Raw genomic sequence first — 72,089 nt, 5'->3', positions numbered from 1 at the left:
AGAAGGATCAGACATTTCTGTCTGTCTGCTCTCTTGTCTTTCCATCTCAGTTCACGCAGATCGTCCATCCTGAACTGTTCGGTCCCAGTCTTTGCTCCTCCAACAGCATAATTCAATTGTCTTTTTATCCACAGGCGATGAATAACCTCTGAATAGTAAATCAGCGCCGTGGCGTCTCATCTCTGGACTGGAGCGCAGCTCTAATGGGTCCACAGGGGCCTGGATGGAGAGAGACCAAGCAGGCTTCATTCCATCCCCTGCTGGTACAAATCAAAATAAAAGCCCTTCTGAAAGGCTCAGCATGTGCTCAAGTCATCTGAGGCCCCGTCGAGGATAACCCGGCAGAAAATACATCCCTGAAATTCATACACATATTGACAGGCAGACAAATCCAAAGTGTCTTCCTGTCTCGAGTACACCTTCTCAATCTCTACATGGTGACCTGTGGCTCAGGGTGTGATGACGGACGAGTCTGTCATGTGTTTGGATGTCTTTCACATCTGTCCATCTTTGTGTTTAAGCTCCAACAGGCAGGAGTTTTCTGGCATCACTGGGCAAAAATTCCATAATAACCTTTCAGCCTGTTGTAATTCAAATGGTCTGAGAGAAAACTGGACTTCTGCAGCAGAGTCTCCACAAATTTATGTTTCTATACAACTAAACTACATTCTAGGTTACGTGCGAGGGAATGTCAGATTGCGTGGAACGAATCACAAATACGTTTCTAATCAACGTGTCTTTGCCATGTATTTATTGCTTTATTGTCTCTTTTTTAGCCAACTAATTGTATATTAGATTAGACAGGACTTGTGAACTTGGTAACCCAGAAAATGTAGTGACAGTGTTATTGTTTTAACCCTCACCATGATACTTTTTCGAACCCTTACTAAGTAATTTTGTTGCCAAAACTTAACCAAGCCAACATGTAAAAGTGCTGAACAGGATATTTTCCTAAACCTAATTACATCAGTTTGTTCTCTAAACTTAACCAGACAGCGATTTAAAACTGAAGCAAAACAAAACTTCTGTCTCATATTGATAGTCTCTTTGATAGCCTCTGGTCTCTCTGGTTCTTTCCAACTGGTTTCCTTCTGATGTCAAAGGTCACAAATAACATCTACTGTATAACTATTACTTAGTTAGATAGAAACATAATTTTCTGGACACAGCATTGCTTCTTGACTCTGTTTTCAGTTTTTACCATCACAAGGCTTTTCACTGATCACTTGAGGTAGTCTAAAGTCCACAAAGAGAAGAGGATGCGGCAGTACAACGGTTGGATGAAGGACTTTCATTCTGGAGGATGGAATTTGAAACCTGGGTGAAGTTATAAATTAGGGCCATGCTTCCCACATTTGGTGTTCAAAAAGGACGTTAAAGGTTGAGTCTCCATACTGCATCAGATATACATCAGTTTGCTACAGATTATCATGTTGGATATTTGAAAAATCTGACTGTGACTTGCTGTTTACTTGTGATATTTCCTGGGTCTGTCAAGCATAACGTCTGCACATAGCACGGAATATCTGGAGAATTAAGAACTTCTTGCTGTGTTTGGACATGCACAAGTTAAACCAACTCAACAGCGCAACAGCGACTTCTCCAAATACAACTTTCATGTCCATCCACTGAGTTGAAGACCTGCGAACGTTACATGAAAGCAATTGGCCTTAAATGTTCGATTATCTTTGTGCATTTGAAGCCTTTGTTCGTCTGGTGAAAGGAACTCAGATCAGAGAGAACTGCAGGAAAAAAGCTTTCTATTTTCAAATTCTGCTTTTTTTTTTTTTCTTCTGCTTCCAGATTTTTGGCTACTGCTGCTTTACTGCCTGTAAAAAATATGGCTGGAGAGAGACTTCTGGTTGCTCTATCTTCCAAAACTGGAAGAAAAAAGTCAAAACACAAGGAAGTTTAAGAAAACATACTGTATATCTTCCAGAGCAACATACACAGTGACAACACTTCACAGAATAGTGCACAAAATTATGACTCCACTGAGGAGTGAAGAACAAATCAGGACTGATCGGACAATTAACGAATCATGCATTAATATCAACTGCCTGAATGAGGAATTATGACACTATACACAGCAGAAACTGACATACTGACCACTTTCTTCATGATATTTTTTGGACTAACTATGACTCAGCAATTCAGAGAAACAAAACCAGACTCAACTGTCTAATCATGACTGATCTGCATCCCAACTGGCCTTACAGCAGCAGTCTTGGTGCAATGGGCTTAACTGTCTTCACACCTCTTGTACTTATGCTCTAATGCTGCTCTTATGGCTGTTTCCCTTTTGCTCTTTAGCTCCAAGGTTTCAACTTCCGATATTTATTGAAATAAACCCAACATTTGTGTAAAGTCTGGCCAATGAGATGCGTCATAGCAAACAAACCCTTAAGCGGTACTTAAGCAGCCCCTCTTAACTTTATGACACACAAAAAACAAATTATTGAACTAATCATCTCCTAATGATTTGTTAATCTAGCGTTTTCAGATATGTCCTGAAGCAACCCATTGTTGTAAAGGATTTGAAGTTATTCAGGAAATACTAGCAGTTCATTGATTTGGTTGCTCGTGAAGTTGCTACTCACAATTTCGTGCATCATATCATAAAGTCTTGGCACGCAGAGCGAATACACGAACAGCTGTGTGCATCTTGCAACAACACAAAGTTTCCGTGGCACAAAAACAGATGAATATGATTTGATGAAGTCAAACATTCCTCAATAGAGTTGCAAGCTCACAACATTAGTTTATTTTTCGCTTAAATGCTCAGACCGACTCATTATTACTGTAAATTACTCAAGATATTCAGTTGGAATTAGACTTTTACTCCATTAATGCGCAGAAGAAGCTCTCTCATGTCTGTGTTTACTCTTCAGCAGCAGGTTCCATTATGTTGTTTACAGTATATGCTGTCAAAGTGCTGAAGATGTCTTTCTTCATTTGTGTTCCATTAAGCTGCAGTGTGTTTAGCTCTCTTGGCCACCACAAGTATATAAGCATGTGTATGCACCATTAACTCCAAACAGAGCTGACCCTCTATATGTAAATGACTGTGTTTGCATGTGTGTGTAATGAAGGGAGGGAGGGGGTCTCCCTGCAACAGATGTTGCTGTTTTGTCAGAATAATTTGGTGGGAATTTTCATGAGCTGCACAAGGCCACAGCTGGGTTACAGGTGGGGAGGAGGGGGGTGGATGGATGGCTGTGGGTTAAATAACCTGGAACCCCTTCAGGGCAACACCTTGTTCAGAGTTGGACAGCCTGATAGACAGAGGTGGGATGAGCACAGAATTATCCACATTTTTTAATGTGTCTTCCTGTATAACTAATGACAATCCAGGTCTGTGGTTTCTGACCTTCTGTTTTTCCTGTATTTTCAATTTCAAGCCTGGATGCACCCACTGACCGCATTTAACGCATGCTCAGATAAATCCCGTTTTTTTTCCCCTCCCTCTCTTCAGCTCCACTCAGCTCAGTTTATGAAGTATATGAACCAACAACAAAAAAAGAAAAGAAATTTTAAAAAGAAAAGCAAGACATACAGAGTGGCAATTACCTCAGCTCTTGGCAGGGACTCTAATTAAAACCAAACTTGTTTCCTTCAGTGAACAAACATGACAGGCGCTGAGCAGAGGAGCTTTTTTTCCCACTCCTGCCAAAATATTAAGTGAGTGCAGGTGCTCCAGGAATGTCTACAAGGGTGGGGGTAAAGGCAGAGCTGACCTTTTCCTCTCTCCATTGTGTACGTGGGTCTCCATATGTGTGTTTATTTATGTATTTGAGCATGTGTTTCCTACAAACCCCGACTGTTTTCACGCATGCTTTGGTAGCACGGCAGAGGAGCTACACCCAGCAGTTTGTCTTAGCGCCCTTCTGCAGCTTCGCTCTGGTAGAGAAGCGGAGAAAAAGCAAATGGCTGTTGCATTATTTGGGAGAGGCTGGGGGCTGCCCTAAGCAGGACCAGATGCAAGGGTCCTGGCGGCTCCTGGGCCTGATTGAAGGAGGCTCGGTAGCCCCATCGGAGCCTCTGACAGGATCTACAGAGGCTTGGCAGACGGGACAATTTCCTCTCTGCACCTCTGACAACACAATGAGAACAGTATACAGCACCTGATCGCTGTTCTATGCTAAAGAAGCTGTTGGACAACCAAAAAATTACGTATAAGTAACATTCAGACTTTACAGTGCCATTCTAGGGGATAAATTTGGTCATTTCGTGTTATTTCGGGGCCATCGTAGTGCCAGATCAGCTACACAAAGGCACCCCAAGGGATCTCGCTGTCAAACATGATTGAATTCAGGTCTTTCTGCCGGAGAGACAGCCTCTCTAATCAGCGCGCCACCCCGCTGTCCTAATAATTGCTCACAATTCCTTATTAATGTCCATCCACAGACATAACTCATGCTCATTAGCAAAGTTGCACATTAAAGCAGTTCCGTTCCTGGAAGCTGGCGGTCACTGTAGCGTATCTTCCAGCGTCAGCGGCAGAGGTTTTGAAGGTTGGAGGAGTTGCAGGCCTCCAGTGCAGGTGGCGCTGGATAGTTTGACAACTTCCTGTAGGTCAGACATGCCTCACCAGAGTGGTGATGGGTAGAAAGGGACACCTGGTCCGGATTGACACCTTGACGCCGGGCGACCAGGTGAATTGCCTGAGGACAGCTGACTAAAATGAGGCGGCAGTGAAGGAGAAAGGGAAGTGTTTAGAGGGTTTGAGTTGTTTGAATTAGCAGACAAAGATGAGCTTTGGTGGAACAGTTGACCAGAAACCACAGGACAGCAGACAATACCACACTGAATGCAGCGAACCAGAGATGACTCAGTGATTCCATCTGCCACCGAAAACAAGACACAGCCTGCTTCCACCCCTCATGGTAAGATGCAGAATATTTACACTGGCTTCTGCCTTGTTTTATTACTTCATTTTCACCCTTTAAAACCGACATGTATACTGTAACTGGAACGATTTACTACAGACCCGTTTCCATAGAACTGTCAAGTGAATTTGAAGCAAACTTTTGAAATATTGCAGAAAATTGGGGGAAAAAATTAGGCTTGTTTCCATTAACCATTTGGAGTGAATAAACCAGGCTGCATAATGTCGGCAGAAGGTGACGGTATAGGCTACTCTATGTGTGGCTTTAATAAAGAAAGTAGAAGAAGCTGGAAACAAAATCAATACTCATACTGCAGTGCCTATAAAACTATTCAACCCCAATTTCCCCTTGTATTGCTTTTCAACATCAAATCGTGGTTAATAGAATTTGGCTTTTTTGACAAGAACTTACAAAAAAGACGTAGTTCAAAATCTAAAATGTAAAACAGGTGACGCCATTATTATTCACCCCCATTCAATTCAGTTTTTAGTGGAATCACCTTTGGCTGCAGTTACAGCATTGAGCCTCAGTTGGCCTCAAACATCCTTACTCATCTGTACACTGCAATTTTATCCATTCTTCATTGCAAAACCGCTCAAGATTGGTCAGGTTGCACCAACGATCATGAATGAAAAATCTTTTTCCAAGTCCAAACACAAATTCTCAGTTGGGTTGAGGTCTGGACTTTGACTCCAGAATATTCACATTCTTGTCTTTAGACCACTTCTGTAAACCTTTTGCTTTGTGTGATTGTCTTGCTGGAAAACAAATCTTGAATGTATCAGGTTCTATAGGATTCATTTTAACTTCTATGTTCACAAGCCTTCCAGGACCTGCTCCTGAAAAGCGTCCCCACATCACGATGCTGCCACCACCATGCTTCACAGTAACAATGGTGTGTTTGAATGTTTTGGTGTCAGCCAAACATGGCGTCTTGTCTGATGGTCAAAAGGCTCAATTTTGGGCTCATCAGACCAAAGAAAACCTTCTTCTAGTTGACTTCAGAGTCTCCTACATGGCTTCTGGTGAATTCTAGTCAAGACTACTTCTGAAGTTTTAGCAACAGTGTCTTTCTATTTGCCACTCTCCCATAAATTTGGATTGGAAAAGACAGGAAACAGCTTCTGGATAAACAGTCTCTCCGATCTCAGGCACTGAAGCTTTTAACTCCTTCAGAGGAGTAATAGGTGTCTTGGTGGCCTCCCTCATTAGTCTCTTTCCTGCTTGTTCACTCTGTGTTTTTTTGAGGACAGCCTACTCTAGGAGGATTTACACGTGCCATTTTCCTTCCATTTCTTAATAATGTATTTAACTGGACTCCAAGGGATATTCAGAAACCTGGAATTTTCTTGACTTATTCCCTAAATGTATCCTTTATAATAACCTTTTCACAGAGTTGTTGGACGTGTTCTCTTGTATTCATGGTGGAGTCATAACCAGGAGCAATGATTCGCCAGAACCTTCCACGTACAGGTGTATTTATACTGCAATTACATGAGACACATTCACTGCACTCAGACAATGTTTGGTTCACTAATTGTGTGACTTCTAGCACTAACTGGCTGCATCTGTGTCAGATTAGGTGAGTCACTTTAAAGAGGGTGAATACTGATGCAGTTACTTACTTAAGGTTTATATTTTTAATTAATTGACATTACTTGGTAGAAATCTGGTTTTACTTTGACATGAAAGAGTCATTATTTAATTGACTCTGATTCAATTGTGAAAGGAAATAAGAGGGGTAAATACTAAGATTTATTAAGTCCCAATATATAAGCTGTCAAATGCAGTATTCCAGAAATACCAGGATATCCTATTATGCATGTTCTCAAGGCCACGGTGCATTGCTAGAGCTGCTGAGAGACCACACAAAGAAGTGGTTTCACACTGCAGACTGTGATAGATATCATGAGCAAGACATTCAAAACTCAGCATGCAGTATTATCAGATAGCATGTCCCAGTTGTATACATACTGGTTAGAGGTCTTCAAGAATTGTTTTTGATTTGGCAAGTCTTAATTGATCTATTAGTGTCAGCTGGTATGGGCCATGATTCATGCTGTCTGCAGGCGAAGACAATGAAAGAAGCAGAAACAGCTGATCAGTGATGGGAGTTAAATGTTCCCTACGTCAAGAAGTTATTTGAAAAACATGTTCCCATCTCCCCAGTGCATTAACTTGTTTGCTGAGAAAGTCAAAGACTACTCAGAGGGTAAAGCATGAAAACTTTTTACATGAAAGTGGGCAACTTTTTTTTCAAAATTTTGCCATTTCCAGTAACTTTTAAAAATAAGATACAGAAACATGGCGAACAAGTAAGAAAGAAAGGATTTAACATGTCACATTGTATCTCTCAATTAATTCTGGCGACAAAACACAGCCCTAAGACAGAAATTTACTTTGCCTAAAACTGGAAAAAAAATGTGTTTCGCATTGTCTATTTGTTCTGCTCTTTTGTTTATTTCTTAGAATTGCAATTTGGTGATCTTTGCACAACCGCCAGCCAACGGAATCAAACCTCTAATCCAGCGTAAACATTTCCATACTTTACTGGAAGCACTGTATATATGCAGACCTGCAATATGTTTTCCAGAAAGCGGAGCAGCAGCACTTTAGTTGGCCGGTGAGTTTAAAAAATGATCTGCCATCTTGGATTTCTTATATTTTTTAATGACTAAGATGGAAATCACCAGCAACCTGTTGGAATAAGCTCTGGTTTTATTGCTTTGTTTCTGTCCTTCTTTTCTTTTCCTTATCAGAGGCAGATGGATGTCATAAAAAGAAAACTGCTTTCTTCATCACAAAGGGAAATCAATGAGTTTAAATTGACCACAGATTCAGGACATACCCTGCTCTCCCCTCTCTGGCCCTGGATAAAGGCTGGCTCTCCTGGTCATGTCTGCCTCTCACATTCCTCTGGAGTCCCGCCTCGCAGGGCCAGGCGTCTTGGCACAGCGCTGACAGGGAATTTTCCACAGGTCGTCAGTGGAAGGGGCACACAGGCCTACCTTTGTCTGTGCCCAAACTCTGCCTCCTTCTCTGCAGACCCTGCTCTCTCTCAGCCACATACACACTCATTGTATCTGCCATCGCACACTCAGGGACTCACAAATGCACTCGCACACACAGCAAACAGCGACATTAAGCCAGGTCCAGATGTTGGCATTTTCAGTCTGTACTGTATTTTTTTCATTTCGCCCTTCGAACACAAGGCCTAAAGCTGAATTCCTCTTAGTATCACAAAGAATAATGCATAAAGAGAGACGCATGAAATCAGATGTGATCTTATTCACTGATGTCAATCATTAGCAGGTGCAGCAGGTCCAGGGACGGCTGGTATAAATGGGCTAACAGGGCTAAGCCCTCCCAGGCCAACACAAAAAAGATGAGAAAATTATTTTTTAAATAACTTACAACAGATTGTTTTAAGTTTAGGTGAAAACAAAGGTAGCAACAGCACCAATCAGTCAAAAGAAAAACAGAGTATCTCTAAATGGGCTTATTTTTTACAGCCACAGCCGATACAGTCCGCTTTCATTCATTTCGTTCTTGTAAGTGATTGACAGGTGTCATGTCCCGCCCCCGTGATTTACTGATCATTTGGGGTAACTTCAGTCAGCCCACAGGCCACTGACTTTTGACGAATAGCAGCAAGTTGACGCAGAAGTGCTGCCAGAGTTGGGAAGGAGGGAGAAAAGGTTAAGCTATGGCGGGCGTTAGCATGAACGAGGTGGATTATTTGCTTTCATGTCCATTTTCCTCAATGTCTTTGGAGGAAAAGCTGGAAGTTAAGAGACTGGGATCACATCCGCCATCGATTTGAGCTTCTTTTCAAATAAGGTAGGCCCATGTTGACCTGTTAAAGGACTGTGACACCTTGTTTTTGCTGAGGTCATCTGTTGTGCTGAAGGCGTGTTTTGCACTACATGTCGCCAAACAGTTGTAATAAGACAGTTGCAGCACGCTATCTGTGCGCAGTCGTTGCAGCTGGAACACATTTTGTAGTGGTGTGTGTGTGTGTGTGTGTGTGTGTGTGTGTGTGTGTGTGTGTGTGTGTGTGTGTGTGTGTGTGTGTGTGTGTGTGTGTGTGTGTGGTGTGTGTGTGTGTGTGAGTGAGAGAGAGTGTTGATGTAGAGCACTAAAAAGTATAGTGTACCTGTAATTGATGTAACTGTGTGTATCATAGGTGATGTTGCTTTTGCAGCTGTGTTAACCATTTAATCGGTATTATGCATTTGTTAGCCCACCCAACAAATTTCACCACCAGCCGCCACTGAGTAGGTCTGTTATGGACATTACAAGGACATGAAAAAATGAAATACTGTCCAACTAAACAAAGTGACGCTCCTCTCTAGCAATGACCGTAGCCTTGATCTTGTCGCTCAGACAACAATCAATCAACATCTGGTAAAACTGCTATGTTGCGTGCCCACATTTTATCACATCTGAACCACAGAAACGGACGCCAATGACAGTGAAAAAGCTTTTCATCTCAAATCCTATTGGTCTGGTTACATGTGTAAAGCTGCTCAGCCTGTAGGAGCCACTAGTTTGGCCTCTAACCACTTTAGTTCCGGTAAAGAAAGACTGTTGTGCCAACTTGAGCTAATGACCCGTGTGATTTTGCATTAAAGGTACATATGTGAAGAAAATGTGTTTTATTTTCCATCATGTGACAAGATGTCATGAGAAACACACCAAAGTTTAACTTTAGCATCAGCTAATGCTTGACTAGCATTTATTTCACTTTTATGCAGAGAAAGAAAGTAGAAACATCAGATTTTTATCTTGAAGTAAATATTTTGTGACCTGGAAATTTAAAAAAAAAAAAATAGAGCCAAATCAGGGGAGAAAAGTAAAGAAGTCAAATATCTGAAAAATGCTGCATATTTATTGCCTAGGCCAAAATCAGTTGACTTTTAGTCTGCAGTACTCTCAAAATAATGATTATCTGCACTTAGCAGTCACAGACATTGGTAACCCCATACACCACTTTTTAAACTGAAACACTTTTGACAGCCATGTTGCACATACAAACACAATAACAACACATAATTCTTCATTTCAAACAACATGCTCACCGTATATTTAGTGTTGACTGTAAGTAAATTCATTCCATTTGCAGCACATTTAGTTAACTTTTGTAAATTCTGCCTCATGTTTCTGAAGTCATACCTGATCTTCGTTGTCTTACTTCTGCTGCTGAGGTCCTCTGGAAAGCTTCTGGCAAAAACTGCTTTCAAGGAAGCAACAGGTTTATATACCCAGAGCTGCTAATCGGGTTATACTAAGTGAGAGGGGGAAGGGGAGTGAGTGATTTAAATATTATGTGATTTATTTAAATCGTGTTGAGTATACTTTTTTGATTTCATCAAGTTTGTTAGTTTAACTAGGCATGTTAACCACGCAGTTTAGTTTTACTCATGGTTAATTTACATGTTGGTGTTTTATGTTTCCCCCATTGTCTTAATAAGGTCTGATCAGCCTCATATGCATGCTCTCTTTTGTTGTCTCTTTCTCGGGTCAGTTTTGAGTTTTGCTTGGATTGTTGGGTCATTTTGTCACTGTAGCTTGAGTTTTGTTCATGTGACCTGTTTTATGGATCCAGTGCTTGCATTTAGAATATTTTTTTTCCTCATTTTTGGCATCAAATAAAACCCTTTTTCTGACTCTTCTGCTTTGCAGCTTGGTGGAGCACGATCATTGTGAAATATAAGTTGCAGCATGTCAATAACAGTATCTTTAAATCACTTTTTAAACTTTTTGATTTTGAAAGTAATGTATTTCTAATGTTAAACTCAAATGTCACACTGAAGCCTCACAGTCAAGGTTAAAAGCGGTTGTCAGTGCTTAGTCCAGGTTGACCCGATGAGAGGGGCTCAGGGATTATTCCCTTGTAAAGACAGAAGTTTTCCCCCCGCTCCTTGCTTGTTACCCGCCGGGCCTCTCTGAGGCCCCCTGGTGGCAGGGTAATTAAAGTACCATAGCCCAGCCAAGCTGCAGTAACATTCCCAAATCCACAGAGAATGACCAGAGCCGTGGGTGCTCCTAATCCTGTTTGCGGCCATCGGGAACTACTCCAGCCCCAGCCGGAAGACGGGGAGGTCGGACAATAGCCCAGCAGAGGGAGAGGGAACAAGGGAGGGTGGGAAGGAGCGAGAGGGACGGTGAACCTGCATTCACCCTCGCTCCACGGCTCCCTGTGTTTTACCGCTTTTGTTGGTGTAAAACAATCTGCCGAACCTCCCCTCTTCTCTTTGCTATTGTCACGGCATATCTGACAGGCTCAGGCTCCGCTTTTTTCATTCAGTCAGTTCATTGAACAGGAAGAGGGCATGGCAGAACACAGCTCAGCAAATGCAGTCACACTTTCACATGTTTGAGAACAACTTTGCACAAGTTCATGGATGCTGCGGATGGAGTTTGAATAGCACCGGCTGACCTACACTAGATTATCCCCTCAACATTCAAAGCAGAATTTGTGTTGCCTCGCATGACCTGCCCTTTATCTTAACAGGCTGAACTCCTGAAACGCTCTCTCGCCGCTCATTCGGACAATAATCCTCTACCTTGGGAAGACAGAGCAGGAGAGAAAAGGGCCCAGTGGTAAGCCATCCTGCAGGTTTCTCCCCTCTCTTCAGGGGGTTCAGACCGGCCCCGCCCTCTGCTGAACGCCCCAGCACCTACCCAAAAAAAATCCAATTAGACTCCTTCATTAACAAACCCAGCAGGAGAGGCACAAACAGGCCCCTGTGTGCTCTAACACATGAACGGGAATCTGCACCTGTGCGTTCTCCCACGCCGCGAGGTGCAGACAGGACCGAGGGCGCCGCAAAACGCTTTTGGGAGTTTCTTGACTCATTTCCGACGACGAGGGATGCTGAAAAACTTCTGTGCAACGTCCAGCTCGGCACAGGCTGGGCTCTGTGCTCGGTTTTCCATGATGCGATGTCCCCAGCGGACAGACACAACACTATGTCTCACTGTGACACCCTATTACAACAAGTGCACTACCTCACTGCTCAGGAACTAACTGCTCAGACTCACCACCCACCGACTGACTGCACCAGGAGTAACCAGCAGATGATATAAAACAGTGAAATGTTCGTCTAGCCAAAACCCTCCTTGCCCTGTCTCAAGTGTTTACAACTCCTAGCTGCAGCAAATTCAGATGCAACCCACTTATTTTGACTGTATTAACCTTTAAAACGGCAGCCTTGATTGTGTGAATTAAACCTGAATATCCCACCTTTACAACTGGGGTTGAAGAGCAAATCTGACAAGCTTTTCTAGGCTTTTCTGTCAGTTTTTATTCCAGATTGAGATAGCTTCTAATTAATTGTTTTGGGGACCATGCTGCTGCCTCAGTTGTTTATCCGTGACTGGAGACGAACTGCAGAAAAGCAGGCCGAGACAAGGAAAATGGTGTCAGTAAGTTCCACCAAAGCGCTCTCAGCCTTCACTCTTCCTCACAGCCTCTACGCTCTGGTTCCTACGGTCAGGATAAATAATTACAGGCATCATTTATTCCAACACCACTGCACTGTTGCGGGAAATCCAGTGCAATTAGGAATAACTGTAAATGTCTTAATTGCTTTCGCTGAACCGTAGTGAACTGCGTCTTTCTTTTTTTTTGATGCTTTGTGCTCCTCTCAGGCTGGAAAACAAAAACTCACTCACTTCTAGGGCAAATAAACCTCAACCGCAGTGCTTGTATTCTAATGAGGAGGAGTTCTGCTGCTTTGGCGAGCGTCTCTGCAGCTTGTCAGCTCCAAGAAATCCTGCAGCGTACAGTGGGTCCAGCCTGGGCCTGGCAGAGGCGGCAGGGCGGAGAGTTACACGGGTTGGGAAGTTGCTGGTGAGATGGCAGGTTGGCTACGAGCTGGAATCCACAACAACTGCTGCCTGAGTAAACCGTGCCTGGCAGGCGGTCACCATACATACATACACCCACCCCGCTCTGCCCTCAGTGTCGCACTCCAACACGCTGACAGGCCAAACAGGAGTGGAAAACATGTGTGCACATAAAGAAGTCAAAACAGCGAGACGTGCGCATAGAAGCGCTGTTGTTTCTGCAGTGCGGGATACAAAATGCCTTCTTTGCTCAGTGCTTTAATCCAAACTGACACATCCCTGGGAGCATTTATCTGACGTTTCCTGATTAATTGTAATTGGGAAAGCTTGTGGTGTGACTTTGCCTCTCGTGCTTTTTGTCTGAGGCATCAAGTTTAGTAAACGTCACGAGATCGCAGCTTCGGCCGCAGAATGCTCGAGTGCAGTTTGCAGGATTTAAATGAGCGCCGTAACTAATAACGACAATGAGAATTAACATGTAGTTCAAATAAATAAAGAAGCTATAAATATGGATATAATCACCATAGCTGTAATCATAGCATTAATACTGTTTATACTGCTGTAGATTTAGATTTTTTTATATAGTATCCACATCAATATATTCATGTATTATTGTGTCCATACTATTAAATCTGTTTATACTGTAGCATACTGTATACACCATACTGTAAATAATGCTTGTACTGCTGCTTGTGTACTTCTGGTTTGATGTTAAACTGCATTTCATTGTTTTAGTACTCTGTGTATTGACATGTAATCTTCTCGAATAAAATAAAATAATACATTATAATAATTCTGGATCATATTTGTGCATTTCCTATGCTTAAATAGGAGGTTAAAGCACAACTTTATTCCCATTTTTTGCTGTTTTTACGTCAGGTTTTAGTTTGGCTATCTCCATGTGTCAGAGCACAAAGTTTATTCTGTTTATGATGTAGCATACTGTACATGCCATAATGTAAATAATACACATTACTGCTACTTGTGCACCTCTGGTTAGATGCCAAACTGCATTTTATTATCTTAGTGCTCTCTGCAATGACATTAAAGTTGAATGTAATCTAATAAGATAAAATAAGTCGTAATAATAAGGAATAATTGTGCATTTCAGACTTTTAAAGAGGAAATTAAAGCACGACTTCTTCCATATCATGAGTTCATTTTTGCCTCCTCAGTTTTTAATTCGTCAGATCTCCATGTGTCAGAGCATAAAGTTCATTCTGTTTAGACTGCAGCATACCGTATAAACCATACTGTAAATAAGTGCTGCCTGTGCACTGTGGTTAGATGCTTAACTGCTTTTTGTTGTCTTACTACTCTGTGCAATGACAATAAAGTTGAATGTAATCTAATAAGATGAAATAAGTCGTAATAATAAGGAATAATTGTGCATTTCAGACTTTTAAAGATGAAATTAAAGCACAGCTTCTTCAACATCATGAGTTATTTTTTGCCTCCTCAGTTTTTAGTCCATCTAGCTCCATGTGTCAGGGCATGAAGAGCGTCAGTCGTCCTCCGTCTGAGGAGCTCGTCCTCCCTCTCAGCAGCAAACCCCCGCATTCCAGGAGAAATCACAGAATCAACAGGCATGAAATTCATTTCTCACATGGCCGCATCTCTGCCTCCTAATCATAACCTGGACTGACAATTCAATCCCGTACTCCATTGCCTGCTTCCTCCTCCCATTTGGCCTCCCCCCCACCGTCTCTCCCTCGCCTCCCGCCGCCTCCTTCGGCCTCCCTAATTGCAGCTCAACAGGCCCCCTCCTCCTCCCTCCGCCTCCACCTCATTAGGGCCCAGCAAAAAAACAATTAACAACGCCAACTATAATTACAGTAATGGCCGTAAGGGAGTTAGTGACCTGGTTCCTCGCCACAGACTCTGTCCAGCCAGCCTCCCCACCTTCTGAGATGAAGAACGAGGTGGGGTGGGGTTTTGGGTACCGGACGTGGTGTCAGGGTCAGTCTGAGCTGACTGACTAATGGCTGGTCAGGGCTGGTGATTAGGCTGTAAGAGGCTGAGGAGGAGGGGGAGTCCGGTTTGGTCCCCCGGCGAGACATGTTTTCTGGGCTGTTGTAGCAGCAGCCGGGGCCTCAAACAGTCCAATTCATCATCTGTGTGCCGAGAATTACATGAGAGTGATGAATGTGTAAAGTCAGGTAAATGACTGAATTAGAGTAATGGCTGATTACAGCAATTTACCCTCAGCGCTGCCAGGAATATACATTCCAGGCTGCAGCACGGTGCCGGATAATCCCAGATCCTCAGTCCTTCGTGTGAGGGAGGAGGAGGGATGAGAGTGGTGTTAGTTGTGGTCAATGTGAGTCCTTCATGGACGAGAGGGAGCAGCCAACCCTAAAAGCTTCTACTTGATGCAAAATAGACCTGTGGGAATAGAAAAAGATGATCCATGAAAGGAAACCAGCTAAGCCCACCTTTGAAGAGAAGAGGTGTTGAGTGGAGTGGATGACGCAGGACTCTGAAGTACATAAAAGTAAAAGAAATTCAGTGTGTGATATTTAATATGCTGAACATCTCTATGTGAAATGCCAGTAATAATCCACTTATTGCAAAGGAAATATGTGTGCATATAATTACTGCAAATTCAGCAACGAGGTCAACCAAGGGTTTCAAACCAATAAAATACTGTATTTTATGGAATCACTTTTACCACTGACTAAATCAGAAGCTCTGACGCTCAGCAAAACCATAAAACTGAATCAAACTAAACTGAATTATATTATTCTTACTTGCATTTCAAATGTTTGCATTTTGCTTGTGAAGACTCCCAACAACTCAAGCTTGAAAAGACTGAAAGAATAACTCTGGTTTTCTTAAATCTGACTTACTTATTTAGACTTCCTATCAAAGATGGATGTAGATCTGGTCTGAAAAGGGAAGCCAATGCAAAAGTGTCTTAAACCTGCATTCTTTCTAGCAGCCAGCAGGGGGCGACTGTTCTACTTCCAAACAGAAGTCAAATTATCTATGAGAAAATAGTTTGAATTCTAATTTGGTTTTCTACATCAGTGAACATTTTCCTAATGAGTTTATGGTCTCATTTGCTGATTTCAAGACTTTTTGAACACAGCATGATGATTATTTTGTAAATTACGATCCCATTTAAAGAAAAATAGATGATAAAGCAAAGTACACTAACCGTCAAAAGTCTGGACACACCTTCTCATTCAATGCTTTTTATTCAATTGTATAATTTTCTACATTGCAAATTAATACTAAAGGTTAATACTTTTTATTTACACCATAATTCTATATGTATTCTTTGATAGTTTTGATGTCTTCAGTATTAATTTACAATGTATAAAATGATAAATAAAAAACCCTCGAATGAGAAAGTGCGGTGAAACTTCTGGCCGGTAGTGTATGTTTTAGAGTGTTAATCTATCCAAATTCCAAACTTGAGGCTTCAAACGACAGTCCACAAACCAGTGGGTGCCATTTTTAAAATATACAATCAAATCTATTTACCATAAATGTGGTCATTTAAGTTGTTGTGCTGACTTTGCACCCACCACCTCAATCCTAAACATTCAGGCTCACACAGAACAGTGCATATGAGGGCAAACAGCACAAGCCTCCTGCAGTTTCTCAAATAAACAAGATTGTTTTTACATGAATCATTTCATGTGCTTGTCTCTTCATGGCCGACTAATGAGGAAAACTCTCTGCGAAGCACTGGGACTTGTTGATGCCAAGTCAACGGATAATAGTCATTTCAGCTGTGTACCTGCAACAAATGACTTTTCAACACTTCGTTTCATCTCGTCAAAATCAGCTGCAGAGCAGACCAAGGCCGGCGAAGCTTTCATTCTCCAATTAGAAGAGGTAAGAAAGATGTATGAAGGCTACAATATTTGTGTTTGCAATAAACAGTTGGATCTGATTGTAAAATCTTGGACCCACTATGACTGAAAAATTCAACAGTAACTCATGGAGAAAAGCCTCACCTCAAAAACTAACAAAAAAAAAAAAACATCAACTTGCAGAGTAATTAAGCAACAACGAGGGTGTATACTTTAGGGTTCATGTCCCATATAATTAATGCAGTAAGGTCTTAGCCTTAATATTCATTTCAGTTGGGTTAAATTTAGTATTTCATTGATACCATATGGTCTCAGCTATATTACTGTGTTAATTACAATGTTCTGTAGGGTTTCTGCCATAGTATTTTATATAATTTTTCTACGTTTTTTTTATCCTGTATATGTATTTTCTCAGGTAAAATTACACTATAAATAACACTATAGGGTCTTAATTCCACTATTTATGCTTTTTAGGTTAATTTCCTAACACCAATCCTAATCTTTTTTATATTTTTTTGCTGAAAAGGACTTTCAATGTGCTGCTTATAAAAAACGGTGCTGTAACTTGACACCTGGACTTTCTGTCATGCATCCACAAAGGTAGTTAAAGAGCCACCGAGGAAGATTTTAGCAACACTACATTTCCTGTGAGCCTCGGCGTGCACTGTCGCAAACCATCGTAAACGAGCGAGCGAGCCTCAGGAAAGCCGGCGGAGTTGAAATCATTGTTGAACAATGGCCACCGACGAGGTAACGTATATCTAACAAAGAGGTTATACACTAATAATGTTTTGACAGGCTATATTGTCTGGAATCATGGTTCATACATTTAAAAGTGAAATTTAATGCACTTAGCCTCTGTTTTGTGTTGCGTTTGTGAGTAACTTACTAGCAAGCTTCTTATTTGGACAAGCATACAGAGGGAAGTCGTAAATTACTTAGGTTATGTTATCTATAATGGGCTGGCTAATGCGAGCCTGCAGATGACCTTGAAAAAGGCTATACAAATGTAAGTTACAGTATTGTAACTTACAGTATTGTAACTTACAAAGAGCTAAAGTTACGTACCTGTCTAGGAGAAGCACAGCCAGCTCGGCATCTGTTTTGATTCCTTTTTGCTCCCGGAATTCTCTCCACCTCTGAAATGCCTGTCCACGATGAACTTTTCTTTTGCTTCGTTGTCGATCTGACAACCTTTTTGCTTGCGGACTTTGCTCCGTTCGCTTCCTTTTGCGCTCCATGTGTGCCGTCTTCTCAACCAACTCCACTCTGCTACTGCTAAAAACAACTAGCTCCGCTCTGCTATGCTCCGTCAGCGCACGCGCACCGTATTTGCTGTAAATCGCTCAGTCTCTCACAGGAAATTCTAGACGAGTCGACAAAAAATTAATAAAATACAAATATTTACAAAACCAAAATGATTCATGAATCGAAAATGGGGGCATTAAAAAGTGTAAATAACGAAGATTCATCCACATTAATATGAGACTTTTACGAGCATAAAAATCTTCCTCGTGGGTCTTTAATAAAAACTGCACTGTGTGTATCATATAATTTTATTCTGCAATTCAGCAACTTGCAGGCACTTTGGGTTTACCTGGAGTCAGACTCAGACACAAGTGTTCGACATGATTCATGTGTAAACTGTGTTTGCTTGTGCTGCATGTCCTGATATAGTGCCAGATACAGTCCAAGTTTCCTGAAACCTGAGGTGTGGAGTGCAGAGTTAGCACGACACACGGAGCCAAAATAGTTCGCATTTATGGGAAACACACCAGGTCGGAATAAACTGGAATTATACTCTAAAATCAACGCTACAGAGGTGCCAATAAACCACCTTATTTCTGGCATCTGGCGCATGTACAGATGTTTGTGACAGCGATGGCTCTACGTCTACTGTACCACATTCTACAGCACACTACTGTACCGAGGCTGATCAAAGGCTGCATGAGTCTATTAGCGTGTCTTTGTGTGTGCAGAGGAGGGTGTAGTGTAGCATGCGTCAGTGAGGGTGCTCTGGCAGTCTGGCAGCGCTGTACTCCAGGCCCCTCGCTCCCTGGATTAATGCCGATTGTTTGGGAATGACTCGGAGCACCGGACCACACAAGGAGAGCGAAGGGGGGAACACCGACCTGTGAGGGGCTGCAGCAGAGGGGAGTTTTTTTTAGCTCCCTTCTACCTCTTCTACTCACTGTTTCCTCTTCGTCCGCCACACTTATTTGATCTTTCAGTCTTTCTGCTCCCTTCTTCTCTCACCAGTGTGCTGCACTAGATGAAACGATAACTCTCCACTTTCACTACCTTCCCTTTCGACTACATGTATGTGTGAGTCCATGTAGTGTTGCGTGGGAGGTCTGTGTGGGAGGACGACGCTCAGGGAGAGACACGAAGAGGACAACAATTCATCAAAAAACACAGACACTGGCTTCAATTAGCTATGTGCGTTGCTGTTATTTCGGAGTGAGTCATTAAAGATGGCCAGTGTTTTGCAGCGGTGTACATTCCTGCCAAGGGTTGCTTTGTAAACACAGGGAAGCATCCCAAATATATGTTTCTTTACAGCGTAATCAATTCAGCCAAACTCTCCCACATCCAGCGACAACAAGACGAGGATGCTGACTGGCAGCTCTCAGCCCCTACGGCTCAAATTATGCGACTAAAGAGGAGAGAATAAAAGCCAGGAGCTGGCAGTGACAGGAGACACGAGACTGACAGCTGTGTTTATAGAGCAGGGTGTGGGAGGCTGGAGCCCTGCCGATTCACTCCATCCACAAAAATGGCTCCCATGACCTGCCCAGATGCTCGCTGCGACTCGATAGCGTTCATGTGGGTGCGCCTTATAAATCAAACAGGAGCTTGATATCAAATGCATTTTATTCACTGTCTGGAAGTCCATCTGGGATGGCCGGCTTTGGTTTCCCAAAGGATGAACCCAGTCCAGTATATGTGTGTGTAGTCGTTGTGGTGGAGGGTAATCAAATTGAGCCAAAGTTCGTCTTTTAACTGAGATGAAAAGGAAAACAAGACAGAAAGCTCTCGAGGGTAAAAGAGTAATGTCTGAGTCAGTGTCTGGTGTGTTCTCAGTTGAGTGTCTATTGTGATTTCTGTATGTCTCCACACAAGCGACAGACGTGGTCGGAGGTATTATGTAACAAACTGAACAGACTTTAAAGCACCAGTAGCTTTTAGAGGTGGGAAACCATTGCCAACTCAGCAATAACATAATACTGAACCGAAGACTGTTAGATCAGCAGCAAACATTGCGGTGGTCATTGACGTATAACTGAAGAACACTGATTGCAACAAAGCGATTCCTATTTGCACTTCCACTTCCATTTTGCGACTGGAGACTCATGATTTCACAACAACTCAAGCATCCTAAAGACTGAAAGAATAATTCTGGTTTACTGAAACCTGACTTATTTGCATAGAATGTATATGAAAGATGGACGTAGCCACCATAAACCTGCATCCTCTCTAACATTCAGTAGGGGGCGATTGTTCTGCTTAAAGAAGTCAAAGTGTATAGAAGTCTTTAAGAAAATAGCTCAACTTCTGGCTTGATTTTCTGCTTCAGTGAACATTTTCTTTGTGAGTCTCATTTGCTGATTTCAAGGCTTTTTGAATACAACATGATGTTTATTTTGCAATTTATGGCCCCATTTAACATTAAAATAGATGGTATAGCAAGGTTTGTTTTGGAGTGAGGCCCCTTCTTGATTTGCAGGTGGCTAATGTATCACTGTAAGTAGTCTGTCCCATCATAATGAACTCAATATATTAAGAACATACTGAGAGAATTTCCTTAAATGTGGCACAAATGTTAACTTCAAGTAAACATAAAAGAAGGTCTGAAATGCTAAACCAGTGCAGAAGTGCCTTAAACCTGCATTTTCGGTTGCAAGAAAAGGAGTTTGATTGTATATAAGTCTATGAGAAAATGTCCCTACTTCTCAATTGATTTATTACCACAATAAACATTTTCCTGATTCGTGTATGGTTTCAATGTCTACTTTTAAATCTCCTTTAATACAGCATGATGTTAAATCTGTAAATTATTGTCCTGTCTACAGTAAAATAGACAATGACGATTGCCAAATCCAGTTTCAAAATCCTAAGTCAACGATGGCTAGAATTTCAAACTGCACATTTTTACCTATTTTTTCTGCTATAATATTTCCAAGCTCCTCTTGTTATAAAGCTACAGTCCTTTTTTTTTTTCTTTTTTTTTTAAAAAAGAGGCTTTTTAAGTTCTCAAAGCAGGAAAATTAGATATAATTAATAACACTGGATGCAGGTGGTTTCTACTTGCACCATTAGCTAACACAACGTAGCATTAGAACACAGGAGTGATGGTTGCTGGAAATGTTCCTCTGTACCCCTATGGAGATATCCATTAAAAATTTCCAGCTAGAATAGTCATTTACCACATTAACAATGTCCAGACTGTATTTCTGATTAATATAATTAATATAAAATATGTATTACTTAGAGATAATGTTTCTTTTTTGTTCTGTTTCTTCATGTTGGTGTCTGTCACATCCCAGAATATTCGTTTTTACCTGATAAAACATCAGGTTTAAGCATCAGGTTGGGGTTAAATATTAACTCCTGCAGTTTGCTCACATCTGACTGACTGACGCTGACACACTGCCTTACTTTCACACTCCAGGAAGCTCATGGAGTCCAGATTCCTCCAACTCTCCTCGACACCGCAAGAAAAACTGAGCCGGCGATGGTACGGAGCTCAGCTTTCTCCTGCTGCTGTTTGGATTTTTTTATCCCACAGCTGCAACAAACACCAGCCTCCAGTTTTTCCTCTCTTTTTTTTTTACCCACATCCCTCTTTTCCTCAATCCCTCCAGCTTTTGCCTCCCCCCTTTCTTGTACACTACCCTCGAACACACCCCCACAGTCCTCCCTCTCTCCACTGCAGCTGCCAAGAATAAGACAGGCTGATGTGGGGGCCCCATGGGGGAGGCGCTGGTGAAATAGTGCTTCTCCTGCCTGAGCACTCACTCCACTGAATTCAGCCACTTGGCTCTGTTTATTTAATATTCAGTCAGCTGTGGGGAGTGGGGTTAGCCACAGCTTATAAAACTCAGTCAGCATGACCAAGATATAACCCCCCCTCCCAACTCATTCTTCAACAACCACACACACTCGCACATGATACATACATGAACACACACCCTCCACTTTCTTGGTTTTTATCACACAAAGCCGGACAACACTGACTGCTCTGTGTCCCGTGTGTTATCATTCCAACGCAATTATGATAACAATAATATTTCTACAGTTTAAAATAAAGTTATCAAGACAAATTTCAGCATTCAGGCGGCTTAAGATTTTTGGCGCCTTTTAGTGTTCAGACGTCTAAATGTTTATCACATTACAGGAACGTTATAAAATATTCTGTACAGAAAACATTCTGAGGCCTACATTTTTGAGAACATCATTTGTTAACATTGTGGAAACATCTAATAGAAAAACCTTCTAAAAAGTGTTCCATCAATAAAAAGGCAAAATGTTCTATTGTTGGTAGCTTATATTATATGACATTGCTGGAACGTTCTTTACAAAAAAACATTCTGTCATCTGAAGCCTCGATAACATCTGGAAAACAATTTCTGAATGTTGTGTATGTTCTTCTTTTGTTTTCACAGAACATTGAGGGAATGTTTGATAGACTTTATGATGGGTTTCCCTCGACAACATCCTGAGAACATTTCACCTTTGTTCATATATCACATTACAGGAACATCTTATAAAGAACGTTCTATCATCAGAGGTCTCAATAACATCTTGAAAATGTTTTGTGTGTTGTATTGAGAACATATAACATCTCCAAAACATCTTCAGAGCATTGCTTCCAGAACGTTCCACCTTTGTTATTCTATTGCAATACAGGAATGTCATAGAAACGTTTTTTGAATGTTGTGTATGTCCTTTTTTTGTAATCGCAGAACATTGTTGGAACGTTTGATAGATTTTGTGATGTGTTCTTTCAACAGCATCCCCAAAATATCTTCAAAACACTGCAGGCAGAATGTGACACCTGCGCTGATATATCACATTGCAGGAGCGTTTTTTAAACATCATGTGAGGTCTCGATACCATCTGCAAACATTTTTTGAGTATTTGTTTGAGAACGTTCTTCTTTTGTTTCCAAAGAACATAATCTTTACTCAATATTAAAACTGGAAAATTACTGAAAATTAAAATATTCCCAGAACTTCTTTGATTAAAACTTTTTCAGGTAATGCTATCCAATGTTGTGGGAACGTTCCATGACTAGTTTCCAACACATGCATGGATTTATAAACAAAAAAAAAAAACTAAAACCAGGTCAAGGATGCCCAAAGTGGCCACAAAATAAAATCTGAAAATCATAAGTGGAAGATTTGCTGCAGAGAAAAAAGCTTTGATTTGGTCATTATGTAAACTGCAACACCTTCTCCTCCTTGCACATCAAAGGTGAACCCGAGGATGTAATGAGCTTAACTTTTTGACTGGTATTAAGAAACAAAGCAGGAAACCGAAGTGGGGAAGCACATGAGTTCAGAAGATCCCCAAAGTGGAGAAATATGGATTTGTGTATGAGCGGGGCGGGGCGGTGGGATCTTAATAAGTCTCACAGCAGCTCCGTATTCACTCTGCCCTGCTGGGCCTGATCCCAGCATGCTCCATCTCTGCGTCGACTGGAAGGCTCCATGGCAACCTCTGGGGTCAGAGGTCGCGGAGAAAGGTTGCTTTTATCTGTTAATGAGGTCGGTACCTGGGGCTCCATGTCTCTCCGCCTCTGTCTCCCCTTGTGCACGGCGAAGGCGGGGGGTTCAGAAAGCTTTGAATGCCGACCGAGTGACACCAATGACATCTTCACTCATCTCCGAGCACCCTGCATGCGGCGGGAGGGTCTTGTAGGTGCTGCGATGTAGACAAATGGCTCCGAAATTGCTGTTGCCCCAGTCTGACTCTTCATTGTGACCCGGTGTTCACATGCAAATCCACACAATCGGCCCACAAGCCTCATTGGATGGTGCCGAACTGCACCTTGGCTTTGGGAGTTTGATGGATTGCCCCTAGCACCAACGCGGTTTGCGCTTACTGTTAAAGTGGCCCGTGATTGATGCCGTGTTGTTTCGTTTCTCGTGCGCAAATCAGCCGCGCCGACAGACCAGCGACGGAGCAGTCAAACAAACCGTATGATTAGCATCCATCTTTTTCAGGATGGCCGGTGAAAAGTCGGTGCGACGTCCTGAATTGTGGGCCGCTTAAAACAAGCCGGTGCTGAATGAGGCGGCCGGAAAACACACTTCCCTCCGGTCTCACTATATCACTCAAGGCTCATTGGCCCATGTGCCCCTTCAATGGGGCAAACATCCACCCTCACCAGCTCTCCCACTCCCCCTCACTCTCACTCACACGCCCCCTGTCATGTTCGTGGCACTGAGAAAGGAGTCCATTAACTCTGATTTAGTGGCAGTGTCATGCGGTCCCCTTTGTGAGGTGGTGACATTCAGAGAATAGGAATCAGAATTTGCTCCCCTCCACCCACCACCCTCCTCCTCCTCCTCCTCCATCTTTTTCCTCCTCTTGGCTCCAGCGCTCGGTAATGCGGAGGAGTCTGTGTGGCTCCGGTGGGAGTGTGAGAGCGCTTCAGAGTTGTGGCTGGTGGCGGTGAAGGTGGGGGAGGACTTAGAGGGTTTTTTTTGTTTTTTTTGCTGCCACATGTCTCTGAGTGGCGGACTCTTTGTGCCTGGGCCAGCCTGTTTGTTTAGCCTTTCCTCAGAGCCGCCTCACACATCAGTGCCTCGGACAGACCAGGAAGGAGCCAGAAAAAAGAGGTTCAGGATCACGGTAGAGTTGAGTTCCTGTTGGATAAGTCCGGCTTGTAGCTTATGTTTTGGCCACTTGTAGAGACAGTGTACTCAGGTTGGGCCATCTGGGATCTTGGAGGTAAAATTATGCCTCATAGAACAAAACAGATCAAACTCACACAAAGTTCAAATTCCACCTGAGTCGACCACAGCACGAGTTATCAGACAGGTAATGCAAAAATATGTGTAAAAAGGCAAAACACTTGTAAAATCAATGAGTGAAGCAAAATAAAATAAACATATAATATTGAAAATCTCGACCAAACCATAAACTTTTGAACTATTACCACTCTTGTTATGTTGCAGGTCAAATTGACCCATTTTAAGGCAAAAAAAAAAATTCCTAAAAAAATTATTAAAATTTATTTATTTATTTTTTTTGCTATGAAACTTCTTCTGCTTGACTTCAGTGAAATCAACATGCAAAATGAAATTTCATATATTTGCAAACCCACTCTGAACACTACAAGTATCTAATGTTAATTTATCAACATCACTGCATGCAAAGTAAAAAATTAAAATGTAAGATAAACTTTTGAAAAAATCAATGTCATGTGAAACTACTGTACGGTATATGCAGGTTTTCCCAACATACATTTTAAAAAATGCATTTTTTTATGGAAAATGAGTGAGTTGTTCTCATTGAACCATGATCTGTGAGAGGTAAAGAACACCATTTGCACTAAATATTGATAGAAAAGTTCAGCAACAGTGAGGCATACACAGTGTTTATGGGGATTTTTTGTTTTTTGACATTTTTGGATAGTTAAACATGATCCAGGAACATCATTGCTGTTCCTCAGTATCAAACCTAACAGGACGGTTAAGAACATTACGAGCAACTACAGGCCATTAAAAACATGTACGGCTTGAGATTTTTCTGAAAAAAGGCCTTGGAGGAAGAACATTTGAATTAATTTGATCATTCACCAGATCCAGTTCAAAAGGTTGTGTTTTGTTTCCAAAGCGTGTAGAGAAAGCTCTGCAAAGCCCTACAGCTGTCTTCAGCGCCAAGCTTTCTTTTAGTTCCCAGAATGTTCTTCTTAAAGGAAGGACTAAAGATGCTTGGTCGGTGGTGACATTGTTAGAACGATATGCCCTGATGTTTTCAAAGCCAAACATTGGACTGAAAACGTGATAATGTTTTATAGATTTTATGTTGCCTCAATCACGTCCCCAAAACATCCTCAGAACATCTTCAGCACATTACAGCCAGAATGTTACAGTACAGGATCATTGTATGAAGAATGTTCTGTCATCTCATTTCCCAATAACATCTTAATCATTAGCTTATCATGAGCGTCTTTTAGACAAATGTTCTATAAAACGTTCTGTGAAGTGTTCTGTTACAAAAACATCCTGTCATGTGAAGCCTGAATAACATCTGAAAAACATTTTTTGAATGTTGTTTCGAGAATATTCCTCCTTTCCTATCATTTTGGAAACATCTTACAGAAGAACATTCTGTGATGTGTTCCCTCAACCAAAAGGCTAAATGTTCTATCTGTATTATATCACATTACAGGAACGTTTTTAAACATTCTGTACAGAAGATATAGAGGCATCGATAACATCTGAAAAACATTTTGTGGCTGTTGGTGTGTGAATGTTCTTCTTTTGTTAATAAGGAGCATTGTGGGAATGTTTGATTCTATAAAATGTTCCCCCAACAACATCACAGCTGTTCCACGTGTTGTTCCACCTTTGCTAATATATTACATATAATACATGACAGGAATGTTTGATAGAAAACATCCGAGGCCTCGATAACATCTGGAAAACATTTTTTGAATGTTGGTTTGAGAAAATTCAGAATCCGTGTTCCTGATGTTGACATTAAAACATTATATGATACGCATATTAAACATTACCGGAATAGAAACTATTCATAAAGCATTCTTTGAACATTTGATTAAACATTTTCTTTCAAAAAAATCCTAAGAAAACAAACCTTAAAATGAGTTCTGCATTTATTAATTAGTCGGTGCAGTGATGTTTTCTGGTTTTCTGGCAGCGGTCAGGAGACTTTTACCAGCTGTAGATGTGAAATTCTAAAGAAAACCACAAATTGAGTCAAACTAATATCAAGAAAACCAAAGCTAAACAGTAAAATTACTGTATTTCCTGTTGGAATCTAAACAATAAAAATTCTTTAGTGAGTGCAACGTTATCACAGCTCCTAATTATGGCCACAAATTGCAACAATAAAACCCCAAACCTGAATTACTCTTCAAAGAAACTCAGGATTAGTGCAGGATTACACTCACCCACCTATGAAGCAACCAGTGCAGGAAGTCCACATGCCTCAAGGGGGAGAAAAGAAAATCGATTTCTTAGGGAGGAATACTGAGAAATCAAACTGTCAGTTCCTTTGGCAACACAGATAAAACACAAATGAAAGATAAAAGGCAGGTGATGTAATGCACACTGCAATTTTATCAGTATCATTCCAAAAAAGCTAAAGGCTGAAAGATTTATCATGCAATATGTAAGAGCTGCAGACAGCTGCATCTGGAATAACCCCAGAAGTTTGTGAGATTTCCACCTCACAAATAAGTCACGGCGAGTTCTTCGCTTTCAAATTCAATGTGACTCAGAGTTAAAATTTATCTTTCAGCCATAACTCATCAAAGATCATCAATCAGGGTCGTGATATTGGGACGTAAAATCCGAACAAAAAAAGTTATCTTTTGTCTTTGAGTGGGGTTTAAAAGTCGACTGCTGGGTTTAAACTTGCACCACATCTGTTTACCGACTGGTGGCTTGGTGCGCGTGACCTTTGGAGGCTCCGGCAGGTTTGGACGTCGAGGAGAAAGCAGGAGGGCAGAGAGGTCAGGCTTCATTATTCTAGCCTGCTCTGTGGAAAAACAATATGAGAAAATATTTAGACAAACAGGAAGCTTAGCATTTCCTAATGATTGGAAACATGTTGGAAGTGACGTTGGCTGCTCCTCCCTCAGAATATTTGTCTCTTACTTTACATACAAACACATAAACATGCACTGAATGGATGATATTTACTATCAGAACAGAGAACCAGCATTAAAGCTCTGACTTTAGGAGGAGCTAAGCCTCCTTCTTCTATCATTAAACCCTGGATGTTGGAATGTTTCATCCCAAACTGAAAGCCCATTAATGTTGTTGAGCTTCGGCTTCCCCGCGGCCACGTTAGATCAACCATAATAAGTTGCGAGTTTATGGACCTTTGCTCCCCAAATGTCTACCATGTTGCTAATTGCGTACATCTGTGGCTGGTGTTTTTGATGTTTTGTCTCAAAGTGCAGCTGTCCGTTGCATTTCCAACAGCCTCCGGTAAAAAGTGGCATGGCCCTTCGTTATCTGTGTCCAGCGCTTTAATAGCAGCCATGCACATGGTTCTGTGATTCACCAGGACAAAATCTGCACAGCGAAGTAAATCTGAAGCTGTTCACTGGTTTTATTGATACTATAATATCTAGCAGACACTTATGTTTGTGCAGGTTTGGCAAGACAAAAAATGCCTAAAAAACCACTGATTTAAAGCATGTAGTGAAGTTATACATGCATCATATGTTAAAACAAGAAAAGACAGGGCAGTATTCCACCAAGGCTGCTCAGTCATATTATTTGTGATGGCTGAAATCTTGAAACAATTTGTGGCAGAAACTACAGCAACATAGAATGTGGCCATTTAATATAGATGTACCCACAAACAAAATGACCTTGTGCTGAGCACAGGTGTGTGTTATATATGTGTGTGCTATGTAAAGACACCGAATCACGTGACCTAAATATGTAGCGGGTGGTGCGAACTGATGGGACTCAGAAACACCCCCACAATTTAATCAGTTGTTCCTTGTATAATTTCTGATGGAAAAGTCCTGATAAGTCTGCAGCGGTCGATTTGTAGTCAGATCACAATCATGTGATCATCAGCAGGCCGCTGACGTAGTGTTCATTTGTTGTCATGGTTACAGTGACGCCGTGCTGCTATCTCGTAATGATACAGAAATATTTATCAAATCCGTAGATCCAGACTACAAGTCGCAGCACTGCCAAAATTTAATCAGGTGGTCCTTTTGTCATTTCTGGCCTTCGCTGAAAATTTCATCCAAATCCGTTAGTTTGTTTTTGAGTAATGTTGCTAACAGACAAACAAACAGACAGACAAACCAATGCCGATCGTCACATAACTCCGCCTCCTTGGAGGAATAAAAAGGGTGTTTGGTACAGCTCCGAAATCATTAAATCTCTTCACAGAAGTCAAATATCAAGCCCCGAGTTAGCAAAATTTCAACCAAAAAATGGACAAAGGTGAGCTCTCGACACAACCCTGCACAAAATCTTCCTCTTACCAGGTTATTTTCATTCATTATTGGGTGCTAAAAGCCAACAACTGCCAATAACGTGTTTCTGCTGTCTTTATCCATTCAGAGGGATATCTGCACGTGCCCGTTTAAAAATGAAAGAGATGAATAGATAATATCCACACATATCTGTTTATCTACTGCATGCATCAGTGTTTCCACCTGTGAAATATGGATCCATCATTGACTGAGACTCAAACAGTATCCACCTATAATGTCTAGAAACTGCATTGAATAAATTGCGTTTAAACTGTTTTTTCGGTGGAATTGCACAAGAACTGTCGGTCCAAGAAAGAAACTTAGAACTAAAATGTATTGGGCTGGACCTTGGTCTCACATAATCCAAACAGTGTGTTTCCTATAGTGCTTAAAAACGGAATAATCTATAATATTGTGCATAACATATAGAAGCATGAAGTAAAAAAAATCTGTAAAGCAAGAAAAATGGTTGGAAAATGGTTAAAAATGAGAAACTGCACAATCTCAGCCTACTGTGAGCTTGGTTTATTACGTGTTTTGCAAAAAAAGGGTCTTGAGGACAGTTTTTCTTCTAAAAAAGCTGCATGATATATTATATGATATCACTGCTGCACTCTTCACATGTAGACGTAAAACCTTGACCTGGTATGTCACTACCATTAATTTAAAAGGTTAACAGGATCCCAACCAGCTAAAGCCTGTCTGGTTGTTTCTGTTTTTTTCTGGTGTCTCAGTTTCTTCTTTCACATCATTTTGTTGATTTAAATGCTGGACAGTGACATTTTCTGTGTCTGTCTGAAGCTTTTTGTTTGTAAGCCTCCGTGGAAAACAGATCTGAAACCCCAAAGTGGATCTCAAACAGTTTATTTAACTCGAGAAAGTTTAGCAACAAGTTTGTTTCTGTCAGATAGCGGCGGCTTGTTCCTGCTGCATGGCGTCCTGCGGTGCCATCAGAGGATGGATCAGCAGCAGTGTGTGCTGTGTGTTGGCCGCTGAAACCTGATCTTGAGTAATTGTCAGGATAAGGCGAGGGATTGACCTCTGCCATGAACCATATTTTCTGAAACAACACACACTTGAGCTAGCTTTGAAATAGTCTCTGCCACAGCACCGGAGCGGCCGGCTAGGGAAGCCGCTCATCAAGTTTTTAGTGTAACTAAACAAAGCCCGTGGTAATTTCATTCGTACGGTCTCAGATAGCTGATGCCATCTGCTCTCCCAGCCTCTGTCCCTCTGCTGGCCATGACATCACAAACCAGCTATGTGAGGCATGAGTTCATCTGGACATGCAGGATGTTCCCCGCTAACTCGTAAAGCGAGGCCTTGTTTTGCTCCGGAGCCCTGTTTCTCATTCGTATTTAATAGAATCAGCTCTTCCCTTTCTTCTGTTCATTGATTAAAGCATTTAATAAATCAATTCTATGGTTGTCTCTTTATTGTTCGACCTCAAAGCGAATGTGGTCCCGAAGAGGAATCCAAGCCTCGTGAAAAAAGTTGCGCGTTCATGTCATGACGGTGTATTTTCAACTCCACACATCTCTCCACCAACAACAATGTCCAGTCTCGGTGTTTGTGTCTGCCATGTTGTGACAGCTCAGATCCTTGCAGCGTTCAGAACACATTCCTTTCATCCCAGATCCCCCAGGGGTCGGCTCCACCTCGCCCGATCGCTGCCCCACTGTGAGGGAATCAGACAGATGCATGATCCAGCAGATGGTGGACAAGTCCACGGTCAAATGACATCCACGTCTCTGCAACTAGTGCTTTGATGACGGCTGTGAACAAACAGATCTCCCATCAGAAATCCTGTAAAAACTGCAGAATTTGTAATGCTACTGAGAATAAAATGTAATTACTTTGTGCCATTTAAGGCCTCAGTTCTCACAAAAATCAATTTAATGACTATTAATGCCTTGCAGAAACACTGTAGTGTCCATCCATCCATTCTCTATACACCGCTTTATCCTCACTAGAGTCACGGGGGGTGCTGGAGCCTATCCCAGCTGACTCGGGCGAAGGCAGGGGACACACTGGACAGGTCACCAGTCTGTCACAGGGCTACATATACAGACAAACAATCACACTCACATTCATACCTATGGGCAATTTAGAGTAACCAATTAACCTCAGCATGTTTTTGGACTGTGGGAGGAAGCCGGCGTACCCGGAGAAAACCCACACATGCTCAGGGAGAACATGCAAACTCCATGCAGAAAAATCCCAGGCCCAGGCCGTGATTCAAACCGGGGATCTTCTTGCTGGAAGGCGAAAGTGCTAACCAGTCCACCACTGTGCAGCCCCAGGTGAACCTTCTAATCCCTAAATAAAGAGTCAGATAGAACAGGTAGATGTGGATAATAATAACTTGCATATAATAATGCACGTTTGCTAAGATGTATTGAAAAGTCAGAACATTTCAAAAACTTGAGTTCAACAATACAGGAGCAGAAATGTAGATATCACAGAGAATTATGTTTGATATATTTAAATGTGTTTTACATGGATAACGGTTATTTTAACATTATTATTATTATTTTTGATAAGTTGAGTTAGTAGTCTTTTATCCACTAAATATTGCATTTAATTTAAATTCAAGTTGAGGCAACCTGATAAAATGCTTGATAATTTTTCTTCATCTTGAGTTGGAAGATTTTTCAATCCCCTCTCCTACCAAATTAACATCCCTGAATAATTGAAGATTAGAGGACCTGTTGGCTGAACAAATATAAAACACAGGACGTCTCACACTGACAAGGTTACATCATTCTGAAATAAATTCTGTTAAAACAATGAGTTTGGGTATATCATTAATTGTATGTTGTTTATTCTGATGTTAGTCACATTTAGCAGTAAAATTTGGACAGCTTGCTCCTCAGTTTAGCCAAACAGTGGATCAGAATCATAAAGTTCAGCCAACTTTTCATTTGTTCTGTCGACTTTTCACAATAAGTAACTGTCAACTGTTTTTGTGAGTCCTGAAATCTGCTTTTAGCAACAGTTTGGTTTAGCAGGTTACTGAACCAAATCATCGCTTGGTTCCAAGTGGCCTCAATGGAAATCGTTTATTTTGGTGATCAAGGAAAAATGCCATTTAAACAATGTTACTTGGAATAATAGAACTTTTATGAATAATCATTAAGTTGCGTTTATGCTACCAATCAAGCAACTGAAAATACCTTTGATTAAAAAGGAAAATCTCAATATAGTCTGTTGGTTGAACAGAATTTCAATAAAACTTGTCAGAACTAAAAACACTGATACAAACTGCTGCGTAAATCCGTCTGTAACGGTGCTTAAAATTCTGTCCAGCCAGTTACTTATCTGGCCCGTCTTATTGACTAATCTTCTGGTTCCAAGTGACCTTCATGGAAACAGCCTGATTGGGATAATTAGGTTTAAAAAAATCCCTTCACATTAAGTGGGAATACTCACTGGAAAAGCTTTTTATGAATAAGCAACTTTAAAATGTGTGTTTATGCTGTTAATCATTAAATAAGTGATGTTTAAATGTAGTTTATTGATTGAACACAGTTTTCTTAAACACTCTCTTTACCCAAAAATTTGATTTAAACCATAGCATCATTTATTTTTTCATTTTAAGTGAATGTGGACTTTAAGACACCAGAATCTAGTGTTCCAGTTCCACAGTTCAGCCACAGGAGGGAGCCATCGTGTTTTCATTGGAGAAACTAGCCTTCTTCTCTACAGTCACTTGGTTTTTTAAGTACTAGAACTTTCCAACAGTCCTCAAATCAACTTCATGCAAAATCAGTTTTATCCAAAGTATTGACAGAAATTAAGACGAGAATATCCCTTGAACGTTTTTCAAATTTCCTCTATGGTGTGTTTATGTCTTTATAATATCAGTAGCACTCCTTTATATCACTGTGAGGACTTTAAAGAGCCTATAAAGACAAAAAAAATCCTGTGAAATCAAGCTGAATTCATGCCAACATCTTACCCTTTGACCTCTGATTCCTGGTTTTCGTCCTGCATCATGACGTCCAGTCATAGGAGGGAGAGGAGAGATGAAATCAGGTGAAGACTGATTGTAAAACTTGTCTGCATCTTCACTTTCTTCTTTTATATTTGCATGTCTGTCTCCTTCATCTTTCTCCACTTCCTCGTTCACCTGGAAGTGAGGCAGTTTTGGGTGTTTTCAACTTATCTTCCACTTCCTCTCTTTCTTTAAAGCCACTTTCTAAAACATTTTTCAGCTTAATCTCCATGTTGCTGCTGTTCAGAGCGTCTCCAGTTTGTAATGTCAGAGTTAAAACTGTCGGGTTTGAAGTTGGAAAGTCTTCTGTTGCTGCTTTAAGTGAAGGACTACTGACTATACTGGTTATACAAAAGGTCCAATAACTACAGGAAGATGTAATGTAAATTAATGTCAACATTTACAGAAAGAAACGTAAAAAGATAAAAGCCAGTAGAAGATGACACATTTTTAATTAATTAATTTATTGATTTTAACAGTTTATACCTCTATTTTTTGGTCGATTTACGGTGACTTTACAGACGTTAAATAACAGAAAATATCTACTAAAATCACAGAAAAAACATTAATTTAAATGTTAACAGTAAAAAAGGCCAAAATTGTAAACAATGTTTACATTAAAAAATCATATTTTTGCCAATTATATGTAATTCTTTTACAACATTTGATTGTACAATTTAGCAGTGTTTTAAGTATTTTTAAATCAGCAAAAAATACAGTTATTTTACAGCTCATGACAAATAAAGGCTTGAAAATGGTTCTAAAAAAATTAACTGTTATTTGACATATTTTCTCTGTTTTTCTAAACAACAGACAATATGCAGTAAAATCTGACGTAAAAGTACTGATTTTCACATTAACAGTAAAGAAAAATGGCAAAACTGTACAATATAAAACATAGATATTGGAAAATAGAGGAGACATGCTAAACCATGACGTTTTTCGAGAGACATGCTAAACTGTGATGTTTTTGGGTTACATGCTAAACTATAACATTTTTAGAGCGACATGCTTTGACGGTTTTAGACATGTTAAACCATGATGTTTTTAGAGTGAAATGCTAAACTATGAAGTTTTTAGAGAGACATGCTAAACTGTGATGTTTTCTGGGCTACATGCTAAACTATAACATTTTTAGAGCGACATGCTATAATATGATGGTTTTAGACATGCTAAACCATGACGTTTTTAGAGCGATATGCTAAACTATGACGTGTTTTGGGCTACATGCTAAACTATGATGTTTTCAGAGAGACATGCTAAACTGTGATGTTTTCTAGGCTACATACTAAACTATAACATTTTTAGAGCGACATGCTATGACGGTTTTAGACATGCTAGACCATGACGTTTTTAGAGCGACATGCTAAACTATGATGTTTGTTGGACTACATGCTACAGTATAACATTTTTAGAGCGACATGCTATAATAATGACGTTTTAGAGCGACATGCTATACTATGACGTTTTAAGAGCGACATGCTATACTATGACGTTTTTAGAGCGACATGCTAAACCATGACGTTTTTAGAGCAACATGCTATGCTATGACATTTTTAGAGCGACATGCTATGCTATGCTATGACGTTTTTAGAGCAAGGAATTATCTCTTAAAATGTAGTAAAATAATGAACTTACCGTGCATTTTGGACGTTATATTTCCACTAGTCTGAAGAAGACGTTACAAATACAAAAGTTGAGCAGTGAATGAAAAAAAAATGTTTTTACTTGTAGTTTAAAGGATTAAAAGCATAAAAATATATATATTCTAACCTCTTTCATCATAGATTTTCAGATTCTAAACTCTGGATTGTGGATTTACAAGTCAGCAGTGAAGGCAGCTGATCTTCGCTTATTTGACAGGAAAATATTACATTTCTTGTCATTTCTGATCCTTCAATATAAAAAAACATCTATTGGACTTGACTGAATTAAACTGCAATTGACAAAACTGTTTTAAATGTTATTTATTTCTTCACTGTAAGAAGCTTACCATGAAAAGTACAGTAACTAGCTGGCAGCAATTGGAAAGTAAGTTGCTGCAGAATGTTTTACAGTAAACTTAATCACAGTACCTATGTTGTGATTTACAGTAATAATTATCTTACTGTAATTGCTATCACAGTGTCAGGGTAATGTATTTATTGTCACAGTAAACAGGAAATTACTGTAACACGCATTACTGTACTATTTTAATACTGTAAATAAATTAGTTGTAAAATATTTAAGCTTCAGTGTACCGCCGGCGGTACACCTACTAATTTGCATAGGAATTTCAAGAATGTCCGACGGCTGCAAACACGATTATACAAACACTGTACGCCGATGGAAAGCTTAGATTCTCATGAATCTGCCGGTATAAACCACTTTCAGATGCGATTACCACAGCGGGTGAGAAAAACACATTTGTCCGACAAAAACAAATATTCATCCATCCGTTCTCTATACACGGCTTCAACGCACACAGCGTGACTCACATTTCCGGGTTTATTATTACACACACAAAAAAAGATGCCACAAAAAACGGCCATAATCCAACCTTTTACATCCAGATAAACTATTTATCCAAAACATGTCCTGAAGTCGGTATAAAATCCCCGAATCGGTCATTTTCAAGGAAATGCACCTCGCGATGCCCGTCCAATATTCCCTGTATTTTTCGTAATTTTTTTATTTAAAAATAGAATATTAGCAATTTTTTGTACTGAAAACGGCTGGAATTGACTGAAGCTTAAAGGGTTCAATACAATTCCTTCCACTTTAAGTTACCCAGACAATTTAAAGTGCATTTCCTGGAATTATGTTTAGTCTTCCATGGATATTTTAATAATTTTGAAATGATTTATTGTTTGAGGAGATCAAATGACTGTACCTGTAGCAGCACATAAAAAGGAACAAAAAAATAAAAGGAATCAGTTGCTGATCAAAACAATGTAATGTTTGCAAGTCTAATATTGCTTTTCATTTTTCCTCTGAGACTTGCTGACAAAGACGTCCTAGTAAAGTTGATTCAGTTCAAAAATACTCACAGAAACATCCCTGGGCTGTTTAACTGCATTCCTCATCCTGAGTTGGAGACTTCTTTCTGGGATGGAATCCTCTCCCTGGCCTAGAGTCAACATCTGTGCAGTAGAAGAATGAAAATTACTTCATTACTTATGTAGAATTGTATAGGTGAGATGATTGATTCTATGGAAATTTTAGTTGACTGAAATACTTGCCATTAGAAATACCACATTATGTTTCTACTACTATAACACTGCATAAAACAGCAGTAGCGCAGTATAACAGTACACAACACACACATGCACAGCAGAAATGGATTAAAGTCTCACCTGGTATTAGCTGTTCTGTCCCAGCTGAATGATGCCACATGTGGACTGAGGGACTCATTTTCTCATTTGACCATCTGACCAGTCCTTCTGCTCACCTGAACCTTGGAGGCACACTTTCTACGCTCTGGATTTATCCTGACAGAAATCTTTAAACACAAAACACATGGAGAAAAACATGGCTAAAGTGACCCACATAGTGCCATTTACTGCCTCATGTCAGTGTAATACACCCAACAGATTTGGTCCTTTAACTGTTTAACTGTCAGAAGAATAGCTTTACCAGAAAGTTCTGCTTCAAAAATAGAATAACTTACATTTTGTAACTGGGTTAAAGTCTTACCTGTCAATGTGTTGTCTGTCTGGCCCGCTTTGGTCGTCAGTTTCCTCTCAGCAGGTAACAGCAGAAAAACTTCTTCTTTTCCTTTCGGCTTTTCCCTTCTGGTTGCCACAGTGAATCAATTGCCTCCATCTGACCCTGTCTTCTGCATCCTCTTCTCTCACACCAACTACCTTCATGTCCTCTTTAACCACATCCATAAACCTCCTCTTTGGTCTTCCTTTAGGCCTCCTGCCTGGCAGTGGGAAACTCAGCATCCTTCTACCAATATATTCACTCTCTCTCCTCTGGACATGTCCGAACCATCTCAGTCTGGCCTCTCTGACTTTATCTCCAAAGCCTCTAACATGTGCTGTCCCTCTGATGTACTCATTCCTGATCCTATCCATCCTGGTCACTCCCAAAGAGAACCTCAGGATCTTCAGTTCTCCTACCTCCAGCTCTGCCTCTTGTCTTTTCCTCAGGGACACTGTCTCCAGACCAAACAACATGTAGACCCTCCAGAAAAACACGATTATGCGATCGCATGAATTCCCGCATTAATCACCAAAATGCCTCTGATTATGTGGGGGTCAATTATTTCCCAAAAGGCCGCATAATCCCCGCAAAACAGCACATAATTCCCACAAGAATCTCACATTTCCACGAAAAAAAGAGAACTATGCGGGTCCCACTTGATTTCACAATTTCCGCATAAAATGAGAAAACTATACCCAATATAAATGGAGTTGTGAGTGAGTTTATATGTGACGCCCGGTCTTACGTCATCAGTTCGTGCATTCCCAAACACACTAGAAGCACGAGCTGATGTGGAGCACGGCGCTCAGAGACGAAAAACAAGAATGCCAGAGACCGGGAAAAACAGCACCCAGATTTACTGCACGAAAGTGGGGGGAAACCTTTTAGCACCCCATGCAACATCGTTCTGGAGCACCGAAGAAAATCAACCGTGTTGCAGGTAGTTTGCTCTACCTCAAAGTATAACTAAGCAGAAAGAATGTTTTATTTCTGAGAAATATGTGATTGAGGAATGTTTAAGTCATGCTTAAGCTGATAATAAATGAAACATATACAGCACTTACTGTGATGTGTCTTGCATGTAGTATGTCTGTTTATCTTTATATTGCTCTTTTTCATTCAGTGGTAGCCTAGTAACAGGATGTGGGAGAAGAATCACCTTTTTTTCCCAGTTCTTACATATTTCGCATCTTTTTGCATATTTCACAACTATTCGCAGACTTTGCAAATTTCCGCAATTTCCCCGCATAAAAGGGCATAAAAACCCTGCGTATTTATTCACATAATCAAGGATTTTAGCCCGCGGAATCAAGGATTTTTGCCCGCGTTTTTCTGGAGGGTCTAAACATGGCTGGTCTCACCACAGTTTTGTAAATCTTTCCTTTCATTTTAGCTGAAACTCTTCTATCACACCTGACACTTTTCTCCAGCCGTTCCAGCCTGCCTGTACACACTTCTTCACCTCTTTTCCACACTTTCCATTGACTGGACTGTTGACCCTATAAGTACTTAAAATCCTCCACCTTCTTGATCTCTCCTCCCTGTAACCTCACTCTTCCACTTGGGTCCCTCTCATTCACACACAGATACTCCGTCTTGCTGCGGCTAACCTTCATTCCTCTTCTTTCCAGGGCAAACCTCTCGCCTCTAGCTTCTCCTCCACCTGTTCCCTGTTCTCACTACAGATCACAATGTCATCTGCAAACATCATAGTCCATGGAGACTCCTAACCTCGTCTGTCATCCTCTCCATCACAATAGCAAACAAGAAGGGGCTCAGAGCTGATCCCTGATGTAGTCCCACCTCCACCTTGAACTCCTCTGTCACACCTACAGCACACCTCACCACTGTCTTACAGTCCTCATACATGTCCTGCACCACTCTAACATACTTCTCTGCCACTCCAGACTTCCTCATACAAAACAAAACCACAGTTCCTCTCTGGGCACCCTGTCATAAGCTTTCTCCAGATCTACAAAGACACAATGCAGCTCCTTCTGACCTTCTCTGCACTTCTCTATCAACATCCTCAAAGCAAATATTGCATCTGCTGTACTCTTTCTTGGCATGAAACCATACTGCTGCTCACAGATGTTCACCTCTGCCCTTAGTCTAGCTTCAACTACTCTTTCCCATAGCTTCATCGTGTGGCTCATCAGCTTTATTCCTCTGTAGTTGCCACAACTCTGCACATCTCCCTTGTTCTTAAAGATGGGCACCAGCACACTTCTCCTCCATTCCTCGGGCATCTTCTCACTATCTAAGATCCTGTTGAACAACCCAGTCAGAAACTCTACTGCTACCTCTCCGAGACACTTCCATACCTCCACAGGTATATCATCAGGACCAAGTGCCTTTCCACTCTTCATCCTCTTCAATGCCCTCCTCACTTCATCCTTACTAATCTTTGCTACTTCCTGGTCCACAACAGTCACCTCTTCTACTCTTCGTTCTCTCTCATTTTCCTCATTCATCAACTCTTCAAAGTACTCTTTCCATCTTCCCATCACACTATTGGCACCTGTCAACACACTTCCATCCTTATCCTTTATCACCCTAACCTGCTGCACATCCTTCCCATCTCTGTCTCTCTGCCTTGCCAACCTGTACAGATCAGTCTCTCCCTCCTTACTGTCCAACCTAGCATACAAGTCATTGTAAGCCCCTTGTTTGGCCTTTGCCACCTCTACTTTCACATTACGCTGCATCTCCCTGCACTCCTGTCTACTCTCTTCAGTCCTCTCAGTGTCCCACTTCTTCTTAGCTAACCTCTTTCTCTGGATCCACTCCTGCACCTCCTCATTCCACCACCAAGTCTCCTTATCTCCTTTCCTTCCAGATGACACACCAAGTACCACCATTTGGTCCTCTGCTCTGCCTTTGCCCTCTTCATCTTCTTCACCACCAGGGTCATCCTACACACCACCATCCTATGCTGTCTGGCTACACTCTCACCTACCACTAATTTGCAGTCACTGATCTCCTTCAGATTACACCTCCCACACAAGATGTAGTCTACCTGTGTGCTCCTACCTCCACTCTTATTCACCTTATTTTGCAGCGGTGCCATATTACAACATTTTGTCCTTTGATTTCCGCTTCAGACCGGAAGTGCAGTTGTCAACAAAAGGAACGAGCGGTGTAAGCTAACCAGATAGCGATTTTATTTCATCAAGATGTCGAGGCTGCCATAATAACTGGGCCAAGAGGAGAGAGCTTTTGAAACAAACCTGAATATGACATTAACATTTATATTTAGCATTTATATTTAGCATTTATGTCTGACATTTAATACTTACATTAAACTATTTAAGATATTTCTAAGATGAGAAATATTGCAATAAATGTTGTAAAAGGTCACCAGAAAAAAATCACACCACTTGTTTGTACATGGTTTGAAGCTAAATGTGACAAAATGTTGCTGTCTTTTTAGTATGAGCTGCTTTACACACGGCACCCTATATAATATTAATGAATGCAATGTAATACAATGAATCATATTCAGTGTTTCCTCTTTAGTCACTCAGTTGTCGTGCACCACAACAGCAAGAAAACTACCACTTCTACTTCTGCTATATCCATAAAACTCTGTAATATAGCCTTAAATGCAGTCCAAATACAATGTAAGAAAAAAATAGTTCACAGTTTCAAATATTTTGACGTTAGAACCATAACTTTAAGCATGTATCACGTGCAAAAAACAACAAATATTACTGTCTCAAGTAGGGCTGCAACTAATGACGCGTCGACGAGTCGTCTGAGGACGATACGTCAGTGGAAGTGAGCGTGCAATGCAACAAAAATCACCTTCCGACTGGAGCGCGGAACACGGACGAACGTCGGCGCTGCATTGTGCATGTATTATGTATGCATGTATTATGGATGTCCCCGTTCTATTGTAAACATGGATGTCAGCGTTTACTATACAGCTGTATCTAAACGCAGACCGTGTTCATTCCACCTTGTGTCTTTTTGCTGCCTGTCTTTTCCCTCATTTCCTGTCTGTCTCCACTGCACCTATCAATAAAGCCATGAAAGGCCAAAAAAATTACTGTAATGTGATTTACAGTAAAAAAACATCTTTACTGTAAATTTAGCCTCTCACTGAATTCCTCTCACTGAATTTTACCCATGATGCATTGCAGATCTACAGCAACGTACTGTAAACTGGTTCTACAGTAGATATTTGGTCATTTTACAGTAAAATTACTGTAAAAACTACAGGAACTTGTTACAGTGTCATTATATAGATATATGTTGTAGATATCATCACACTGGTGCTGATCCAGTGACGTTCCTCCTCTGTCAGGATCCACTGTGTGAGTATGGAGAGCTGGTTGCTGCTGGGAGCTCCAAGTGAGACGGGTGCTGAGGACCGTAAACCCCAAGAAAGTTGCTAGTTCTGACGGAATACTGGGAAAGGTACTCAGGGGATGTGCCAACCAGCTGGCTGGGGTTTTCACCAAAATCTTCAATCAATCCTTGTCACAAGCCACCATCACTCCCCGTCTAAAATCATCAAGAATCATCCCAGTTCCCAAAAAGTAATCGACTGACAGCTTAAAGGACTACCGACCCGTCACTCTCACACCCATAATCACAAAATGCCTTGAGAAACTGTTTGCAGAGCACATCAAAACCAAACTGCCCCAACACTCCACCACACCAGTTTGCCTACAGAGCAAACAGATCCACTGAGGACGCCATCGCCATAACTCTTCACAAAGCGCTGAGTCACCTGGAACACCAGGGGAACTATGTGAGGATGCGCTTCATCAACTCCAGCTCAGCTTTCAATACCATCATCCCAGACATTCTGGTCGACAAACTCTTTCTCCTTGGACTGCCCACATCCATCTGCAGATGGATAAAAGACTTTTTAACGAACCGCCCACAAACTGTCGGACTCGGCTCACATCACTCCCCCACCATAACACTCAGCGCCGACTCCCCACAAGGTTGTGCACTGAGTCCTTTACTGTACACATACAGCTGCATACATACCAACCCATCTGTCTAACTCCATCAAATTCGCTGATGATATCACCGTGGTCGGGCTCATCACAGGAGGAGATGAGTCGGCCTACAGAGATGAGGTTGGGAGACTGTCAGTGTGGTGTTCAGAGAACAATCTCACACTGAACACCACCAAAACAAAAGAACTCATCCTGGACTTCCGCAAACGCAGCATGGACCCCACTTGTCATCAACGGGGTCTGCGTTGAAAGGGTCCCCTCATTCAAACTTCTGGGTGTTCACATCTCTGACGACCTCTCCTGGACTGTTAACACCACGGCGGTGGTGAAGAAGGCCCAGCAGTGACTCCACTTCCTGAGAGTGCTCAGGAAAAACCACCTGGAGGAGAAGCTGCTTATGTCAACTTGTGTGCCCTCAGTGTGCTGTCGCAGGGTAATTGAATTTGGATCAAAGACATTCATGTCTTTCAAAAAGGTCTAGAGGGCTGCTCAGTTTTTAGTAATAACAGAAACGCTTCCGGTGTTGACCTCCGCTGCCCCCTCTCTACCTTTCTCTCCCCCTCTCTGTCCTCGGAATGAAATCCCTGCTTTGAAGGGCTCAGCCTGTTGCAGTCACTTATTCTGATAGACCGAAAGAACGGGAATGAAAGATGTTTGGGGGATTTTTTTAACCTGTTTATCCTGCACACTAGAAGAATAAAACTTCTTAAAATCACAGAGCTTTGACTGAAAACACATAAAGCCTCAACAAGCTAGTGAAAAGGATCATCTTACCTTAATATAGCTGCTCAGTGAATGGAACTGTGTTGCTCAAAAAAAAAAAAAGGAACACACCTGAAAAACATGCCTGAATCAAATGAGATAATTCAGACACAGCTTTCTAAAATTGAAGACACACCTTTATGTTTTCATGAACAGTTTCCTCTTACTAAGTTGATTGCATGGAAAAGTTCCAGACAGAGATGTATAGAGATGTATATATGGTTTGATTAATTACTCTAAATGGGTGCTGTAGGACACTGCTGTTTATTTTTTGTAATAACTGGTGAAAGTCTGCCCCCCTGTGTTTGAAATATTCTTTGCATCAAAAACATGCTCTTGTCTGCTCTGTCAAGGTTTTTCACCTGGCTAACATGTTCATATGTTTTTTTTTAATATACGCTAGAAGACACAAAATCCGCAAAACAAGCAGTCAGTTTCACAGCTGAGTGTTTTCAAAAAGAAAATGCAGCAAATCAAAGATAATCTCAACAGCACAAATTCAAATTTGATATGTAGAATCAGTTCCTGCTTCACACATGCATGGCTGAATTACTCTAATACTACAACTTTTCACTGAGTAGAGTAGTGTTACAGTGTTTTTGCAGAGTTATAGGTGAGCTGCTCTGCTTGACCTGCAGTGACGAGAATGTTGTGTAGAAAGAGGTTAGAACTTCGTAGATCCACATAGCTGAGGTATTTTAAAGCAAGCAGGGATTATTTTCATGTGACTTTGATGCACAGAGATGAGCTTTAAGGGTTTAAGATAAGATGTTCTTTGAAAAGAATAAAGAAAGACCGACGATCATTTTAAGGATCTGTTTAACAGCAACCTGAGCAGCATTACAGCAATAAAATCCACATATTATAATCACAAAATGTAATAAATACTCAAGTTCGAGGCAACCAGCAAATGATCAACATTTGAGAATATCTTCACAGATTGATAATCTACTTCAGTATTTACAAGACACCTGTTTGAAGATGGATAAAAATCACTTCCTCCTTCCTGATCTCCGCAGGCGTCCGATAGTGGAGGTGAACAGCGCTGATCTCTCACACAGTGAATGTGGACCGTCTGCTTCTGTGTTTGTTTCTGCATCCGCCGAGCCGACAGACGAGGACTCAGACCTCGAATTACTTCGCTGTGGCAACATTTCACTCGTGCATCCACTCTGCACATGTCTGGAAGTCTGTGGAGACTCTCGGGCTCCGTTAGCATGAGCGAGGGGCCCTGCATGTCCGTCCTGATTTCCTTCTCCAAGTCCCTCCAGGTGGGCCTGGAAGGTGGAGGTCTGTTGTTCCAGGGAGATGAAACCCTCCTGTACTTTATCAAACTGCAAGAAGAGAAACAATTTTGTGCTGGTGGCTTTTCTAAACTGACTTAAACCCGTTTACCTACGGGGCAGAGTTTAATGTACCTGCTCAATGTTGGACTGAAGCAGAAGTTCAGGCCAAACGGACTCGCTGCTGCATTTCACGCTGTTGCTGGTGTGTTTGTGGCTCCATGTTAACTCCTGTGGAACAGAAACAAAGAGGATTACTGAGAGAAGACAGCAGGAAAGCATCAGAGCTGATGTTTTTCTTGCATGGGGAGATGTTTACCTGCAGTAGCTGTGTGCTGTTGTTCAGATGAGCCTGGCAGGACTTAAGTCTGTTCTTGTGGTGAGTCAAGATTGCATACAAAGTCTTTGACAAAGGAAAGATGGTGTTTAGAAACCAATCTATAGGAATCAGGAAGCTCAAACTAAGAGGACAGACAAACTAAAATACACTGGAATAATTAAATATATGACCTTATTGTGAAAAGTTTGAGTCATCCCACATGTGTTTACCTCTGCGTCTGTCTGAGCTGAGGCCACATCCACCTGGTCTCGGCTTCCCCGTTTGCTCAGCGTGACCCCGGTATGCAGCTCCTCCAGCTGGGCCCAGAGGCCATCCAGGCCCTGCAGCAAGTCCTTCACACTGGCCTCGAAATCCCCCTGCACCTGGACCAGAGTTCGCAGGGACCTTGTTCTGTCAGAGAGGAGCATTTGATGTCAATCCAACTGAGCGAAGTCTCCAGGGAGGCAGGATGCATACGTACACTGAGTGAACCTCACCTCTGCTGCAGATAGCTTTGCATGAGCCTCAGTTTGTCTGTCAGCGTGGAGCCTCCATCCACCTCCTCCAGCATCACCTCTGATCCAACATCAGCCTTCTTCAGCGAGTGAGACACCGACTGCAGTGGGAAAGAGAGGACAAGTTCAGCATTGCGGGTTTGTTTGGTTGGGAGCGGCAGACAAAACATTCAAATTCCTCTCGTCAGCCTGTCAGAGTTAATTCAGAGTGCGGATGACAGCAGCTCGGCGATGGCATGTGCAGCCTGCGGCCAAAATATCTGCACATTTCGGAGTCCAAGGTCTGATCTCGCTGCTCAACATGCAAAGAGCGACTGAAAACAAAGGGGATGACAAATATTGCCGGAGGCTGCCGTGGGTGGGAGACAGAGGGCAGTTTCTTTCTGAAAGTTGTTTTTTCTTCGTCTTACCTCCAGTCTGGAGAGGAGAGCCTGAATGTGGGGCACGCTGGGGTCTGACAGGGGCTCCTGGAGGACGCACAGCAGCAGGCTGTCTGCCAGGGCGAGAGTTAGAGTAAGGTGGAGGCCTGGACTTACTGACCGGGGCATCCTGGAGGAACGAGGACAACACAGTGAGCATGCAAATTTGAAAAAATTAGCAAGATTCTTCAGTAATTTGCTATGTTTCTTTCCCAAATTAGAAACTCGGACCTAAAAAAAGGTAGTTTTCAAACAAAAAAGTGCATATTAGAGCCAAAAAAAACTAAATACTGTCATAAACGTTACTGAGTATATACTGCATATATGCTCACATCTCACATCCTATAGACTGTTTACAGTGTTTGTCATGTTCATGCTGCTATTCCTTTATATGTACTGCTTATATCCCAAATCTATTTATTTCTACCTGTAGATTTACATGTTCTGTTTTATAATGTGTACATATAGCTATATTCATATATTAGTGTGTTCATACCACTGTCTAAACTGGTCATTCTGTTTAGATTGTAAAATACTGGAAATAATGCACTTTATTCCTGCTTTTGTATTTCTGGGTAAATGCTAAACTGCATTTGGTTGTCTTAATATTCTGTGCAATACAAGAAAGACAAATCTAATCTAATCGAAAATGAAATAAAGACACTAATTGGATTTGTCACACATACAAGCATGTCATAAAACCGCAAAATAAAACTGCAGGGAGAACTAAGGTGCTGCTTGTCCCTTAATTGACAAAATAAATAGTCATATAATTGAGGAAATAAAGACACTAACTGCATCTGTCACACATTAAAATACTATAGAACAGTGAAATATATCCTTCTAGCTCTTTTCGGTGTGTTGAATTGACATGTTGGGTGCACCAGATTTGAAAATTCACATCTGCCGAGGCTGTGAGGTGTAGAAAAGAGAGGCCCATGTGATGCTGTAAGGAAGTAAATGCTGTAAGGTGTGGTTTTTTTTTAATTAAAATGTGTGTGAAGATGTGTAAATACTAAAGCCTCACCGAGAACACTGGTTATTCCAGCTTTTAGTCACAACCTCCTGCTGTTCCCTCTGCGGATTCTCCCCCTTGAATTCAAGCAAAGTCTGAAAAAAACAAAACATGATTAAAGACGCCAGCATAAGAAGGAAGATCCATTTCTCGTGGTTCTGCTCACCTGCTCCTGTCCTGGCTGCAGGCAGATCTTCAGGGCATAGATGTAGCCTCCCAGGGCAACCAGCAGCAGAAGCAGCAGAAGCAGCAGCAGCAGCCTCCAGCAGACGTCCAGCAGCGACGCAGAGGGATGCAGCAGCGCCTCCAGCTGGCAAAGCGACCACACCACACCCACCGGAGCCCAACTGAACCAGGGCCTCAGTGGCCTCAGGACCTGGGACCAACAGGTGTGCCATGGTTGGCCTTCATCTGGAGTTTGGTTTGAACTTAAGAGATTTGATTCAGTGATTTATTTCAGACATTTCACAACACCATAAAGGCAAAAAAGAGAAAATAAATGGCAGAAAATGAAACTCAATACCTTAAAGTAATATCTGAAAATGAATAGGATGAATTTTATCTCTCTATCTATAATCCCACATTATTATATTTTTCAAGCAGTCTTCTTCTTTGCACATTTTCTTTAATAGTTTTAGAGTAATTCTGAGATCATTGTTCAGACTGTTCTATAAATTTACCCCATAAACTGATGAACATCTGCTCTTCATGGTGGTACACATAACGGCTTTTTAAAATTTACATTTTTCTCTTAAAGTTTTTAATATAACTTACTGTTTGCTTTGAGAGTTATTTGTGCAGTTCTAAAATGTACTGAATCACAAAAATTCCAAGTATTTGTTTTATTATGTCCCACATTCAGAGCAATCCCAAAAGCTGATTTCCCTGATATTTTTACTTGATATAATTAAGTATTATATGTGTTAACCCACAGTTTTTTTGCACAGTAGGTGAGCATTATAATGTATAAGAGGAATTCAGAATGTGTCTTGTCCTTTGTAAGACTAAAAGTTTGCCAACTTTGCTTTTATATATTTTATGTAAGTTTGTGATCCACGACTACACCTTCAAATAGTCAATTCAGTGTTAAAGTTATCAATCTTTACCTGAAGTAAAGAGTTTATTCTGTGATTGATTGCCAAACATCCTAAATTTAGTGTTTAAGATTTTGTGACAGTTTCCTGTTAAACCATCTCCATTTCTATTTTATCATCTGAACAAAAAATATTCAGATCATCTACAAATACCATAAATTTAATTTATCTTGAGACCTCACACACACCAAACAAATTTACATATAGTATGAACAATTTTGGTCCTAATACTGACCCTTGCGGGACACCATATGAAGTATCTAACAGACTGGAGACAGAACAGAAGTTAAGTGTGAGAATTAAAAATGAAAAGAACACAAGTAGTCGAGGAAAACGGTCATGTTGCTTTATAAGATTACTGAAATTAACTTTTTGTTATTCATTTTGTGAGAACTGCGCCTTTATTTAGCATTATTTTCTGTCACTTTTGTATGGTTGAAATGTGAGAATTCAGGTTTTTACAGCAACACTTGGCATACATTTATTTATTTTAGCATTTGGGTCTTTAGAAATCTGAAGTTTTAAGTGAGTTTGAACTTTTAGTCAGTGATTTTCTTCATAACGTGCTTTTATAATGACCTGTTGTGTCCAGCAGCTAATTTACAGTCACTTCAGGTCTCCGCTCAGTTAGACATGAACCCTTCCACAACTCACACATGCTGACAGATTTGTGCCAAATGGAGCAGAAAACTATCTTACCACCATCATTACACGCTGACTTCTCCTCCCTGTAGCAGCAGATAATCAGAGACCTGCCACTCAATAGCAAAGACAAGCTGCTGAACTACACAAATTTCTGCCTACCTCTGTTCTGGGCTCCTCTCTGCAGGCTCTCCCTCCTTTTCCTCCTTCACCTCCTCCATCCATTTACTGCCACAGTCCCGGCCCTCCTTCCCTTCCTGCCTTGCGACCCCCAGACTTTTGGGGTAGATGAGAGTCAGTCGAGGCATGAGAGCCGCTTAGACATGCTGGTTGAAACTGCAGCCGAGCCATCAGGTGAACAAAGTACACCTGTTCAATACATGATTAAGTCCTTAAACGCAACAGGCTTGTTCGACTGGTTCCACTGGAAGATTTGTTTTATCTAGGCAGTGGCTCTTTCCTTTTCCCACATTCCGTCCATGCAGGAATGTGTGAAGCATGCTGATGACAAACCGGTGGAGGACAAGCACAGCTCCACCCAGGTACACCAGGAACCTGCAACGAGGCCTCCAAAGCACACCTGAATCACAAAGCACTCAGTTATTATTAGATCAGGTGTTGCAATCTGTGCAGCCAGGAATTTGTTCTTACAAGAGAAGCCTACAAATGAAAGGGAGCCAATTTAAATCATTAACAGGACTGGTTTGCAGTCTGTTTGTCTGCTCCAGCTGTAATGTTTAACTAGCTCAGGTTTAAGATGCTGAGGAACCAGTTTCTGCTGTGTGAGGTCATGCTGCAATCTAGTAAGTACAACAGACCTGAACAGGCAACTTAAGCATCATTTCTTTCCAAGTTAAACACATTCATAACCAAAGAAACAAAGACCTCATAAAGACCAAATCATAGTGATAGCGTGACAAACATTACTCAAAAAAAATGAAAGTGCCAGTGCCAAATGAGACTAAATTCCTGTGACTTGCAGTAAATACTTTTTGAAACTAAAAGTGAGCATAAACATATGTAATTAATTTTTTTAAATGAATAAATAAAAATAAATAACTTCAGGCTTTTTTATACCCTCTTGAGAAACATTTTAATATGACTTTCTTAATTAATTACTTGCCCTCACTAAAAAATCTTAAACTTAAACTGATCATTTTTGATAAGTCGCCTGCATTTTGATGTAAAATTTCTCCCATCAGCAAGATTAAATCAGGTCATTTGAAAAGGCTCTTGGAGAAAAAAAAAAAAAGAAAGAAAATTCCACTCAACAGATATTATGTGGAAAATAAATATTTTTTAGTGTTTTTTTCCCTCCCCCATGAACAACAACAGGGGTATTTAAAGGCTTAAAATCCTGAAAATGTAACAAAATTTGGTCGTTATAATCAGGACTATTGTTGTTGGTTAAAACAATCCAAGTAACTGAAAGTGTAAAACAATATTAATCTGTATTTTATGGCAGTATATTGATAAGGACCTCAGTGCAACTTTTAAAAACAACGTTTGAGAGTTAAATCATACTCCTGGATCTATCACTGACTTAAGACATACATTTATTTAGTAAATTCCCTTTCATTAATCTGCATTAACTAAAAAATACTGAGGTCACTGAGCACAAATACCAACTATGGGTGTGCACAGCTTATTATTTATATCTTTACCTTTGTTCTGTACCAGACAAAGAGGGGAGGAGAAAAGTAAGAAGATATAAAGTGTGTGAACAGCTTCTGGTGCTCCAAATTGAAGCAGTGTTGTTAATAATAACTCCTGAAAGCTTCAGCTGTTAATTTCATTATTGACTGAAGGAGGCCCAGAGAGTAAACTCACTCTCCCTCCATCTGTGTGTGTTTTCAAGGTAACACATTGAACATGAAAGAGGGTGAGTTGCCTCAAACACAGCTCTGTATTTAGGACCTGCAGAAGCTTCATAATGATTGTTTCATTGATACATGTTAGTGAGACACATTAGGGAGGACTTAAGAGCTTTCAGTTTTCTCTCACCAACCACATCCTAAGATCTAGTGATCAGCGATCATCTGTCTTCTTTACTTCCTCCACAAAATCTTAATAACTTTGTTCTTCACCAGGTTGAGACTAAGGACAGATGTGGATTTTCTTAGCTTTAAATATAGTTCATGCTGTGAGTGTGTCTACAGGGACAGTCATTGGACAAACTGAATTTAACTTGGTTCAGCTGAATCCCTTGTTGTGCCAGTTTACATGTCAGAGACAGAGAATGTCTCTGTGACAAAATGAAACCTGATAGGGAGTGGTCGTGGAGCTCTGCTTCATTGCAGAAAAAGGAGTGGTTTGTAAGAGGCCAGTAAAGTGACAGTGAAGTTCCAGCCTAAAGGTAAAGACAGTGAAAATGTGTTCCCATACAACTCTTTTTAAGTACACTATCATCTCAAAAATTTGCGGTCACCCAAACAGTTTGTTTTCTATGAAAGCTCACACTTTTATTCATGTGCTAACATAACTGCACAAGGGTTTCCTAACCATCAAAGAGCCTTTCAACACCATTAGCTAACACAATGTAGCATTAGAATACAGGAGTGATGGTTGCTGGAAATGTTCCTCTGTACCCCTATGGAGGTATTCCATTAAAAATCAGCCGTTTCCAGCTAGAATAGTCATTTACCACATTAGCAATGTCTAGACTGCATTTCTGATTAATTTAATGTCATTGTCACTTAAAAAAAAGTTTTTCCTTCAAAAATAATGACATTTCTAAGTGACCCCAAACTTTTGAATGGTAGTGTATTAGCACTAAATGTGTTTGGGACTATTAAATTTTATCAGAAAACCAGCCTGTTAAGTTTCAGACGTGGTTGCTGTGGCTTCAGTTATTTCCTTGTAAATCCACGACACATATTTCTTTGATGATGTCTTTGACAAACCAGTGATTCCTGAAATGATCATAAAAGAAAAACTACAAAATATCTGGCGAATTACGTATTCAATCAAGTCTTATTATAAACAAACTTTACTGAATATTTGTATTTGTTTATGATTTCAAAGATCATTTGAGTTATAGAGATGCCAAAAATATTGCTGTTATACATGCATGTTGGGACAACAGGAGGTCTAACAAAAGAAAAATGCACTTCCAGCACCACTACAGCTGTCAAAGTATTTTCAAAATCTTCTAGACTACATAAAAAATGTCAGTTTTAACTATTTGATCATAGTTTATTGTCATCAGTGTCAGTTTTTGTAAAGTTAAAAGTACCAGTAAGTCTTTATATTATTAACAACAGTAATAAATTTGAATTTGAAACTTACATATCACATATATCATATATGTGTGCAAACTATTTCTGCCTCTGTTCCTAGCTAATTATAACCTTTTCTGTTGGGGGACTTTTACATTTTCGGTGGGTTGGATGAATGTTCCTCTGCTTGTTTCACGGTGTGGCAGAGCAGCTGGGCTCTGGTGGGTGGCGAGATGTGGCCTCCTTTACGGGACAGGAGGTCGATCTCTCTCCTGAGGGCCCTCTGCTGCTGTGATTGTCTCTTCACCGTCTCCTCGAGTCTCTGAATGTCCTCCTGGGTCTCACGTCTGCTGTGGTTGTAGTGCTGTGGTCTACACTGTATAGACATAGTTCCCTTTAAACACCTCAGTGGTCAAAAATACAGCTTCACTCAGTTGAAGAGGACAAAGCAGGACGGATATGACACCCTGGGTTTAAATGTGATTACCAATTCTGCCTGTCTGGTCGCGAGTTTATGTTCCAGTCTGATCTTCTCTTCATTGAGGCTCGTAATGCTGTGGAGAAGCTCTGTGTTACGTTTGGTGACCTCACTCAGGCCATCATGCGCCTTGTCCACCTTTGCCTGGATTTTCAAACAAATCCAAAAAAAGATCAACAAAGTTACAATTTAAATCCTGTTACTGTTTAGTTGCTTTTTTAAATAAATGTCTGAATATGGCAAAACATAGCAGAGACATAGATATCTAATGATCGGCATACATCCCACTCGCTGAGCTCCTTGTCATATTCTAATTCTTGGAGGAGTTTTTCCTGTTTGAGCTCCTCCAGTTGCCTGTTTCCTGTCTGCATCTGCAGAGCGTCCAGATCGATCAGCCTCCCAAACTTTGTCATCATCAGTTCTTTGCACTTTTCTTCCAGCTCTACACCAACAGACATAAACACATCAAAACTGAACCTCACCCTTCGTATCTTTACAAATAAGTGCAGGAAGCAGATAGAACTAGACGGTGGTTTGAGCTCCTCCAGACCGAGGTTTTTGGTCGATGCATTTCTTACCTGTGATCTCGACGGCCATGTTTTTGAGGCTGCAGTTTAGTCTGGCGCACTGCTGCTTAGCTTGACGGCACAGATCATTCTGTTGTTTCTTGTCCACCTCCAGCTGCTTGATATGTTCCTGCAGTTTGTTCATCTGCATGCTGTCCAGCACCAAGGCCTCGCTCAGGTCTGACTGCACTAAGTCATGAGTGGTAAACTGAATCTGGTGGACGTATGGAGGAGGTAGAAGGAAAGGAACAGAATTAGACGCAGTTGCAGGGGATGTGCACAACAATTCCACAGTTATTTTTTTTAACTGTTTTTTAAAGTCGCAATATTAACATAAAATCAATCAAATCAAACATTTAATTAAATTTGCGCACAAATTTTAGACCTTTAATTTCCACTGTGGTGTTAAAAAATAGATAACTGCTGCCAAAATCTAAATTAAAAATAAAGAAAACTCCCTTGAAAAATTTTTTTTTGATCTACTCACAAGCATAACACTGCTGCAGTGACAATGAAACTGAATATGATTTTTTTTTTTGAAGTTGAAACTGAAAAACAAACTGCAACAGAGCTGCAAAACTAAAAAAAACTGACAATATTAAGAAATCACTGGTTTCATGCTTTCAGTATGGAGAATACATATATATATATATATATATATATATATATATATATATATATTTGTCAGACACAAAAAAATTCTCATATAGTCATCTATGACAAATAAAATTTACATTACTGAAAACGCCAAACTTCCTTTCATAAAATTCATGTCATTCATCACTCATTCCTTTTTGTTCCCTTAAAAAATATTTGCTGACATTTTTGGATGCAGTTATTTATCTTTAGCAGATTATCTGGCAAGGAAAATGATTGCAGATGCAGTCCTTGATGTAGTAAAAGCCTGGCTCAGTCACAAAACCTATGCAACACAACAGCAGCAATGTAGATAGTAAAGCAAAAGGGGCAGCATCTTGTGAAAACGTTAAATCTTTAAACCTGTCTCGGTGGAGAGTAATACCACTGTGCTAAATGTTGCTTTATTCCATCTTGCTTTACACTCCTATATCCATCTTCCTGCATTAGTAGAAACGTGCACACAGATCTGTGCACTAGCTTCGACTAGTTGTAGTGTCTTCACTCAGTGGTTTGCATTGTTTACCTGTGTCAGTCTAAGTGGAACCACTACATCCAGCGTGTTCATCTCCTCCTGTATCTCCCTGCTGATCTGCTCCAGTTCCTTCTCTACTGCCTTCCGACTGCTCTTCGCTGAAGTCTCCTGCAATGCCAAGCAAAAAAATAAAAAATACCAAAAAGACACAAAATTTGAATGAAAAAAGAATTGATGGTAACAGAAACACATCAATGATTAGAAGAGAAAATAAAAAACAAAGTTTGACCTTCTTAACAAGGGTGTCACATTGTATCCTCAGAGTTTGGACATTCTCCCTCTCCTCTGCCAGCGACTCCTCTAAGTTCTGCCGACGCTCGCACAGGTTCATTGTGTAGTCAAACACTTCTGGGTTGCAGCCTGAGATAGACACTCACACATTTATACCTGCTGCTGAATGACTCCAAACACATGATCCTCGACGATGCAACTAAAAGCTCTGCTCTGTGTCATTGTGACTGTGCATAGGATCTGAATGAAATTCAACTGGTTCCGTTTCTAGCAGGATGTCTTTGGTTCTGTTTCAGATCCAAGTCCTGAGCTGAGGAACTCAACATTCATATCCTGTGGTTGTGTGCTTGACAGGGAGGGATGAGGAATTTGTATCTTAAATCAAACGCCTGGATAAATCCTGTAGAGATCACAGGTAGGAATTATTAGTGAAGGATTTTCTTACACCACAATACCGACCTGGAGGGCAAACGCTGATGTCCATCGCAGCTCCTCCGTCCTCTGTACTAATGGAATCATTATCCCAGTCATCGTCTTCATTGCTGTCCTCTTCGTCAAACACACATGTGGGTCCTGAAGGTCAGAGGGACAAATTGATACTCACACTCACAGCATCACATAAAATCACTGTTGCTTTCCCTCAGCTTCACCTTTCTTCTTTTCCTCCTTCACAGGTTTGATGTTCCTCTTGAAGTCTCCGGTAAGAAACTCTTGATGCTGGTAATTTTTTTTGATCAGCAAATCCTGAAAGGCTGCATGCAGAGTTTTCTCTTTCGCTTGCAGCTTTACTATCTGACTCTGCTTCAGTTCCAGTTGTTCCTTGCACTCCTCCAGCGCTGACTGTCCATAAGCAGGGAGCAAAGGATGACATAAGAATCTATTTACAGTGGTCAGTGGACAGAACTCTCCTCTGTTAACACAGTGTGCTTCAGGCAACCTTCCTATTCATAGTGCCCAGAGTCCGATACACAATTACTTAATCCTCAACTATAAAAGAATGTAAGTTATTAGGCGAGAATACTATTTTTCGATATATTATTATTGGCTATGATATTCTTGCCAAGTAATTTCAGTTGAGTAAATTCTTCTTCACAGTAACAATTAAGCCACAATGTGGAGAACATTTGAGTGACTATAGACGTCAGATGTGAGTTTGACTGAATTACTGTTGATGTCTGATTTAAAAAAATGTTGTTGTTAGACAACTGAAACAATCATCTTGAGGATGAAGTCTATGTGTTCCATTGAGCAGTTAGTATTGGTATTTCCCTCTTAGACATTTGTGGTCTCTAGCAGCAGTGTGAGAGGCTTTCTAAAAGGTGATTTTTATTCTGCATGAAACTTAATCAACACGAATGTCTGTTTAGGAAGAAAATCAAATAGCTGCCCACCATGGACAGCAATGTTTTACCACATAAGTATCCAATAATAGGTGAAGACATAAAAAACACAGGTATGGACCTTTAGAGACATTGCTAAAGTATAATGATGAAATTAAAAGACCATCTGCATCCATCAGACCACAGATTACATTACATTCACTCACAGTGATGCTATTCTCCTCCTTGATGCATCTGTTGAGCTTCTCCGGCAGGATGCCCTCCCTCTTCTCAAACTGTTTGAGGATCAGCATCTCCTGGAAGAGCATCAGCTGGTGGAGGTCGGCACGCTTCAGCTGGAAGTCCAGACGAACTTTCTGTTGACGCAGCAGCAGGAGCTCCGTGTCAAACTGGCTCACTGAACTCTCCATCTGAAGTTTAAAAAATACATCCACAGATTAAAACATTACGCACTTTAATATGAGATCTTACTGATCAATGTGACTCCAGAGATGTTTTGCTCATTATTACACATTTAAACTAACTTATTGGCTTTTGATTTGAGAGAGATTAATCATAGAATGATGACCTTCTTCAGCAGCGACTCCTGTTCATACAGCAGTCTGATCTCCTCCTCCCTCTGCAGCTCCACCTCCAGCTCACTCTGCTCTGCTACTTCACCCACTGCTGTCTCTTCCTCTTCTGTTGTTACAGATGAAGTAGAAGGACTGGAAGCTCTCTCTTTCTCATCTTTTTCCTCTTCCCTCTCCATTTTTTTCACTTGCTCCAACAAACTTGACACCTCACTCCTACTCCAACAAACATTCTCCCTGTCCTTACACCTGTTTAGAAACAATAGAGTACCCCCCATGACTGCTACAGATCTGGTTATCTCCTACAGAATCATGTTCTACAGAAGTAAAGCACAGTATTTATTGTCTGCTTTGATCTGAATCTTGGATGTAGTGGAACTTGAATTTAGTACCTCTGCTCCCTCAGAACCCGGTATCGCTCCAAGGCAGCGAGTTTGTACTGCAGCCACTTCTCTGGGGTTTCCTCTGGCAGTACGGAGGGCAGAAAGGGTGGAGAGTGGTGGAGATGGTTTGCTAGACGCAGCTGGACCTTCTGCAACTGCCAAGCCTGAGTGTGCAACCAAGACACCAGGCGAACCTTGGAGTCCCGCAATGCAACGATCCGTTTATTCATCTCTATCTGCTTTTCACGGAACTGTTAAGATGGAGGAAGTGAATGAGTAAATCTGCCCTGTCTTTTTTGTCATCAGTGATTCATAGGCTGTTGTTTTTTAATATGCTCTTGAAGCTGGTCATTCTCACTAACAAGTCCTGAAAAGTGGCATCCATGAGCAGCCACATATTATATGTGATTAGCACATAAATAAAGTGACTTCTACTTGAATGCAGGTGTGGAATCGAGCTTTGTGTGCGGTGTGGTGGACACAGCTGTGCCGCTACTGGACATGTAAAGCAACATGTAGCTCAGTTAGCATCAAGTGTATTTTTGAGTTAATTTAACACAGAATAGTAAGCAGAGAAAATCATCTTTCTTTAAACATTTGCAGGGGTCAAATGAGTGATCATTATAAACATCGGAGGTATAATATTCAGTTTTTTATATTTCAGAGGTCATAATCATGCTCCCCAAAGCAATTATGCACTCGAATTATGCATCCACAATATACTGGTGTAGTGTAAAAAATACATATTTTCTTTTCAACTGTAATATTAATACGAGGAAACAAAGGGGGTGGGACTTTTACATCTTTCAGTGCATGTGTGTGTTTGTGTATGTGCAATTTGTACATTTTCCTGCAGAGCAGCAAGTTCCTCTCTCTTCCTTTTAGCCATCACCTTCAGGCTTATCACCACTGTAACATCTGACTTGAGTTTTAAGTTCTCTTCGGCTTCACGGATGGCCTGCACATCCCGCGGATCCTCATAGTTCTTGTCAGGCTTCTCTGCATAACTTAGACACCATAATCTAGGTTTACACCAGCACTGCAGAAGCCATTTCACATTTTAGCTTCAGCAACCCCTGGCTGGGGAATCTGGCACTGCAATTTTTCACTATATGGTTAAGAATAAAATGAAACTTCATAGCCATATTTAACAACAAAAACTGTAAGACATATGCAGAATATAAGAATATGATGTTGAACTTAACACTAACAGTTGGGCCCATTCCTGCTTCCTCTTCTCAATTTTGGCTCGAGCTTGCTCAGCTTTCTTTGCAGCCCTTTGAAGCCTCTCTTCCTGCCGATCTCCCAGCTTCACCCTTTTACAGTCATCTCTGAGCTGCAGCTTCTTCTCCTCTGGAGAACACACACAGGTGACAGGCCACAAGTGTGTTTGACAGGTGAAACAAACACACAAACACTTTCCCACCTTCAACTTCGCTGCTGTCTGTTGCAGGCTTGGTCTTGTGTTTTGAGTGTTCAGGTGCAGCATCTTCTCTGTCTCCATCAGATGAGCTGGGTGTGATCTGCTGAGCTGAAGGATTGGTAAGAACCGGCAGATGGTAGGTGGAGACTCTGTGGTCAGTTCGAATCGCGACCACAGTGACCATGTTAGCCTCTGGAGATGCCTTAAACCTGTACACAACCACATGAATTGGGGGTTTTAATTCTGGTGGAATGCTTTCCAAACTTTTTACCTATGAGGCAGCACCCAATATGAATCAAAACGTTTTAGAGTGCCAGTCTGCTTTTGTCAATGGCAACTTATGATTACACTGGTTTACTAACATTCTTTATATCCAGCCCAGTCTGCATCCAAAACAGAGAATCCCTTCAAATTTCTCACTCAGAAAACAACTGGAAATATCCAACATGTCTGTTTGTCTGTCCTTATATTAGTATGTTGTATAGCCAAAACCCCTTTTGTTACGACCTTAATGTGGCTAAAACACATGAAGAAAATTATCTAAAAGTTAAAGATGGTGTCAGGTGCTTAACAGAAGGCTAATATAATCAAAAAACACCATAATCTTATATGTATTCATATCTCTAATCGGATAATACCATAAGCAGCTGGGGCTGATATCAGTTATTAGACTGTCGTCTACTCTGGTTTTGTTCCTACTACACTCTCTACCCCATATATTCATATGTTTAGTTGTCATCACAGATGCACAGTGTTTGATGGTTGCAATAATAAAACAGTAATATAGTAGTAATAAAACAGAGAAGAATTTCACTGGGCCACATTGTGTGACTACTTGAAAAACTGTAGATGATGTTTATAGCGCAAGGTGGCTTAAACTGTCATTTTTGTGCACGATGAAGACAGGAAAGAAGACCCAAGTGCAGACACAAACAGGCTGGAAAAAGTAGTGAATAAATAAGCAGTAAATATGACAGAATGACTGCACAAATCACATAAAACATGATCTTTTCAATTCTGATTTGTCCCACTTCCATATGTGGTCTTAAATCAAGTAGAGGTCTGATATTTTGCAATGGGACCTGAGTCATATTGGAATTCATGAGAATTTTCTGTCACTCTAAGTGTAAACTTGTCACAGTTCTGCATTGGCGAGAGTCACTTGGTAAATACAAATATGGAAAAAGAAGTAAGTGAAAGCACAAATTCCCTGGGTTCCACTGTACATCAATTTAAAAACAAAACCATAAGAAACCTTCATGTGTATTTCTGTACGACAGCATTTTTGTACCTGCATAGAAGGTTTTCTCTGTTGATATCCAGGCAATGCATACATATGTGGAGTGTGTGTGTGTACCAGTCCTGTAGTTTGTTGAATGCTATGCTGTAGCGCTCCTGCTCCCAAGCCAACTGCTTTCTGACCTCCATCACCCGCTCAGCTTTCATCCTCTCTACATGTTCATAAAAATGTGAGTCCAGCTGCAGCTCCTACACACACATACATAGAACTTATATGAGTCTTCTGTATTCTGAGTAGCATAGTGCCACATGAAAAACTAAGTTATAGACTTTTTAATACACAGTAAGATCAGTAGTTTCAGTACGTGTTTCTGTACCTCAGGTATTAGGTGAACGTGCTCCGGCAGACTCTGATTGACTTTCAGCACCTGTTCATACTTCTTCTGGAGTCCAGCCAACTTCTTCTGCTTCTCCTGGAGCTTTCGTTCGGCCTCCCGACGCAGACGGTCTTTCTGAAGATTCTGCTTCGCTGACTCGATGCTGGAGGGAGGAAAAGTTAGAGGGGAAAAAACTTTCATGATGTTCTTGAGTCACGGCGCATCTTAAGTTTTCATCAAAGTTGCATCTTCAAAAGCATCTAAAAGTTAATGCAAACAGTAAATATTTGATGCACACATGCTGTTACCTACTCCACAAATTATCTGCTAAGAGAGCCTAAAGGAAAGAAAAACTACAGAAACACAAAAAGAGTAGACTGACAGAGAAATAGAGGAATATGAAATTAACCCATAACAGGCTAGTAACATTCACCTGTCGGCTGTTGGGTTTTCAATGTCCAGAGGCAATGGCTCATTCTCAAAACCTTCCTGTTAGAACAGCATGTGAACAAGCATTTCATATTTATCATATCTCCTTCAGCCAAGCGCAGACTACATTTCTGACAACATTCAACACCTTTTCTGCAGTTCAAAAACTCATTAACTGAAAAATGTGAAAGCAGTATTGATTTTTATGTCTCATTGTACTTTTCATTTCAGACAGAGACAGCAAGCTGATATTACAGGTTGTTTGTTGAGAGACAGACTTACAGTATATGGAACATCTGATGGACTGACATTTCCATCCATACAGTTAAATTGAAGTTATAGTTAGAAAAAGGGCAAAAATATAATGTTAATAAAATGTGGACTGACCCTTGGAGAAGGAACCTTGGCCTTCTTTCTCGACAGGCTTTTCTGTAGCTCCTCTGGAGGAAGCAGGCTGAACGAGAAGATGTTCCCATCATCTCCCGCTGTCAGCACAAAGTGGTCGTCATGACTACAGCGGATGTGCCGGAGGTGTCCATACTCGTTGTCATGGACGCTGAGAGTCCAGTAGGCCTGCATGGAGGTGATGTTGTGATCGCCAGGCTGCAGAGGGTAAACTCTGATGGAGCCTGAATGCATGCCACAGAGCATGAGCTGCCTGTCAGAGCTATGAAAAAACACAAAACAGCAGGAAGGACAGTTTGTCTTCTCGTTTATCATCTTTAACAAGTAATGCTAATGCTTTTCCATGTGTAAAAGAGACTTTACAATTTATGATTGAAGAAACTCTCTCCTAATTTCCAATTTTTGTGCTTTTTTAGAAATGTTTAAACTGCATTGCCACGCTGATTTTTACTACAGATTAATTTATTCATCTCTACTTGTTTTCAAACACAGCAAAACTTCACAGCTAGGACAAAGTTGCATTTTTATGCCACCAAGAGACAAGGAGCACCATCACTGTGTCTTCCCACTGGTGTCACACTAGTGTGTAATTGTCTAATATTCATTCTGTAGTATCTAAATAATAATTGGCTCTATCGCTGCAAGATGCTCCACTTCATCCACCAGACAGTCACAAATTTTGTTTGCTACTTGGTGCTGAGCAGGTGGAATACAACAGGTTTATCTCAGCTGGTGGTTGAAAGAGCAGCAATCATGGCTGATACCAAACTATGAGCTAAAAGAGGTGAAAGTGGTCACTAAAGCGAAAGATCAGTGTGGACATTTTCACATTACATACAATCACTAATTCAATGTTGACAGAAAGGGTACTCATTTGTTTGTTATCACCCTAACTACCTGAATGTGATGGTGTGAATGGGGTCATCATCTGCATTATGGACAGGCAGGAAGTCAAAGGGCACGTCCTGACTCTTCTCTGGATTTTCATCCTGTTCGGCCGAGAACTTACAGTGATATAAGTATCCTGAGTCAAAGCCGCCCTGCAGGGAGAGAGCAACAACATAAAAAAGAACAATTGATTCAGTCTTTAAAAAAAACAAAAGATCTGGATTATGTATGAAATGAAGTGTTATTCTTTAGCTTGTTGATATGATACACCTTAACTAATATACAATCGCATCAGCTGCTAGTATTGTTTAAAGTTTTTTGAAATTATTGTTGGTACAATACTATAAAAATAGGAGGCAGTGGGCCAAAGAATAAGTGAAGATAAGGTCTAAAATCAGAGACGGTATTTGAATATATAAGGTACTGGACATGTTTTTATCATTGTGGCTATAAAAATAAAATTATACGCTCAAACTGTGGGTATTAAATGCAGGTGGAACACTGAAGACACAAGCAGATTAGGTGCTGCTAGTGTGAGTGCCGCCACACTCCTCATTTTTTAACCGCTTTAATCTAAATCGACTATTTCAGTTGTGTCAACTTTCTGAAAGTTCCATTACTCAAGACTACTGAGATTTAACTGTGGATTGTGAAGAACAGCACAGTGTCTGTGTTTGTACCATAGAGAGCCAGAACTGTCCGGGTCGTGAGTACAATCCACAGTAGAGAGGACTTGGTGAGTCGGGGATGTAGAGAGGCGATAACTCTTCCTCCTCCTCTTCTTCTTGCTCTGCATCTGTTTGTTGTGATTCTTTAAGCCGCTCCTCTTTCTCTTTCTTCTTCTCCTCCTTTAGAACTCGATGTTTTATGATTTCCTCCTCTCTCTGGAACACACAGATGCACAAATTAAAACAAAAGCAGACACAGAACAGTGCAGCAGTCCTTCTAACTGAACTTGAGGACATCATGATATGAAAGGCAGAAAAGTACAAGATGGAAATGGAAACAGAGTTGACATCAGGACTAATCTTACAGCATAAATCCAGATTAATAACAAAACATACAGTATGAAGTAATACACTCATATATTGCATGCATTCAATATAAGCACAAAAACTGCAGCTACGACCGACTAAGTTCTGACCTTTATTCGAGATTTGATGCTCGTGAACCTGAATGATCTTCTGGGGAGCTCAGATAGGTGGAAGGTTATTGGTGGGTCTCGGGCCTTAGGATCCGGACGCTGCACCTCGACCACGTGACCGTTCTGACACAGAATGAGCAGCCTGTTGTTGGGCTGGGTAAAAAAAGTAAAATGTAAAAAATTAAGGTACTTATTTTTCCCCAAAAAACACATTTGGCTGCAAGAGGGCTAGGTGAATTTTCACTTTGAGCATATCCTTTTCTGAAAGTAACAGCAGCTTAAGATTAGACTTACATGGGACTGAGGTGACCACTCCAGCGCCTGTACTGCTCCAGGAACGTGAACAAAACCGATGGGGTTGAATTTTTCTTCAACGGTAAAGAAGAACACAGTGCAGTCTACGCTCTGATGAGGAGGGTGGCAGTAAGAAGAACGTAAGGTAAGAAGAACAGCAAAAAACAAAAATTAAACAAAACTGTGGAAAAATAGTGTCCTCATAGTGCTTATAAACATGAAAAAATCTACACAGAACTTTAAAGAAGCTAATAATCCTCACGACTTTAAGCTGACTACAGCTTCCATCTTCAGTGGAGAAACAGAATAAAAAATTCTAAGAGCCATTATTTCCAGGTAAATATTCAACACTCAGTGAATGCACTGTTGTATTCTTTTTAAGGCCTAAGCTAATTGCAAAACGTAAGATTTCCAAAAAGAGATGTTTCAGTTAATAACAGAAACAAAAAGTGTTTTGACAAACTGCTGCTTCCTGTGGAATCATGAGTTTTCAAATGCTGCCTCTCACTGTGATTAGAAACTCTTAAAACCTCGTACCCCTGTGGCTAAGATCTCTCCATTTCGCTCATATGCTACAGCAGTTACAGCAGCATTGTGTGGTTTGAAGGCCTGTTTGAGGCGCAGCCCGGCATCGTCTTTAGGGCTGTGCTCTGACAGCACATGTAGCCTCTGAGGGTTGTAGAGCTCAAATACACGGACCACTCCATCCTCAAAGCCTATCAGCAGTAAACATCCACTCTGACTCACCTAAAGGCAAACACCAGAGTTGCAGAGGTTAGTTTGCTGGAATCCCACCATATATGGGAGCGTTTTTCCTTTTTGTATCTACATACTTACTGACAATGGAGCCCAGCTGAGAGTAGTTGCATTTTTTTTGAAAGAAAATGTTTTTAGTTCTCTTTTTTCCAGAAAGTCAAAAACTTTAACTGAATCTGGACAACAGGGACAGATGCAGACAGAGTACTTGTTATAATGTGTGAATGTTTGCAAAAATGCTCAGTATGCACGCAGGTATGGAAGTGTGTGAGACTCACAGTCCAGAGCGATCGTGGCCATCAGATAGGATGTCTTCGACACATCCAGGCCCTGGATCGGGCCGTGGTGGAAGGAAAACAGGCACACTGGATCAAGAGCCTACACAAACAGGTGATACAAAAATGCACTATACAGGCAGTGATTGTTTCAAAAATTTAGAACAATGTTGATCCAATTACATTTTTCATCAGCATTTTCATTATGATAAACAATGACGTGAAAATCAATGTCATAATAACTGCATGTCTTCCGTTTTCTCCTAATTAATAACAGTCTGTCAGATTGTCAGAAAAAGTGTTAACTGAATGTTGCCTTATGAGGACACTTAGCAATATCTTTGTATGTGATTATAAAATAATGGTTGCAACAGACTGAAATGTTGATGGAATGGAGAATTTTTTAAAGTGAAAACCTTAGTGTCTCTATGAAAACCGACATCATTGTGTAGGAAACTGACCTTGTTGCTAAATGAAAGATCCAGTTTCCAGATTTTTCCATTGGAATCCTACAAGACAGCATAGCAGAGAAAACATAAGTTTAGAATACGGTTTACAAGTAACATTAATAAGAGACCTCTGACCTTCTGCCCTCTGACCTGAGCAAACCAAACGAAGGAGTCAGACAGGGAGCTCTTCACCATTGAAGAGATGCAGATGTTGTGTCCAATCACCATCTCATTCAGAGGCTCCATCTCAAACCTGCCGCTGTCGGTGTCACAGTCAGCACCACTGATCAGCTCATAATCCCAGCCCTGCAGGAGAGGAGGGGAAACACAGCCTTGCTGGTCATTAAATAAACAGACTGCAGAATATCTCCATCGGAATCAGCTAGTCTCACGAGGAATTCCATGTGAAATTACTGTTCAAAGACCTAAAACATATTAACTAATTTCTATCAAGAGCATCCTCAGATTGACCCTGATACCACCAGACATTAAACACATATAGAGAAGAAGCAGCCACATTTTATATCTACTTTTATAATCAACCGTTTAACTAACTAAATTTTTTTCATCTTATTTTTTAATTTGTACCTTTTAATGCTCATGTTTTTCAGATTGTCTGAGTCATTTTTGAACCACAGAAAGACAAGCAATTACACTGGCAAAAAAATAAATAAACAGTAATCCTGTAACCTGTGCTCTCATACATTTCACTCCAAATCTCTCTGTGTTGCTTGGACATTTTTTCAGTCTGTTACAGAATTTCTGTAATGCTGAGAGAGGATAATGAGGCAGACACAGAGACGCTCTGGAGACTCAGATGGCTTAGGCTGAGAATGAGGTTTACTGAATTCAGAAGAAGTGATACAGCAGAGCAGCACATTCACGTGAGCATTGCCAGCACCAATTCTGAGGATTCTCTTTGACCTTGGGTATATGTTGGGTTTGGAGGAATGATATATTTACATTGCAACCTAGCAAGGGGACAATTTATCTGCTCAAGCACATCAGACTAAACATCTAATCTTGACCAGGTCAGGGACAGCAGTTGTCTCTCTCATGTACCTTCTTCATGCAGCATTTGCCTTTCTTAGTGCCATATTAGAGGGAGAGAAAGCCTGACCATGCTCACAGATTCACAGTAGGATAATTTGAGATGACCTACATAATCTATAGGATGATTTAAGGTAACTGCAGTTGACAGATGCAACCTGTATGATATTCTGGAATGTCTTCAGCTACCAAATGCAAGGAAATACCTTAGTAAGGGGAAAGAGAGCAATTTTTCCTTTACACAGTCCAGTATTGAAGCACTGAATTCCGTACTGAAATTGGTTGCACATTAAAACATGTCTCAACACGTATCAGTTGTTCATCTTGTTGATCTTTAAAAGGGTCTTACTCGGATCACTCCATCTGAGCCAAATGTCAGCAGCTGCCCATCTTCCAGGGCAAACGGCTGGACTGTACCGGCGTGGCAGGTCTGTCCATTCTTTTTACAAATCTCCACCTTAATGTCACTCCGATCCCACAGCAGCAAGTTTCCCCAGTCTGTACCAGACACAACCTGACATGAGATACGAAGGTAAACAAGGAGTAACTAAGGGTACCAGAAGTAACTATACAGCGCCCTCCATAATTATTGGCACCCCCGGTTAAGATGTGTTCTTTAGCTTCTAATAAATTCAGCTTTTCTTCTAAATACTAAAGGACCACAACAAAAAAAAGAGGAAAATCCAACCTTTAATTCAAGTGCATTTATTCAGTGGGGAAAAAAATCACACATTAAGAAATAATTTTTTTTACATCAAATCATGTGTGCCACAATTATTAGCAATCCTGATTTTAATACTTTGTACAGCCCCTTTTGCCAACAAAACAACACCTAATCTGCTCCTATAATACATTTTTCAACAATTTTCAGTATGAGAGTACGCTTCTGTAATAAAAATTGAATATATTTTAAGGTTTTCAACACATCTAAACCTGGGATGCCAATAATTACGGAGGGTGCTGTATGTGCTCTTGACTCCTACAGAAGAAACTTAAATTAAAAAAAATATATTTTGAATAGAAATCCAAATCTTTTAAACTAGGCAACACCATCTAATGGGGAAGATCATATGATGATCATAAGCTCTTTTAGTTCTACTGTGTGGTCAGAAAGGAAGAAATGGGAAGAACAATACCATTATTGCTGCTATTTTCCTTTAGAAACATAAATGATAATTCAATGTAACATATTTTAGTTCTGAAAGATTATGAAGATTAGTCATGGAACAAGAGTCAAACTCAATTTAAAAACGCTACTCTTGAAATGATCAAAACACTGTATATTTTAGTCACAGAAGTGCCATGCCTGGAATCACTATGATATTTTCTACAGATGTTCACAATCTGATTAAATATACATATTAGTTCAATATTTTCATTTCTGAACAAATACCTACAAAACCAATAATATTCCTGTCATCCTCAGCTGCAGTGTGCATTCAGTGCTAACATGCTAAAGTGAAAGAATGAACATCATAACTGTTTAATATTCGTTTACGTGGAAATCAGACAATTTGTTAACTGAAATGTAGCTTTATGAGTGCACTGTTAAAACAACAGGGTACAAACCTTTCCAGTAGGAAGTTCCATGAAGCCCTCAATGTTGGTTACGGCAGTTAAGCCAAAATTTCCCATGCATCCTTGCAGTTTAACACCTGTGAATGTGCTATCTGTTGTCCAGAACCTGACAGAGAGATGGAGAGAAGATGTTCTCATCTTGCATGAAAAATAATATCAGGTGTCATGTACAGAAATAATTCTGCATCTGATGTTTCAGGTTATTTCTGTGACAGCCAAGGGTTCATGGGCAAGTTGTTTAACGAACAATTTTTAACTTCTGATTTATTTTAAACATCCCAGTAACAACAAGAAGATTTCAAAAAGTAACTTGCCTGGCACTATAGGCTCACCAGCTGCTATCTATAGTTTTTCTTACCTAACTCTCAGTAAGAAAGGAAATTATCAGATTTTCTAAAATGCTGGTCTGTTCTTTTCAAAGTGCTAATGTTTGTTTTTTGGTTACTTTTGCTTAAATTGACAGTGAAAAGTAGACAAGCTGACAGGAAAAGGCCCTAATGACTATATTTATAACACTGAAACGCTTCCTTCTATCAAATTACCATCATCTGGACTTTCTCAGTTTTGCACTGGAGAAAAGAAGTGCCCCAGCCTAAAAATGTAAACCATGGCACTTCTTTTAACAACATTTATAAAGCATTCATTGTGCTCTTTACTTGATGTGTCCGGATCCTGACGATGTGAGCAGTCCTGGGTTGTATGAGGAGAAGCAGACTCGGTAGACCTCCTGAGACACGGCCTTGCAGCTCAGCATCACGCTCTCCTGCCTCCAGTCCCACAGTGTTAGCATGTAGTCCGGTGCGTTGCCCACGCTGGCCAACAGGCTTCCATCTTGTTTAAATTCCGCAAAACTGTACGCCCGCTCAGTACCACCTACAGACATGAAACATTAGTGTCAAAAAACAGAACATAAGCTACGTGAAAATACATCGTTGTCCTTTATACCTCTGAGGACGCGGTACGGCCGTAATGAGGGATATTCATAGACTATGATGTTTGGCTGGTTTCCCTTCTCTGCAGCAGCAAAGTACTCCTTGCTTGGGTGCACCTTTAAACACACACACAAAGATACAAAGACAGGCTTTTCAGGCAACGTCAGTAAAGTGCTTTTGCTTCACACCTATGGATGCAGTATATCCCTTATAGAAACTGCAGTCAGACGGTTCTTGATAGTCTGTAGAGCAAAATTTTCTGTCCATTAATATTAACGTTACACTAATACTTAGAACTCTGTCATTATTTAAACAATACATTAAAGTTTGATGATCATACTATTGGACAGATCAGTACATGAGCCTGGATTTAAACCTTTCATTTATCTTTTTTTTTAACCTAGATTATATTTGTAGATACAATATTATTTCCAACACAAAATACAGCAAAAAAAAAAAAAAAAGGCTACTCAAGCACCACAAAATCACAGCTGAGTAAATGTGAAGTTATCTGCTTGTTTAATTCTCTCATCAGTCAGAAGCCTCAGAATAAGTATTTCCCAACGTAACACAGCTGGTCATTCGTCTTACCGCGATGGAGCCAATTCCTCCTCCGCTGCAGGAGCGCAGGTATCTCTGCTCTTTGGTAGAAATGTCTAGCAGGACAAGCAGGTTACCAGCCACAAAGATCAGAGTTTTGTCATCAAGTACCTGCAGGTTCGACCTGCGGCCACTGTCATAGCAAAAAGACTGACTGAACGCAATTAGAATTAAGGACTGCTATGAAAGTAGTAGCATTCGTGCTGCCAAAGTGTGCTAAATGTCATAAACTGATTCCATCCCACATAACACTTGTGGCGGCACTTGACAGATTAGCAAAGCCAAGCATGACACAAGAAGCTCATTGGAAGACCGTCAAATCAGGTTTGAATGAAATAAATAATCCAGTAACACTACCACCTTAACAAACAAACAGATGAGACTGAAAATGAGAAGACAACAGAAGGTGAATTAGGTCAGCCAAGCCAGTTAAGAGCATGCCACATTTTTGTGATAGAAGTCTAGAAAGCCTTGCAGTTTCTTGTCTAACAGAATGGAGGAGTATACTGAGAATGGCAGGAAATCTCAGAACTTGCAAGACAACCAACTGGTAAAAACTGTGGATTGTGTTTTGTGACAGATGTTTATGTACCTCTGTTTGCAGAGCTGTGGGGTGAAATGCTTTTCATTATACTGCTTTTCAAAGAAGGATACAAAAAGTGCAGGAGGTTCTCTGGAATTTGGGAGTCACGTGTGACAAATGGTCTGGAGTACAGCTCCTCATACTCGTAGTACATGTCTGCAGGCAGCTGCTTCTTTGAATTACCATCATCATCCTCCTTCAACACTGCTTCTTCACATCCTGTTATGAAGGAAACGTGACAGCAGCTGTTAGCCAAAAAAATTTATTAACTTGTGCATCTTTCCCTCAAAATTACATATAGTTTTGAACAGACCTCTGCACACTGTTTAACTCCAAAAAATATATTAATTTACAATGTTTCGGTGCGACACCAAGACGTGATCAGGTAAGACAAAAGAGCCATCTGTCCTTCTCCTATACACCAATCTCATGAAACAATGTGCAAAAAGTTCCTTTGTCAAATATAGGAGTGAAAAAAAAAAATTTAAGCATTTTTGTAATGAAAACTCAGGCCACTAGAGACTTTAATGGGTTGCCAAGGAGTAACTATTAAACCACTCTTCTCAACTGAAGACTATTTTTCAAGAAAAAAAAGCTTCTATCCACAACTTTGAATTAATGTAGGGGAGGATAAAGTTATTATTTATGTCAGTTAACTGATTTGTGTTCTTCAAATATCGTAACTGTCAAACCTAGGTCATCAACTGACATTTCTGCCACTTCAATCAATAAATCTGCTTCTAGATACATGTAAGCTAATTAGCAGTTCACTGCCTTATTACCATTGACACCTCTTTATATTCATTCACAAATTATAATTAACCTAAAACCTCATTAACAGACGCACACAGTCTTTCCTATCTCTGTTATATAATGCTACTGTCTGTGTTCCCTGCTACATAATCTGGTCCAGAGTGATTAAAAACATGAATGTGAAAGCCTTTAGCTTGTTAGCTTAGATTAGCTCATGCAGCCTACCTTCAGTGTTTACATGTGAAGTCGTTTCTTCGTTTACAGCAGCGTTTTCTTCCGCCATTTGTGCTGCTAATTACATTTCTTCTGCATACTTATCTTTAACATAAAGCTTTTACAACTGTAGTGAAAAGTTGCTACAACTTCACCGAACTGACACTACGCTAGCGATTCAGTTTTCAGTTATTCAACATCAAGCTAACGGCTAATAAACGTTTTTCCGTTGAAGTTAAATTATCACTATAAAAGGGTTATCATCGGAAGAGCGTATTATTTTTTATTTTAACTGGAATTTATTTTATCGTTTCGAGATGTATTTTATTTTATTAATGAAAAACACATTTTTAAAAAAGTGTTTTTGACTTATATACCAAATACCAAATGGGTCATTCTATATGTGAAATTGGTCAAGTTAGTTATAGGCTAGGGAGACAAGGCAAGCAAGTTATTATTTTGTGGGTTCCGGCACACATAGGAGTGGATGGAAATGAGTTAGCAGACAAGTATGCAAAAAGAGAGGCTGCTAAAAATGTAATTGACTTTCCCATGAAGTATAGTAGATCTGAAGTTAAAACAATAGTTAAAGAACGAATGAAGAAGAAATGGCAGAGACAATGGGATACCTGCTTGAAAGGTCGCTTTTATTACTCCATTCAAAAAAGTGTAGAGGGGAATTTAGGAGAACAGGGCTGTTTAGGCCGGAAAGAGGAGGATGTCTTGTCACGATTAAGACTCGGGCACACAGGGCTGAATAGCACTCTGAGAATTATTGGAAAACATAATACAGGGGAATGTGAATGCTGTAAAGTGGAGGAGAATGTTGAGCATGTATTGATTTATTGCCCCAACTTCCAGCAGCAGAGAAGAGTATTCAAGAGGAAAATCTGTGATAGTAAAATTAAATTCGAGGTCAGGGAAATTTTGAGTAATTTATCTTTGAAACATGTTGCTAGAGCATTGCTTTTATTTATGGAAAGAACAGGTTTAAGAGAGAGGGTTTAAGGACTGCTGGGGCCTTCCTGTCCCACATTCCATTCCAGAAGGTGGCGGTAATGCACCTAAAAGTTGCGTGCCAACTGCCATTAAACATAAAGACGAAGAAGAAATGGGTCATTCCGTGTGGTTTCACCAGATGGTGGTTGCCGCACCATTTTCAAATTAGTCCTAAATTTGTATGCCATTAGATAGTCACAAAAGTACTTTCTATGCAAAATTGTAGGCCTGTAGCTCAAAAAGTTTCTGACTTGTGGGGGTCTGAAATTTTCAGAATTTGGACTATAAAAAGCCTCGCTAGCGTTTTTTTTTTTTGCATCTTTAAGTGGTTATTTCTCAGCCTCGAGACATACCAGAGAGGTGTGAGTTGGTAAACAAGGCCTCTGCATGTAGCTAGTGTCCCACAAACATCCACAGGTGTTTCCCTACACTCTGCAGGCCATGGGGGCTTGCTAAAAATGCTAAAAAATTAAGAGATACCTACTCATGAGTGGCGTCACCGAGTTTAAACACACTCTGTCGGCTTGTTGTTCACGCTCGGTCCGCTTTAGCTTCAAGCTAACATGCTAGCAGAGTTAGCTTAACCTACATCTGTATTTTAGGCTAACTTTGCATCTGCTCATTTAGCTAACTTTGCTAGCCTAGCCTAGCCTAGCTTGTCAATACATTATCAAACTGACGCGGCTCGGAACGGAATTAGTGCCGTGTTATGCCGCCTTGTCCCCATATAGTGGGCTAATTTAGCTCGGTATTAAGGACTAAATATAAATAACTGTATCCTTGCTGCAAGCAAAAGGGCTCAGTGTAGTCTTAAGTGATGCTCAAACAGAAATAGCTAACGTGTACTGACTCAGCATTACACTGATGCTGTAACAAATACACAGATTTGAAATATTTCATGTAGTTTTCAGTCTTACGTTCACATAAAGTATAAAAGATAAATAAAATAAATCCCCTTTTGTACCACAAAGTGATATTTTACAAACTCAGTGTCCGACATGACAGCAAATCCAGTTGTTTTCCCCAATTATAATGCCTTTAAAAGACGAATTCAGTTCATTTAATGCATTTTTCCACTGACTGCAGCCTCTTCATTGTGCCTGAAATGTAATAAATTACTTGATTTCATTCCTGAGGCTTATATACTAAACATTATAGCCCACAGGATAATCACAAAACAGCCATTTGCTTATGTCGGTATATAAAAACTGTAATATACGTTGTGTACGACGCCATGTCAGGTGATCAACAGGTCTCCTTTTATTCTGTGGTCTCACAACACAGTAACAACATGAACAAGCTACAGTGTCATCTAGGGGACAAACCGAATATTGCAGCTCTTATAATGAATACACTTCATCTCCCTTTCTCAAGATAATTCTTTCTTTCCTGTAGAAGAATGCTGTAACCGTTGTGAACCAGGTAAATAACTATATCACTCAAAAGTACTCAAACATTCTACCATCTACACCTTTCCTGCGTATCACAAAAACAATTAACTTCAACCCAACACTCCGTATTTCAATTCTAACAGAACATAACTTATCCTCAAAGTCATGACAAAATCACATCATTACAATCAGTATACAGCAGTTAAATACCAACCTTTGTGGCTTTATATATATATATATATATATATATATATATATATATACACACACACGTGGACAAAATTGTTGGTACCCCTCAGTTAAAGAAGGAAAAACCCACAATTCTCACTGAAATCACTTGAAACTCACAAAAGTAACAATAAATAAAAATTTATTGAAAATTAAATAATCAAAAACAGCCATTACTTTTGAATTGTTGATTAACATAATTATTTTAAAAAACAAACTAATGAAACAGGCCTGGACAAAAATGATGGTACCTCTATAAAAGATTGAAAACTATTTGACCAGAGTGACATGATTAACTCAGGTGTGTCATTTAATTGACATCACAGGTGTTTCCAAACTCATAATCAGTCAGTCTACCTATTTAAAGGGAGACAAGTAGTCACCCTGCTGTTTGGTGAAAAGGTGTGTACCACACTGAACATGGACAACAGAAAGCGAAGGAGAGAATTGTCCCAGGACATCCGAAAAAAAATGATAGACAAACATCTTAAAGGTAAAGGCTATAAGACCATCTCTAAACAGCTTGAAGTTCCTGTGACAACAGTGGCTCATATTATTCAGAAGTTCAAGACCCACGGGACAGTAGCCAACCTCCCTGGACGTGGCCGCAAGAGGAAAATTGATGACAAATTGAAGAGAC

The 72,089-nt window shown here is 40.5% G+C and overlaps 2 protein-coding genes and 1 long non-coding RNA gene across 12 annotated transcripts in view; all 3 read right to left on the bottom strand.

Moving 5' to 3' along the window:
* The window catches only part of LOC127536678 (uncharacterized), a 15,296-nt gene extending 15,080 nt beyond the window's left edge, over positions 1–216 (bottom strand). The window contains exon 1 of the long non-coding RNA XR_007945775.1: positions 1–216. This exon is cut by the window's left edge and continues 130 nt beyond it. This is a non-coding gene — a long non-coding RNA (uncharacterized LOC127536678).
* A 42,782-nt stretch (positions 217–42,998) lies between these two features.
* si:ch211-151h10.2 (uncharacterized protein LOC567699 homolog) lies at positions 42,999–47,842 on the bottom strand. 2 transcript variants are annotated; one of them, XM_022202780.2, is made up of 9 exons: positions 47,647–47,842; positions 45,915–46,124; positions 45,761–45,843; positions 44,725–44,863; positions 44,297–44,415; positions 44,030–44,210; positions 43,800–43,883; positions 43,616–43,711; positions 42,999–43,531 (listed from the first exon to the last, which is right to left on the bottom strand). In XM_022202780.2, the coding sequence occupies exons 1-9, from the start codon at positions 47,707–47,709 to the stop codon at positions 43,190–43,192; spliced, it is 1,317 nt and encodes a 438-aa protein (XP_022058472.1). In that variant the 5' UTR covers positions 47,710–47,842; the 3' UTR covers positions 42,999–43,189. The 2 variants fall into 2 exon arrangements, with proteins under 2 accessions (XP_022058472.1, XP_022058471.1); XM_022202779.2 differs by having other exon boundaries at positions 45,915–46,176; positions 47,647–47,800.
* A 78-nt stretch (positions 47,843–47,920) lies between these two features.
* LOC110956977 (cilia- and flagella-associated protein 44-like) lies at positions 47,921–70,655 on the bottom strand. Of its 9 annotated transcripts, none has more exons than XM_051957669.1 (35): positions 70,315–70,655; positions 67,937–68,084; positions 67,274–67,436; positions 66,696–66,798; positions 66,407–66,623; positions 65,742–65,856; positions 64,522–64,686; positions 63,273–63,428; positions 63,135–63,182; positions 62,677–62,776; positions 62,480–62,574; positions 62,180–62,389; positions 61,643–61,753; positions 61,349–61,501; positions 60,885–61,088; positions 60,214–60,356; positions 59,299–59,578; positions 58,916–58,971; positions 58,483–58,645; positions 58,224–58,354; positions 56,870–57,075; positions 56,655–56,796; positions 56,288–56,450; positions 55,453–55,694; positions 55,057–55,309; positions 54,695–54,898; positions 53,799–53,988; positions 53,608–53,721; positions 53,147–53,277; positions 52,909–53,025; positions 51,759–51,960; positions 51,462–51,622; positions 51,190–51,324; positions 50,858–51,078; positions 47,921–48,064 (listed from the first exon to the last, which is right to left on the bottom strand). In XM_051957669.1, exons 1-35 carry the CDS (start codon positions 70,316–70,318, stop codon positions 47,923–47,925), a joined length of 5,388 nt encoding a protein of 1,795 aa, XP_051813629.1. In that variant the 5' UTR covers positions 70,319–70,655; the 3' UTR covers positions 47,921–47,922. The 9 variants fall into 9 exon arrangements, 8 of the variants coding, with proteins under 8 accessions (XP_051813629.1, XP_022058468.2, XP_051813628.1 ...); XM_022202776.2 differs by lacking the exon at positions 70,315–70,655 and adding an exon at positions 68,844–68,953; XM_051957668.1 differs by lacking the exon at positions 70,315–70,655 and adding an exon at positions 68,844–68,953 and having other exon boundaries at positions 62,677–62,728.
* Positions 70,656–72,089: the final 1,434 nt, after the last annotated feature.

The sequence above is a fragment of the Acanthochromis polyacanthus genome, chromosome 13 (genome assembly GCF_021347895.1).
Source record: "Acanthochromis polyacanthus isolate Apoly-LR-REF ecotype Palm Island chromosome 13, KAUST_Apoly_ChrSc, whole genome shotgun sequence".
In the NCBI taxonomy this organism is placed as follows: domain Eukaryota; kingdom Metazoa; phylum Chordata; class Actinopteri; family Pomacentridae; genus Acanthochromis; species Acanthochromis polyacanthus.
This window is presented reverse-complemented; position numbering and strand designations above follow the sequence as displayed.

Coding starts and splice junctions, on each gene's coding strand:
- si:ch211-151h10.2 (XM_022202779.2), bottom strand. CDS start 47,792: ATGCCTCGACTGACTCTCATCTACCCCAAAAGTCTGGGGGTCGCAAGG. Junction 44,864..45,760: donor TGGAATAACCAGTGTTCTCG/GTGAGGCTTTAG, acceptor TCGTTCCTCCAG/GATGCCCCGGTCAGTAAGTC. Junction 43,712..43,799: donor ACAGCACACAGCTACTGCAG/GTAAACATCTCC, acceptor TCTGTTCCACAG/GAGTTAACATGGAGCCACAA.
- LOC110956977 (XM_022202776.2), bottom strand. CDS start 68,901: ATGGCGGAAGAAAACGCTGCTGTAAACGAAGAAACGACTTCACATGTA. Junction 62,777..63,134: donor ATCTTTCATTTAGCAACAAG/GTCAGTTTCCTA, acceptor CTGTTTGTGTAG/GCTCTTGATCCAGTGTGCCT. Junction 58,972..59,298: donor CCAAGGTTCCTTCTCCAAGG/GTCAGTCCACAT, acceptor CTGTTCTAACAG/GAAGGTTTTGAGAATGAGCC.